Genomic DNA, 60,948 nt, shown 5'->3' on the forward strand with positions numbered 1-60,948 from the left:
CACGCACACTGCTGGGAAGGCAGCTCTGCCATCGGCCCCTGGCTGGAAGCTCTGTAAAACACCAAGGGTTTTGCAGCACCAGTCTGGCCAGCACTGCACAGCAATCCTAAAGCATCAGGAAGGAACAACTGACAAAACTCAGCTTCAAAGATGGGCCCAGAGAAGCCAAGATCGCTGCGCAGCTGGGCTTTGAAAACCAAATAAAGCAGAGCCTCACGCAGCATTAACTGGGCACTGCCATCATCACACTGCATAGCAGCTACAACATCAAACCTGAACCAACAAGAGACTTCCCACGTGGAATGGGATATGTCTCAGCTGTACAAGGCTTTATATTTTAAAGACAAGAGCACTGTTGGTGGCAAACGAATCTATCTGATACAGTAAAAACACATAGTTCTGCCGGGTTTCACCACAGAGCTAAGATTTATATGGCCTTTTGAAAGATACAAAATTAGTTCCTTCCCCACACCAACAGTCAGCAACTTTCTGATAACAACAGTCAGCAACCTGGTTGTACCAGCCTTCCCTGACAACGAAGGGAAATCTCCATTAGCATTCAAAAGCTGCGGGCTGGAGTAGGCAGTAAGTAGTATCAGGAGTAATTTTATGCCAGACCAAGCCAGAACAATATACAGGACTCTGGCTCACCAGTGGTGCTCCTAGGTAATCTGTAACTACCACTCCACGCTTCCTTCCAAACCAAAGTATCTACACCTGCTGCATGAAAACAGCCTCAGCAAATAAGTAGAACACAAGCATAAATCTAGATGTTGAGAAAGCTCAAAGATAGGTGAGCAAACAGGAAAAGTTGTTATTCTATAGTGTATGTTAAAAATCAGACCAAATAAAACCAGAAGAGTAATAAATATGGAAAGGATATTATCTATAACTTCAAATACAGATGTTCTTATCTCAAAAGCCTTAAAACAAGGAAAAGGATAACCAAAGGCTTAGAAAATGCAATGAACCACCAAACAAAGTACAAGCAGAAAGGGCATAAATTTAAAACAGTATAGGAACTGAAAGGGAAAAAAGTGAGCAAAGAGGGGAAAGAGGGACAACAGCAGAACAAAAGCAGGAATACGAAAGGAAAGAGCAGTCTTGTCAACTTTCATCTTCCTAAAAAAAAATAAGGATCCTGGGTCCAAAATGCCATTAAATTAAAATCAAAAAAGAAATTAAAGACTGCAGGATTTCAAGACTGAAGGATTTCCACCCTCCACCCCCCCCCTATTTTTTTTTTTTTTTAATAAAGAATGGGCTTAACCTCATTTTGTTTATTAAAGATTTTGACTGTGTGCAGAGCCTTAGCTTGGGTGTGCCTTGTTTGGCACTGAGTTGCAATATAAATAAACTCCAGCTGTGATGCATGAAAAGCCTAGGAGCAGTGGAGAGCTTAGTGTCTCTAATTAATGTGTTTTTGGACCTAAAATGAGGCATTGGAGGCTCCAGATAAACTTTGGCATGTAACACATTTCTAAGGGGAATTAGGAACTGGCTAAGTCAGCATTTGTCACTGCTGTGCTCTGGATATATTTGCAAAATGGAGATGGTGATGAGATCAGAGTATTTTCTTCTGTGCTGTGCCCAGGCACAGTCATCTGTGTCTCCCTTTCACTGCGAGAGTAAGGGCAGTTCAAAAAGAAGAAAAAGATGTAAATGAATGCTGTGTTTACCTCCTGGTCTACCCCTTAAGCACTGCAGCTCTGTCCAGATTTGACCTGAAACATAAACCACCTGAAGTACAGGTTCATGCCACTGTAATAGATAAGGTTTTCAACATAGATAAGCTTTTCAAACCAAATAGTAAGCGTCTGAAAGCCAGCTTTGAGTGGGGATAAACAAGACCAGGTTCTCAAAGTTTTCATTAAACCCACAAGCCAGAGAATAAGAACCTTCCTGCTCTCTGTGCATCACAAGAACACCACACAGGGAACACATGCCGGCTGGAAAGCTGAATGTGTTTGTAGGCACAAGCCATCCCCACTCAGCTTCACCGTCCTCAAAGCAGAGAGCTGCCAGTTGACTCCCTATTCCCCTGCCGACCTTTCACAGGCTGAGATAAAAGCACAGTTAAATCCTCTCAGTTCAGAAGCCAGGATATTTACTCTTCACCTTGCTACTACCCCTTACCAGGCAATGCTACATACTTCTTTGCTGTTGTTTAATTACCTAGGCTCTCATTAGTCCCTACTTGCCCAGGCTTGACCACAAGTACTTAGATCCATAATAAAAAACCAGACAACTAACTCACCACACTGTGCAGCATACCTCGTACCTCTCACAAATGTCAGGAAAACATCACAACGGGTCTGGTGCTTAGGCCACTGGTTTGGGGCTGCAGAGGCTGGCACAGACACTGACCCCACACTTCCCAGTCCCCAAAAAACAGATGGAGCCAGTTCTGGAAAGCAAAACAGGGGTTGAGGCTGACCAGAGACAGTGAGGTGGTAGAGGTGGAGGCAATGAGATCAGCTACCTAAGAAGTAAGGTCCTATAAAAAAAATAATTATTTCAGCTTCTGGTGCGTAGAAAAACACCAAAGACACCCATAATGCAGCAAAGTTGCTTTCTTCCACAGGTGAACAGTAGGATATATCATAGAAATAGTATGCTCACAAAGTGCAAAAATTAATTATCTGTGTAACAAACAACAAAAAAAAACCCCAGCACATATACTGTCTGAGATAAATCAATATAAAATAAAGTCCATTCCCCCTGCTCCCAAAGCAAAGCATAATCCTGTGGACATCTACAAATCCTCTAGCCCAAACTGCCCGGAACAGGTCTGGCTCTAACCCAGCATGTCCAGGTAACAGGCTGGCTCAGCTGCCTGCTTTCCAGGCAGATCACAGCTTTCAGCAGTGGCTTCTAGCAAACAGGATCAGCAACACGACGTGCAAGGCTCTATCTCCCTTCAGAAACAGTTTGTGAACAGGAACTTTGTTTAATCCAGTTTCCTGTTGCCTTCAGATGCAGATGATCGTTGCAATTATCTAGTGGCTCACCATGAAAACAGTAATAGTCAAAATTTTGAAATATAAGTATGTAGTGTTACTGGCATAATTAGGAGCTTCCATTGAGTAAAACATGAACATTCAATACCAGGCAGTCCCATCTTTCAGTTCAATACTGTATCATATAAAATGTCCCTTACTTCAAGATTGAATCATCCTATCACCCTACCAAAAGCAGGGAAAATTAAGAAGTATGGGTGTTTACCATTGCCAATCACTTACTAATTAACCTATAAAAGGTTAATTCTGAAAATTTAGTTTCTATCTCCAAAATATAAGGCATTAGGAAAATGCCTATTTTTTTCCTTGGAAATGCTTGGATCTCCTCCACAGGCCAATAAAAGCCAAGAAGTCTGTATGAAACAAGTCCACACAAAGTATCAAAAATGTATTCCATCCTTTAGAAATGCCTTTGTTCCTTGGAAGAAAGTTTTGAATACTCCTCAGCTTGATGTCCTACTTTAACCCAACCTGGAACACAGACCCGACCAGGAACACAGTTAATATCAGCAGAAGAAAAGAAGGTGTAGAACTAATTTGATTGGATTACCCAATTTCTGGTCCTTCGTTATGCCAAGAGATTGTGTTTAGCACCAGTATAGGTCTGTAGGAATTACAAATTTTTCCTTCTCTGTTATCCCTGGTTACCTTCCACCTCCTCAACTGTTGCCAAACTCCCCATTAAAATTAGTGGGAATTGATCTGCAGAAGATGGTAAGCAGTGGAAACCTTTCTCCCTAATTTTCTAGGGCACGCCCTGGTCTCAGCCATCCCATTCTGGGTGCATTGCAGAGAGCCGACGGGGCAGCACCATCACCACTGCTGGAGCGTGGAGCTGGTGGTGCAATAAACGCCCAAGCTGAATAAAGATGAGGTGGAGTTTCATGTGGCTTTGAGAAGTCTGAAACCGTATCACAAAGCTAATGGAAGTCAGTCCTACTTGAACATCTCCCGAGGGAAGGCATGGAGCATCTTCCACCCAACTCCCTAATCTCAGCCCAAAGTGCAGTCTAAGATGTGAGAAGTTTTCTGGGCAGTTCGCCAGAGATATACTCATTACGAAGGACAGCAAATGGATTTACATCAGAAAACAAATTTTAACTTTATTCTTCACCTAAATTCAGTGTACTTAACTGCCCTTACTAAGAAGAAACGTAAAAAAAACCTCACATGAAGCTGCTTTGTGCTGCCACAGATGGAACTATATCCCATACTGTAGACAGCTCAAACTACATGCAGTTCTTGGTCCTGTGCAGAGCTGAACTGTTCAGCTAAGGATTTTGCATCAGCAGTTCCCTATTTGCCTTGCAGATGGAGATTTCCAGCTTCAGAGCTTTCAAATGGGCACACTTCATCAGCACTAAGTTCACTTTACAGAAGCATTTACAGCGACTGCAAGGAAAATACAACTGTTTATTCTTTGAGAAGAGAATATTTACCCACAAATATTCAGCTCTGGTGGGTTTAGTTGACTCAAGGTTTGAATTTTAAGAATAAATAGGTGGTAAATATGCTGCACACAGCAGACAATACAACCAGGTAGTGTGATCTCTCCGAGCAGATGAGGTGCACCAAGGTGCAATCCTGACACTTGGTACATCAGTGACACCAATGTTTATGGACCTGAACGGGGCTGGGATACCTCAGCAATTTGGCCATGCCAATTACCACTCTAACACCAGTTACCTAATCCCCACACTATCTGAAGACAACCAGGAAATTGAGAAGCAAAGGAAATAAGAGCGCTGGCTCAAGTCAAGCAGAGACCTGTCCTCTACTCGCAACCTGTTGCCACGCCATCACCATTAAGGTATGGGGCTCAGGAGCTCAACCACAAGTCCCTTCACTTCAGCACAGCTGAGCCTGCGGCCAAGGCGCTGGACCTCTTGCAAGTGTGCACGAAGTGGAAAGAGAAAGGAGCTGAGTAGAGGCAACAGGCTTCACCATTTCTTAGAAGCACCTGAAGGGATAGTTTGCGCCCCTACCAGCTTCAGCAAAGTTTCAAAATGAACTACAACATCTTTTACCTAGTGAGACCCTAAACAAAATCTTCCAAAGAAAATGAAGTGTCACAAAATTATTATCTGCTGCTATAATCCATACATGCTACACTACTGTTTCATTCTCCCTACTCAATTTTCTTTTGGTTACAAAAAAGGGGGCTTTCACCAGTGAGCACCAGAAAACCATCCAGGGTTTCTGTGGAATTTGTTGTCTTTGCAAATTTTGATTACAATCTGATAATTTTCGCAGTCTTAGCATGCAAAGCTCTGCTCTCCACTTCAGAGACCAGCCCTATTTACACTCTGTGCCCCTCATCTCCCTTCAGCTTCATTACCTATATCAGGTAGCCTTGGATAGATAACTTTGCATTACTTTAAGTAACACTGAACTGGCTCATTTATTCAGGACGAGATGAGCCCTACAGAGAACGTATTTAGTTCGCGGTTTCTCATCAGCACTCCCTGCTGCCAGCCTTCCTCATCTTCTCCCACCACTTTCCATCTCCAGTTCTTCTCTTCCCAAAGACCACGTCCAGCCTCTGGAGATCTCAGCCTTGGCTCTAACCTCTCCCAACTTCACCAGCTCAAAGTAAATGTTACACACTTCTTATGGCTGCTAGGAAGGACAACATTTTCAGAAAGAAGAAAGTATTTGCTACATATTCAGTGGCCTTATGACACATGTCCTCCCCTCCTTAGTAACAATATGCAACTCTTCCCCATCTTCTACTCCTCTCATCACCTGGTATGGGTCAACATTGTGTGCAAGAGCTGTATGTGGCTCCACAGGGGCATGGAGCAGACTGGCATCTAGGGAAAGGTACTGATCTGCGGGCCATAGGGTTTGCTCCATCACATATACGTGAATGGGCAGAGTTCCTCCTGGAAGGACAGGTGAGCTAAAAAGAAGAAAAGTTGCTGTCTTATTTTGAGAATGCTGTGAGGTCTGGACCTCAACAGGAGTTAAACCTGCCCTGTGGTTACAGTGATGACTGAAGAAGAAAAGAAACATAAAGACGTCATACCGAGGCTTGATTAAAGTTACATGGATGAGGCTTCCCATGAACACAGCCACCCCTCACTTGGCAACATCACCCAGAAAGCAGTTAATGGCAGGGGACTACCTACCCAGGCAGCTTCTGGGAGGGGAGCACGGCAGGACATAGCCCCACAGATGGTGATAATAAAAATGCTTTCCGACACAGAGTGACGGGACAGGACCATGAGGAAGGACTGCAAGATTTGGTGCTAACGTGTAGGAAAGGACCAGCTGGGAAAGGTGACAGCAACCAAAAAAGATCCTTTAGAAGGCTGATTAAGCTATTAAGAAAATTACCTTCAAGACAAAGGTAAACTCAAAGAAACTTGACTGTTATGAACTCTTACTCTGTATTAAGGGAAAAAAGAAAAAAGGGAATCAGGGTGACTGTTCCTCCAAGAAATTACACAAAAGCTCTTTATTGACCTCAGATAAAAGCGGGGAAGCGTACAGAAAACAATCTAGGTCATACTACTAAAGATGAGTATAAAAGAATAGCAGGAGTGCCTAGGGACAAAATCAGGAATGGCAAGACAAAGTAAGATGTAACTAGGAAGGGACATTAACACAAATACTTCAGCAGCTAGAAGAATATGAAATTCAGAATAAGAATTCAGAAAAGCATCAAAAATGACACAAGTCCAAAACATTTAATGTCATCATATAGGAGTCTTCACTAGAAATGTTAGCAGCATGCAGATACAATTAATACCAACAACAAAAAGGGTAAGATTACTTACAGCACAGTCACTCAAGTATTTCGAATAAAAATATTTCAGAAGAAATAAAAGTAATGAAATAAAAGCAGATTCCCAGATTGCTTGAATTTGTAACCCAAAATCCCCAATAACAATAGGTTATGATAATTTGGCCATCCTTTTCATATTGGTTGGGCATGATGTTGTTTGTTCTAGGATAAATTAAAAAAAAAAAAAAAAAAAAAAAAAAAGAGGAGTTAATCCCAGAAGTGTTGATTGTCATCTTGGAGAACTCATGGGCAGTTTCTGGCAGACAGAAAATCTACTTACCTCAAACAAGGGGAGGAAAAAGAAGAGCTAGAATTAAAAACCTGTCATGTTCAATTACTAGAAAACTACTAGAATAAATAATACCAGCTGTAAACCCACCAAAGGTACTAAAGCAGATGAATGGTAGGGAACAAATCACACCAAACCAATTTAATTTCCTTCTACAACAGACCAACCAGCCTTGTGGACAGGGAAGAAGCAATAGATGTCAAAACTCAATTTCAGTAAAGGCCTTTGATGTTACCTAACATGACAATCTCGTAAGCAAGCTGCAGAAGCTAAGATTAGATCAAACCATCACAGGATGGCTGCAAAAGTCATCAGACACTATTCCTAAGGGGCAATTATCCATGGTTCCCCATCAAAAAGGAAGGATGCATTGAGGTGGATATCTCATGGATAACTGCACCACTTCCAACTTCATTCAGTGCTTTCACTAATAATTTGGACAATGCAATAAACAACCTTATTAAATTTGCATATGAGAAAGTAGGGAGCACTGCAAGTATAGTGGATGGCAAACAATTCAAAATAAACGAACTGGAGAAGCAACCAGGAAAAGGAGACGAGCAGGAACCTATGTCAAGCATTGCCTTTTCATAGTAACACCCAGCTGAATTAATTTGTGTCAGAAAATGGCTGGCAAGGTAACAGCTCTTAAGAGGATGGGAAGGCAACAGATAGCAAGCAGAAGGCAAGACAATATAATGCCACTGTGAAAAGGCAAACATCAGACGGGATGTATGAACAGGATTATTCCATGTGTCTTTCAGGATATTTTTTCTACTTTAGTTGGCACTGATAAGGCCTCACATGAGATAGTATCCAGTCTCAGAAAAGATTTGAGGCAATTTAGTTTACATTATTGTTAATTCCCCCACCTCAGCTCTCCAGTCATCCAGTATAGAAAAATCTGTTGCAAAGAGAAATGGAGCGATCAGTCACCTTTCTGCATGGTGGACAGGACAGGTAGCAATAAGCTTATATGGAAGCAGGTTTACGGTTAGAGATGAGGAAAATCTTCATAAATCAGAAGGATAGCAGCCCTACCCCACAAAAGATTACCTGCTTTGTTCCTTTATTTGTACAAGAATATGATGCATACAAAAAGCATCTTGAAAAGACACATAACAAGAACAATCAGAAGACCTTTTGGGTCCCAAAACTGTAGATGACCACATTGACAACGAAAATAGACGCCCTTTTCTTCAAAACCGTGCATTGCTTTTTGATGTGCTAGCAGTCCCCAAAATGAACCTCTAATTGGAACAGAGCTCTGCAAAAGCGCACAGCTGGGAGCAGCTGGGGAATTGGCTACTTCCAGACAGACAGATGTCATTTCCTTTTCGCTAGTGCAAACTCCCCCTCTCACTGACAGAATCCTGTTAAAGGGCAATTTTTGGGGCGTTGTCATTGGTTGATGTCTTTGTGAGAAGGTTGATTTGACTAGAAAACTTAAACTTACACCTCATTTAAAAGCATAGCAGTTGTTGTTTGACATTTGTAATCCACTTGACATTCTCGCTTGTTATACCAGTACATCAAGCTGGTATGACAAACAGGCTAATTAAATAGAGAGCAGGGACAATTTTCACAAGCTTCACCCACACTGTAGAGGTGAGCTTTAATTCCTGGAGTACTGTCACTCAAAACAAGTCACTGCATCTAGAGTTGTTGCTGGGGGGTTGCAGGGATCAGCTGTAGTTACCCTGACATATCAGTTGAGCTGTCAGTGGGAAATCTGTCCCAACCCCAGAGTGACATTTTCCATCAGGTGTAAAGAAAAGCTGGAAGCTAATGCACTTGGGGCCAAACACATAGTGTGGATCAAGAGATACGTAGTCCGGACATGTGCTAATGAGGATGCTACAGTCTCCCTGACACTCTCCTACATTCATTTGGATGTGAAGACAAGGACTGGAGGCTGGGTTCCCCCAGGTGAGTGACCATACTACTGCATTTTAGCTACGTAAGTAAAGCTGGCCCTAACTTCAGCTAGCAAGAGTAATCACATCCCTTATTCATTAAACTGGACATAGTGAGAAGAGACATTCAAGTTAAACATATCCTTGTTTTCATCAGATCTCAAATCCCTTATCATCCAAAGAATTTAAAAATCACCTCTAGCAAGAGCAGAAGCTCCCTCCCACCATTTTCAGCTAATGCAAAAGGACACAAAATAAAAGTCTGTTCTCTGACTGAAGGCACCTAAGTGGCATTTTAAGTGTTCTAACACCTACAAAAAAAAAAAAAAAAAAGGTTCTTTACAAAGTGCTTTTTTTCTTGTTGTCTCCCAGTCCTGGATCGTCATCAACAAAGCATTCCTTTAACAATTCTTCCTAACCACACATCATTCAAGAACTCAAAAAGAACATCAACAGCAATTCTATAATAACCAGAAGGAAAGAAAAAATTACTCCATAAATACTGACTGCAAAAACAGGCTTGTTTTCTCTGGTTTACAGTTTCAGGCCTTTCACAAGAACAATCAGCTCCCATAAATAAGCTATTTTCAAGTTCCACAGGGAACAGCTTCAAACTGAATTTGTAGAAATTAGATTCTTCTTTCTGTCCTCTTCCAGAAACAATACTTTACAGAAAATGGAGATAACACATTTTGATTTCTTAACAGAAGAGTCATTCATGACTACGACATGTGAACTCTCAAGTACAAAAGTCCTCAGATGTGAATAAGGATGAATCAACCTTTAAGCCCAGAAGGCAACTCAGGACATGCATTCCAGGGCAAAATAAAAGTCACTTTAATGGTGTACCAACAACAAAGTACAGGGCAAGTCCATGAGACACCTGTTCTCAAAACATAGTTCATGAAAAGGGAACAAATTCTGCTCGGCTCACAAGCTCTTCAGTTTCATAGGAAACAGACTTTTTGCAGCACATGCCTCTCCTGATTCTTTTTTTCATTTCAAGCTCAGAAAAAACTGCTTTCTATTCTGTTGGTTTTAGTCTTATTAACTGTAACTTTTTATTGCCCAATACTAGCATTGAAGCAAATACAGTGTTGCTGTAGAGATCATCTAGGAACCACATCACCACTGTCATCTCAGCACCTTCCCTGTACTTTTACTCTGTCATCCTATGAGTTTCTAACACTTTGGGTTCTGTATAATTCTCCTAATGCCTACTGCTTCAGTTGCTATTATGATCCTTATGAAGTTTTTGATATTGTTCCTTCACCTGACTTAGTCCTCAAGGAACAATAGAAAAGCTGGTTCAAAGAGATAACCTAGTCCAACCTCCTACTGAAAGCAGGACTACTGTCAGCACTAGTTCCAATCAGGTTAGTCATGGCTTTGCCCAGCCAAGTCTTGAAAACCTTCGAGGACAGAAGTTTCACAACCACTCTAGGAAACCTGCTCCTAACTCCTAACCATCTTTGTAGCCTCTTCTGGATAGTTCCTTGCCATCCTTCTGGAACCAAAGAGCCCAAAACCAGACACAGTATTGCAGCGTGAAGAGGATTATCATTTCCCTCGATCTGGTGGTCATGTTCTCCTACTGTAGCCTAGCATACAGGCTGACATATTTATTTTGTGAAGTCACTGTTGGCTCATGTTCAGAACGTGCCACTGTAATTCTAGGAATCTCTCTCAGCAAAGCTGAGAATTTTGCACATTTCCTTGTCAGACCGCATAAGGTTTCTGTCAGCCAAATCCTAAACCCAGGCTCTGTCTTTCAGGGTATTAACTCCCTCCCTCACAGAGGAACACTGTCCAATAATCAAGGTCATCCATGAAGATACTGAACATTAGCCCCAGTATCACCTTAGAGAGTACTTCACTTTTAGCCACCTTACAAATGAACATTGAGCAACTGATCTGAGACCAGTGATCCAGCCAGCTCAAACCACCAAACAATCCATTCACTTTACTCATACTTCTGGTCCAGATGAAAACACTGTGGGAGATCGTGTCAAAAGCCATTCTAAAGTCAAGGTACAAGAACATCCACCACTGCCCTCATCCATGTAACTCATTTAATCATACAAGACCATCTGGTTGTCTAAGCAATGCTTTTACACATCTCCTTTGTAGCCTGTCCTTACTTCTTTCCACTTGTAAGCTCTTCTTTGGCCTTCTAGTTCACTAACAAACACCTTGCTTACATAAGACTTTAAAAAATAAAAATTCACCCTCTTCACCCTCATAGGCAGGAGGTCACAGCAGACCCTCACCACAGCATCCTCAGTGTTACTTTACACAGCTTGTTTTCCTTTGTTATTGTAACCAGGGCTTTACCCTGGGTAACTCCAGTCTCCAACTGTCAAAGCACCTGTGGTAACTCAGCAGGTAAAACAAAATGGACAAGGATCAATTTCTGTTTCTCTTATCCATGTTCCCTCCTACATCTACCATCATTCTAATCTAGGCCTGAAACTATCTGAGAAAGTATACAGCGGTTGAAACCACTCAAATGCACAATGCAAAGTGTTTATCAGTAGCTGTATGGAGAGTTCAAATGCTGCTGAAACATCAGGCAAAAGAGGTTTTCCCAACAGGGCTGCTTCTTGCATCAGGTAAAGACGTCTGTGACACTGGTATATCATGGGATGCATATATGTTGTCTTTAAAAGGAATAAACATTACCATCATCAATCAGCTTACAGACCACCAATCAGCACAGCATCTGCTTCCCAGATTGCAGTCACCAGCCAAAGAAGAAGGAATGAAAGGCTTGATCTATGCCTACCACTCATCTGAACAAGCCTTATGATTGTCAAAAGGCACAAAAGGTTTGCGCTCACATGTGCACATCACATTTAGCAGAAGTAGTACTGAAAACCAAGACATCATGCAGATATCTAAAGGCTGTCCACCTCATGCCATGCAGCGCAGAGACCAGAGCTAGCATCTCTGTGTGCTTCAGTTTGCTCAGGATTCCTTGCAAACACCTTCATTCTCTTCAGCGTAAGCATGGTTAAATCAACTCTTCCCAAGGAAATGCAGGGAAGCTGCACAAGCCCTTCTACAGAGTGCTCTCCGATCTCAGCACTAGGCACCGTCCCATCGCGCAGGCACACCCGGCAGCCGTGTCCTGACCCGGAGACCTCACTTCCACAGAAGTTGTCTCCTATTCTCTCGGTATAGATAGCTCCTTGCTCACTTTACAGCGGAGCCCACCTCTCCATTTGATTAGATACCAGATCAGCAGACCACCTAATACGGTCCCTGTTTCTGTAGTCTAAGACAGACAGACTGCACATTTTATCCTCAGTCACTTTGATTTGAGCACTGCTTTTCTGTTCAGCCTACTGCAATACTGTGCAGTCACACAGGATGGGGGTTTGAAGATGTTTTTCTGAAACATGGTTAATGACCAAGAAAGGATTTCATATAATCAACCACTAATTCAACTCTGAGTTCAGGAACTATCTGATAATTCTGATTAGAATTCAGCAAACATTACCCAAGCATATAAACTCCTTAGGTGCTGAGATGCAATACAAGGGGCTTTCTCTCCAAAATGTTTTGAGTTGGTAATGTAACATAAGCAAAAGAACAAGCTGTCATGAGTCTGACACAGGTAACTAGATACTCAAATTCAGACCAGGTGTGCATGTGGGTAACTCCTCACATGACCTGATAGCACAATCCTATTACGCCAGCAAGAATGTTATGCAGATATCTTCCAGAATTTTGTAACCTTACCACTGTGTATGAAGTTGCAACACTGAAAAACTTACTCTGAAGCATCAATTTCTTGCTTTTTGAAGTACATGAAGCAGGAACAACTTGACAGAAAACCAATTCAAATGGAAGAGAGGACAACAGCTAATCATTACAGCAGCAGGAGAGGGACACAAACCTTGGTCAGAGGATTTTTGGTTTAAATCCTTATGTGATCACAAATACTTAGTTTTTCTCCCTATGCAGGCCCAAAACAAGCAAACAAACTTCACAGAAGACAAATAAGATTAGTCATTGCCAAGATAATTTTTCTCCCAAAAAATTCTTTTGGGGGCTACATAGTATGTCTTCTTGTCATTGTGAAATATAGGCCTGAGATACACTGTCTCAAACTGCAAAGAGCACAAAATGCAAGGTATACCAAGACAATTCCACCTGAAGATATGATCATGAATAAAAACCAGATGCACCAGACACGATGCTGTAACCGTATGAATATTAGAGAAGTGCTGATCATCTGTTAGTTCCAACTATCAGATAGATCTTAAGCAGGGAGCTTGTACAGGAACATTCAGGCTTATGAAGATTCACATCCAAGAACCGTCAGTTTTAATGAGAAAGCAACCAGCTACAACTATAAACTGAATCTCAGGCTTCTTCCTCAAACGTTATCTGGACAATCCCTTTAACAGGATTAAATAAAAGAAATACTATGATTCATTTTTTGTGAGAAGGTAGTAGTAAGCTGTTTATTAATCATATGCTTAATTTCCAAAACCCAAGCAATAAAGAGCCACCTACGAAATTAGTCAACTTTTCACTGTTAAAAGTCTCTCAACCTAACCCAGCCTAATGAAACTTACTGCTGTGACAAGGTTGATGACCTACACGGCACGCATCCTTCAAAGTTAAGAAAGAGCAACGAAAGATGAAGAAAAAAAGTCTTCTGTTAACCTATAAAAGTGTGTTTTAGCTTCTACAATGCTCTTCCTCACAAGGTAAAGAAAAACCCACCAACCAACCAACCCACACAGCCTCTGTGTCCAAAGTAATTGCTACACATTAATTTCTGACAAGAAATAAATAGGGTTTTATATATATATATATATATGTATAAATAAACAAGTTGTATATACACACATAAATATAACTGATCAAGGACATACACACATACAAGTCCTGAATCCGTTTCTGGCTCCAGACTGACTTTCTGCAATATTGTGCCTCAGTTTTCTCTTTTGGTTATGGCAGCTCCTACTGCAAAGGTTTTTAATGATTATTTCTATAGCTCTCAGTGCTCGTGTCAGCCAGGGTGCCTCTGCAGAGCCAGCTCTGGAAGCCACCATGGCCACAGGCTGGGCGACCATCCCACGCCAGCGAGATGCCCCAGACATACCTTTTGCAGGCCTCAGTTGTGCCGTAACACAGTTAATGCATTTTTAAACTCGTATGACTCATGACTCAATCTAAACCCCAAGAGCTATTACTAATAAAACACTAATATTAAGTCACTTGCAAGGCTCTCAGATTATTATTTTTTTTTCCCTCATTTCTCACAATTATTTTTTCCAACTTCATCTAAATTACTGATGGTTCAATTATTATCACCCTGTATAAAGAGAAGTATAATTCTGCCATTCAGACCAGCTGCCTCCAAATGGTATTTAAACTGCCTTTGACCTCCAGCTTGCACAGAAAAAGCTTACAGTTCTATCCCAAGGAGGATATGATCCCCCAACTAGCATGACAATAAAGCAGACTGCAGTGGGAAAACAACTTGGTAGCCTTATGATTCTTTTATTATTCAAATTTAATGATTCCTTAAATCCCTACCAATACCCTTTGTTTATTCTGCTTCATAATTATCACCCCTTAAACCATCTCTTCACTAGATGAACTTTATGAAAAGAACACATTGCAGAAACTTTCTTCTAGAAATTTAAACTCTAGTAACAGACAGTATTTTATTAATGAAATTATTCCATCTTTAACAAAGTATCTGATATCTAAAAGGACAGTCCAAGACTATGTGATTCTTGATTAATAATTAAAAAAAGAAATGCTGAAAAAGACTGTACTCGAATTATCAAATTGAATTCAAGTATGGTATCAATCAAGCCCACTCCAACATAATCCAAGTGATTGGAGATTATAGTTACTCTTTCTTCCCTCAACAAAGCAGACAGCTAATAAAAATTAGTATATCAAAGCCCTTTCACAAAACCTTTCACAATTAAAAATTATGCTTAACATTCCTAACACCACCACATAGAAGGGTTTCCCCACCCCCCCCATACAACTAAATCCCTTTCTCAGCAGTAGATATGTATCATTCATGATAGTAGTTCACAAAGAAACATCACAGTACCAACTTAATCCATGGACAGTAGGAATTCATGCTACATTACTTCAAAAAGAGTATGTTAACTTATCCTTATCTCCATATATATTTAAAAATACTCACATACAACTCTGGATACATGATAAAAAAAAAAAATCCTCACCCCAAAAACCTACCTATGTTTAGATAGCCAGTTATTAATAATCAAAGGCACTAATTTAGTAGGATACTCCTACCAACTTCAGTAAAGCTAGGGTTCACCTAAGAAGTTTAAGGCCCACTCTTTATAGCTGCAAGACAACAAAGGAGTTTTTAATCAATATACATGAAGTTCTTAAGTACACGGGGGAAAAACACTTTTCTCATGAGTGTGCATTTCAGAAAATTAAATAAACCTAAAAGACAATAATTTAGTTGTACAACTTAGGTATAGTTCCTGATTTCAACAGAAGTTGCATAAAAGATATTACAGTATCTATTATTACTAGGCCATTAAAAAAAAAAAAAAAAAATCACAACTCTTTGGTCAAGTATCATTTTTCACCTTTTGAAAAATTCCTAGAAAAGCAAGCAGCATTCAGAAACATCAACTTCTCAAAGAAAGTTTTGCATCAAAGCTCTGCTTTTAAACTTTTATTTTTTAAACAACAACCCAAAAAAAAAAAAAAAATCCTTCACTTCGGAAAGTTAGGTTGTCATCATCTTACATTTCAGAATACAAAACTGAAAAAAATCCCTATTTAAAAAAAAAAAAAAAATAGAACTTCGGCCAAGTATTCAGCTACTTATTGCTGTAGTTGTAACTCAAGTCCATTTAAACCCCCATGTTTTGGTCATTTGCAGCGAGAACATGTTTGGAACACTAGCAGCAATAGAAAACCCCTGTAAGACCTAGATGTAGTTACACTGTTGTGTGAAAATTAGCAGAAACCATAACCATTGGAACATAATAAAGCATCCTGTAAAAGTACAATTGAATTGGTAGCTAGAAAAAGAGGGTTTATTTAAAGTGCTATCCCAAAGCCTTATGTGGGCATACGTCAGTAAAGAAAAGTCCTTTTTCCCCCCACTAGATAAAGCCTAGAACCACAGCACTACTCCAAATGTAAAATGCAGGCTTCACTCCACATCAATGCCTCATCTCTCCCACCCTCCTCCAACAGGTGGAATACAGCAACTTGAAATAATCACTACTTCCAAATTTAGGTGATATGCACAAATCTACTGTTGAACAAAGTTTGGACAGCAACAGTACACCTGAGTTCAGTCATACAAACTAACTTTTGTAAATAGTGTTAGATGATTATATCCATGTCTCTAATATGAATCCAGATGTATTTTCTTACAAAACGCATTAATAGAAATATCCAGGCAAATACATACCATACAATAGCAAAAGCTTTAAGCCCCATTTAATAAGATGACTTTCCGATTAAAAATAGAAGGCAATTAAGATTTACTCAAATTTACTCAAAATTACAATTAAGAAAAGCTTTCACAGTGCAATATTGAAACTGTCACAAAGTTAAGAAAATACTGATATCAAAGTACAATCACAATGTTAAAGTAGACAAAACTACTATACAAGGGCATATCTTGTAAAATTAAAAGGAATGAACACAACATAGGGGACATCTCACGTCCCTGCTCTACATATCTCGTTTTCTAGTCTTCAGAGTCGTAATCGTGTCTGACATCGGTAGAAGTCTTGTTAAAACTAAGAGGTTCATTCTTCTTTGTAGACCAGATTTCAAAGCCTGATTACTTCTTGAAAATACATTCTTCATCACTGCACAATTTCAAAGTAGTGCAATATTGCCATGATGTGCTGAGGCATGAACACATAGCCCGTGTACAGTGCCATTCCAACAATGGAAACTAGCATGGAATCTGAACTACAGTTGAGGAAAAAAACATTTGGAATAGAAAGTGCATTAGACATCACATAACTATAGCATTAAAACTTTCCTGGTAACTCTCTTATAACATTACATTTTTAAAATCAGACGGGGTCGACTGTATTGAGCAATTACAGCTACAGGAAGAAACAAATGAACACTGAAAGCCAGAACACCAGTAGGAGCAATTAGTTGAATTACAGAAGGTTGCCTTGCAAGTTATCCACTGCCTTGTCATGGGCACCAGAGGCCAGGCCAAAGTATGGAAAGCGAGACTGAGGAAAAGAAAATGAGCAGTGAGAATATACAAGTTTTCACATACATCTTCCCAGGTGTTAAGCAAGTCTTGCAGAAGCCAACCTCATTCAGCCAAGCAGGAAAAAGTCAACCATCACAAAAAAACAAACCAAAACAAAACCACAATAATATGAGTAGCTGTACTGAATAAAAGTTCTTATTTGTGGATGACTTACTCATTTTTAAGCAGACAGCATTAGACGCTGACCTCAACTTCTTGGAATAGAATGACCTAATAAATTTAATTTATGATGCACAAAACATACCTGGTATGAAAACTGCACCGCTAGCATAATGAAGTCAGGAAACCTCAAAAAGATTTCTAGCTGTCAGTGTCCTCTAGGCTCTAAGTCACTACATAACTTGGTTTTCTCCACCTGCATGTCATGCTCAGACCCTTCCTCACGGGCAAGCAGCTCAATTTATGTATTGTTTGACAGTACTTAGGAAAAAGAAACCACAGAGGGGTTAAAAAGGGTGAGTAACATTGTGACATGCACCTTTCTAACTATTTTACTCAAGAAAACTAAAAGCCGTGCTGATGCTCTGAGGCAAGTTATGCACTTAAATAAACAGACTTGTTAGTACTTTACTATAGCAGATCACACTGCAAAACAAACTTCACATGAGGCTATCTGCTAAACAATCTTAAGGTGACCACTTTATTAGTTGAACTCCTAACAGGGACCTTTTATAAAACTTATATAAAGAAGTGAGACGATAGCTCACTGTATACATACAACTGGACCCCTGTTGAGCTCTAGGGTTCTTGAAGCTTTATCTAAACAAATTATGGCATTAGATTACTGAAAGATTATGCCATTCTAAGTTTAAGGTTTCAAAAAATTAAAAAAAAAAAGTACTCAAAATTAATAATAACCTGTTGATTTCATCTAGCTACCTGCAGAGATTCAGTAAATTTAGAAACAGTATCAAAAACACTGGAGATTAACAAGCGTGATAACACTGGACAGTGTACTCTGTTTCCACAGGTGAAACCAGAGGAGCTGCACATGCTCTGTATCTTCAAGAAATCAAGTCGCCGCAGCACGCATGTTACAAATGCTCTGTGACCGACTTCCCTGTGGCAGAGCAGAGGTATTAGTTGCCCTCATCACAGCATACTAGCTGCTTGGTGTATTTTTAGTCCCAGAAGATTATACGGTAAGAGATACTAAAATGAAGGTCAACTCATAACTCCCTGTTTCCGTATCAGCACTCACTTCTGATTCTGGAGCACAAGCAGCAGCGAGACACGCTGCAGAGCCACACTCCAGTAGCTCCCAAGGCCGCTGCACCTGCGCTGCATCCGTACAGCACCCGGCAGGCTTGGCCCCACTGTGGCAAAAGTGTCCAGTTTGAGGACAAGAAACTGTCTTGCTGACCCTAGATTGCAAGTGATGCTTGTGCCACTCATAATATTTCTAAGTTGAGTGGCAATTACTTCATTGCAATATGAGCTTTTTATGCAAGTAAACATGCACATACTTAAATATTTTGCACAAGCTAAAAAGCTGCATGGTTAACACAAAAGAAAAAAAAGTACTCATAACTAATATAACTGCAAAGAAAGCAAAAATTAAGTCTCCCCAGTGATACAGGCACGGCATAAAAAGAGGAAGGTATGTATGCAAGGAACACAGCATTTTGAAGGTAAGAACTCCTACCTAAACAATTATGCACACTAAGCCTATAAATGCGAGAAAAGAGAAATAGTAACTTATCTCCACTTCTACTGACTTTACACAGGAAAAAAAAAAAAAAAAAGTCTGATTGCACAGCTGTAACCTGGACAACCACTTTTATATAACAAATACCAGTTTTTTTGCAAAACTGACCAGTATCTTAGCAAAAGCATCTTCTCACTACTTACACCCTCCTCTTTGTTAACCTTTTGGCTAATTTCTCTCATCGCCTCTCAACATCAATTGGAGATGGCTCTGGGTCATTCATACAAGACATCATTTTGAGATCAAAACAGCCACACTGAAGAGAAAAATACTTGCGATTCTGTAACAGCATTTGAGAGAACATACTGCCTGTCTGAAAGGGTTGGGTAAAGAAGCAAACCCATACGTAGCTTATTATACAAGTGCCTGCACTTAACCATCTACCAAGTTCTTCCAGTCCAAAAGAGCCAAGTAAATTTATCAGCTCGGGGATTAAATACTAATCTAATACAAATCATGGGACCAAGCAGCATGCAAATGTAAGCTTGCAAGGTTTTGCAGCATGCACGTTTACTTTCCACTATTCAAAAACACGGAAGAATTCATGAAAGACACCTGCGCTTAACAAAATCCTCGAGATTTCAGTGCAAAACAGAGAAGAAAGAACTACCATAACTCTACAGAAGAAAAATTAAAGAAGGAATAACTTCCGAGGTATCAACTTAAGCCCGAGCATAAACTGCAGGACGCCCGGCGACAGGACGGGGACCATTCCCCAGCCTGGGCGGCACGACCGCCCGTGAAGGTGAGGAGCTTCGGCTTCTGCCAGCGAGGAGGGGACGAGCCCCGGTCCCGGGCGGCGGCTGCCGCTCCCCCGGCCCGGCCCGGCCCGGCTCGGCCCAGCCCCGGAAAGCCCCGGCGGCCGCCCGCCCGCGGCCCACGCACCCCCCCGGCCCCGCACCCGCCGGGGCAGCGGCAGCGGTGGGGCCGCCGCACCCCCCCCGGGCGGCCCCGGAGCCGCCGCCGCCGCCGCCGCCGCCGAGCACGACGCGGCGGCAGGGGCGGGGGGCAGCCCCCGGCCGCGCACCCCCGCGCCCGCCCCGCCGGAAGGATACTGAAGACGGTGCGCTCCCAGGGCTCCAGCATGTAGAGCGCGGTGACCAGCAGGTACTGGTAGTACAGCCACGACATCTGCTTCCAGGCCGAGCCCAGCGCCATGGCGCGCCCCGCGCTGTCCCCGCCCGCCAGCGGCCCAGCGCCGGGCCCAGGCCGAGCGGAGACGGGGGGCGGGGGCAGCGCCGGGGCCCGCCCCGCCGCCGCCGGACCCGGACCCGCCCCGGCGGCCGCTGCCCCCGGGGCCGGAGGAGGCCGGAGCCCCGGGCTGGGGGCGGCGGGGCCCCCGGGCTGGGGGGTGCCGGGCCCCGCGGGGGCGCAGGCCGAGCGCTGCAATCCAGCGGTGGGTGCCGGCGTGCGGCCGGGCTGCTGAAATCACGCGGCGGCTGACCGTGAACCTGGAGCGATCTGCCGGTCTGAGTCACGCCTCCCGCCGCAGCCGATTTTTCCTCTCATCCTATTTAATCTAAATGGATGTTCTGGGAATTGCGGATGACCCGAGGACTGTGCTCGGCGGGGCCCTGGGGAGGTACGATAAAAATGCTCCGCAGGGGGCCGCAGTGCCGTCAGTTGGCAGGGCATAAAGCCCACCCAAAACCGCGGCTCTGATAAATGAGACCTCACCGCCGGCCAGCTCTGTCTAGATTAATCCCCGACGAACAGGAAAAACACAGAGGCGATAGATGGGCCGTTTAGTCTAACTGTTGCTAACTTTGCACTGCCCTGCGGGGCTTGGGGCCAAAAAGCAGAGGGCGGGGGACAGCCCTGCCCCAACTGCTCATCTCCCTTAGGTAAGGGGAAATTCGCAGAGGTGGGCCCGGGACTGCACGATTAGGAGGGCTGCCCGCAGTTTATACTGGCAGTCCCGTTTAGAAGGCACCATTGGAAAGCCCGCTGGAAGGGCACTTCCATACACACCAAGCTGCGTGATTCTGTTCTTGCGGCCACCCCAGCCCTACCTTCATCTCTGCTATTATCACAATGAAAAACAAGGAAATACGCTCACAGGAAGATGCACGTATGAGTCATTTACACAGATGAAAAATACAACCACAGCACCAAGACATAACTGAAAAAGAAAACCAGCTGGCAGGGGCAACTTAAGACGACTATTTTGTGTGGCAGAATCCAAAAAGGGATTTAATTCAATCAGAAGACATTTAAACACACTTTATCTATGCAGATTTATTTAACCAGAAGAAATGAGACCATTCATTCGATTAATACTCCCACACAACAGGCTACAGGAGCTCTTGTCCCTATCCAAGATCACTGTTGCTTGTTGCAGTTGCTGCTTGGGGCGGTCTTGCGATGGTGTTGCTGCTTGAAAAAGCGGTGGTTATATAGAAAGGAGGCTTTCAAGATTAACACATACAAAGTTCAAGGACAAGTAGGGCACTCAGCACAACTAAAACATTACTCCCATTCAGAGCTACAACAACATTATCAATATGGGGCAAACAAGTCCCAGTGCTGCCTGCTCCTATGCTTCCTAACAAGAAGCTCTGCAATTCAAGTGATAAGGCAAGCAAGAAGCAGCAGCAGCAAGGAAGGGAAGTACGTGGGATGGGAGGAAGGGTCATGCCCAGAGACATGCCAGCTTCAAAGTCCCCCACCACATCTGCCCTACCCCACCAGGTGGTGGTCCGGCCCCTTACGGCTTTTCAGTATGGTGCATATTCACAAGATGGTATTTTTGCTAGTTAGCTCCCTAAAAAAATTGAAAACATTCCTCTGTATTGAGTTTCCCTTCCTTCGCCAGCTCCATTTTACCCCTGCTTGGGGGCTGCCATCACCTACTGCTCCTCCTGCTACCACCCACATTGACATTTGAGCCCTTCTCAACCACATCCCCGCGTGCTCCTGTTTCCAGTAGCTCAGCGCAGACCCTTAACCTGGCGCTACAGAGACCCTTCACGCTTCACCTAGACTGTGAAAACACCTGTATCAAGGCAAGCGGGCCCTACAGCACAGACTATATCCTCCTCCACACTTCTATGAAGAAGAAACAGTTTGTACATTCAAAATTTTTCATGTACACCTCCTGGCTCACGCCACACAGTAACAATTTATCCCACTTCAGATGATCCCAGAGCTATCAGTACACCAAGTCAGACACTGTACTAATCAGTCTGACTGCAGGTAGTAAAGACAAGGTAGAGATCTCCCCTCAGGCAGATCCCAAGCCTTGAAACCAGTATGGCTCAATTTTAATTGTAGGTTGCATGTGCAAGGGCAAGATATACCACACTAGCCAACCCAGCATTCAGCAGCTGCCTCAACAGTTCTCTACTTCATCAAGAAGAGGTTAAATTTCTGCTGACTTGAAAATAGTAAGTTCAGTGTTTTCCTTATGTAATCCTGACAGAAAAACCAATGTATTTTTTTCTTCCTAGTATCATGTAACACTGTAGAATGAGTGTGTGTAGCCTAGTAAAATACAGCACCAGGAACTACAAATGATAACAAAAGAGGCACGAGATTTTATTATAATCTAAGGCACAAAAGAAGTATGTTCTTCAGGTTCCTACCTCCTAAATTTAATTATTTCTGACAATTCCTCAAAGCACATATAATCGGTTATTCTTAGTTCTATTAAAAGAAAAAGCATAAAGATGAGATTTTTTTTCAGACAGACCCTTGTTCAAAGTGAAGTGTTAAAAAATATCAGGCTATAAAGAGGAGATGTTACTTACTAATAAAACCCAAGAGTTGACCTCTTGAGAGCGTGCCTGGAGGAAAAGAGGGAAGGATCCACAGTTAACATTGCAGTGGCTTCATAGACTAAGGAAGAAGTCTAAATATTAAGTAGCAGAAGCTCTTTGTTTCCATAAAGAAGATGTAAATGTACTAAAGAAACAGAAAAAGCATACAAACGAGCTCTATGGTCATAGATCCAACCATAAATTCTTCTTAAAATGTGTCATCATAAGGAAAAAGGGCAACAGAAAAAATGTCCAGTCTTCCTCATATACATATTTACATTTAAAACTCTGAATCGTATTACTAAGCTTGTAAAAAAAACTATTACTAAGCATGTAAAAAAAAATGTTCATTTAAATGATCCATGCCAGCAAACTTGATATAAGCTAATCTTCCACTCTGTATAAATGTTTAAATTTTTGAGATCTTAATGGGCCAAAATTCCAAATATGACAATTCCTTATCAAACCTACCTGTGTGCAAATCTACCAAGATTACCAGCCTAAAAATGCCGAACAAGCTGACAGAGTTGTTTATCACCTTCCATAGAAATGATCAGTGCAGCTATGGAGAACCAGTTACTATACAGTATTTATTCTAAGCAGCAGTTCTAATACATATTGAGATAATAGTATATATACAGGGAATTATCATAATACACAGATCTTGCATTATATTTACAAAATTTTAAATCCTCAATGATGTAACCACCTGACAGCATGCAAGAATACTGCTCTCAAGTGCACAAAGTTAAATGTATTGCTTTTGAAAACTTTGCAAAAATCCAAGCAGTATAAAGTTCTCTGACAAAAATGTACATTTAAAAGACCATACTTAAAAAAGGCTAACATGCCTGCCTTTCTGATACTTCATACAGTCTTAAACAGTGCAGGATTTATGCCTCTGCTTTTACACATTAGCAGTGGCTAGCTAGAACATTGAAGAAGTGAAAAACTTCATCTTTATCCATTACTGCCACTTCAGTCGAGCATTCAGTACATAATACGGGATGATACACTTCCTCCTCTTCTTGATTTGATTCTATAGACGTAGTTTCTTTGCTGTGCTTCATTTTCTTACTTCTTTTCTTTAGCTTCTTTCTGTATTTCAGAATTTCTTCTTTGTTAACAGTGCAGTTCATCACAAACATTGCTCTATATTGTGTTTTGTAAGATTCATGTCTATGGAGGAGAGAAAATGCAAGTCATACCACTGGTAAAACTCTGCTTCCAAGAAATCGGCTACTGTCACTGGAAATGGGATTAAAGATAGGAAGTACCATGCCAAAGGGCTGAAAGCCAAATAAATATGAAGTTTTATACACAGAACAAAAGTAACAATTACAAAAATAATAAAAAAATAGAACTGTAGCCATCTGTCTTGTTTTTAAGGCATTTTTAAGAAGACGCTGCTTCTTGCTGAACTAAACACTTTGGAGTACAATGGCATTGGTATTACAGACTTATGCACTGCTACGTGTAACCGATGACAGGCAGAAGATCCTGAGTGCAAATGACTCAACGACTGGCGCTTACATCCTAAAATGTATTGCAAGCCTGAAATTCCTCATTTATAAATAACACACATCAACACATCACGCTAGAAAAAGCATGTCTATAATAAAATATAAAATGTCTTTTCAGCTGTCATCAGCGTATCAACTGCATAGCTGAAGCATGCAGCAAAATTCAGCGCTGCAGTTCAATTCGACACACTGGCCCTCAGGCTGCAGTTCTACAGCAGCCTAAACCAACCTAACAGGTGGCTGCAGAAGTCCTCTCTCGACTTCTGATGGCTTTACTGCTTGTATAATGCTGTCCTGAGCTATTTCAGTTTATTAAACCCACAAAAGACCAGTCTGACAATAAAAATAGAGTGTTTTCCTGAAATACTTAACTATAGAACAGGGTCAAGGAGCACCAGAGCCAGGAAAGGGAAGAGAGTGAGAAACAGCCCCCAGTACTTAGACGATTTTATGCTGCTGTGCAATTTCATCCTTAATCACCAAAAGTACTGAATAAATGAGAGGTAGTTTATTCCTCATTTCACAAGATTTCTTTCTCCTTAATTGCCAGTTCCAGAGTCTTCTCCTTAGCATGGGTGAGCAGTACTAACTAGCTTTGCAGTGCAGTCAGATACTGGAGAGCTGGAGAACACACCATGGATTCACACCTAAATGCTTTCCAGGCACTTTTAACTGTAACTATACTCAAAACCACAACTGCTAAGATTCAAACCAAGTAAGAACACACTATCTTGATTTTGCTTAATCCTCCCCTAAACAAGGCACTTTTACAGAAAAATAACCTGTAATAGTTTTATATCTCTAAACATCAAGCCAATATACTTAAGAAAATAAATCAGCCTGAACTGCCTGCTTAGTCTCCATGAATTTTTTTTTTTAAATCATTTACCTTCTCCACTATGCTGAAGTTCTACTCTGTTCTTCCTCATCTCCATGTTGCAGGTTAAACTGATGATCATTCTTACAAACTAGCAATCACCCCTAAATCTGATTCACATATACTTGCCTTCTCTTTATTAGTGCCATCCCACAAGACAGACTTGATGAAGTCATTTGATCAAACTGAATACACTAAAAATACTACTGATCAAAAAAAAAGACATTACAAAAAGACTTTTGTTTTATTGTTCACTAATTACCTCTGGCAGTCCAGGCATAACGTTGTCATGCAAGCAGGGCAATTCAAAACAGCATCACTGTTTGGAACAGCTGAAGGTTTTGGCTGCTGCTGCTGCGGCACTCTTCTTTGATTACGGTACCTACCGATTCAAGAAAGGAGGAAGGAGAGACAAAAAGTGAAGTTACATGCCCTTATCTGTCAGGCACATCAATTCAACTGTCCGACCTTTTTTATATCAAAATACACCGATTAATATCTGGCTCCTTCTGGACTCCCTTTTCACTAACTGAAAGCACATACATAAACTGGGGGGAAAATCACCTACCAGTATCTTTTTCATTTGCTTTGTAGAGAGAATTTTCATTTGGTGAGACAAATGTATCTGGCATGAGAATTTGTGCCCTCCTCTGATGAGGCAGGTATCTCAAGTGCAATCTCAGCAGGCAACAAATATTAATATTATCCTTTTCAACAGATTTACATGGAGAATCTTACTCCTGAAATAACCATTTTTCTACTTCACCCTTCAAAAACCCCTCAGTAGAGAAGCTTTGTGCTGTTCCTATTTTATCTGAATGTTTCATGGCTTGCGAAATACAAAGTTTTCCAAAACTAGGAATACAGTATTTAGCAGGAGCAGATATTAAATTAGCAATCAAATTATCTCACCACCTGTTCATCCATGGCACGGTTATTTAGGCAAGATCTACTGGCATACAGAAAGTCTCAATTTAAGAAAATTGGAAGTTTTAGCATTGTGTAATTTTGAAGATACCACTTCCATTATATACACTAAAAATTTTACAGGCTTTTAAGTTTCACACGCTGTAAATTCTAAATAACAGTATTTTCACTGCATGGATTTGACAGCATAGGCTTTTTCTCTATATTCACCATTTTGATTTAATTTTTTCAATTTATGTTAAGCATCCTACAGTTCAAATATTTGTGGTCCCTTACCCCCTCCTCTGTGAGTCTACCCATTCTTGGTCTCTATTATCTTCTTCTGGGTCGTACAGCAGTTCATCATTGGTAAGAATCCGACGTTGCTGATGTTTTCTGTTTTTCCGGACATCCTGGGTAACTGGAAACATTTGTGCAAGCACATATGACATCCATGATGATTCTCTACTTAAATAATCAAAATATCAGTTCTTCAGTTTTCCTTTTCCATATAATAAATCTAAATTAAAACATAAAGGTCTAGCTCATCTCTCCTCCAAATGCACCATCCCAAAGCATTAACACACTTTACATATATTGGGATACATCATAAAGTTGCAGCAACTACACTGAGATGATATAGGCTAGTAATTCCCCCCGCAAAAGGCCACCTTCAGAACCGTGAGCCCCTCAAGAGGATCTAAGATGTCCTCCTCTCCTCAGCCATTTACCTCTTTTATCTTCTTCCTCTGAATCAGAATCAAAGTAAATGTCATCATAGTATTTTGAAGTGGTGGCAGGTCCAGCCTGCCCAGTACCCGAGGAAGAACCTGTGTGTGAAATTAGAGAGAAGTGGTAAGAGCACCCCACCAAAAGGACAGCAAGTATACAGCCCAGAACAAACATTTGTGCCCAAGCTGCTGAGGAGTGCTTTGCTTTATCTCTGGGTTTGTTAAGCAACAGCTCTCCCAATTCACTCCCACATCCTGATCACCCACTTCACTTCTGTTATTTTATTTACAGAAGCTCACTCAGAGCAAAGCTGCTCGTTCCCTTTGAGACGAACCTCAGGTACAGTCCAAACAAAAGTTTCTCCCAAGGTACACTCCCTTTAGGCACAAAGGACACCACATCAAATATGCTGCCTCTGCCCTCTGTAATTCACACATTCCACAAATCTTCAGTTATACAAAAGAAATACAGGCATGGCACATCATTTCACAAACTCTGATTACAATAAAATTCACAAAAAAAATCCCCCAAAATTTCAGGGTCACAGAAGTTCAAAAAAGACCTAGATGAATCGCCAAGCACGTATGTCACAGCCAGTCTGCACCAAAAATCCTATTCTGTGCTGAATGGATGTGGCGGTATAAATATCAATAGATCTTCTTAATTGCACAACCAAAATATAAATATCAGATTTGCCCACTAACACAGATAAAACTAATAAAGCTGCTGAATGCAGAATGAAGTCCCTAGATTAAAGTGAACACTATGTTGATTCTCCAGGAAATTAAGAACATTCACGAGGTGTTTTGTAATAGGTAAAAAGAACATATGCTCTTCCAATACCAAAGCAATCCATCTCTTACACCCATAGTAGGCAAACTCCAGAACACAGACATATGCATATGTCATATATCTTTAATATAGTTGGATGTAACAATTATAAGCAGGTAAGGGAGGAAGAGATTAATGTTCTTTCTGATTTTTTTCCCCCCAGCTGATTTGGGATTTCAATTTTCAATTCCTTTTTTTCAAGAAACGGTTCCAAATCTAGACAGCCAGATGAAGCCACTAGACAAAGTACAAGAGACCACAATCTGCTTGAGTAGTTTCCAAATACAACTTAAACCAAAGAGATATTGGAAAAAATGAGGCTACTCCAACAAAGAGAAATCATATTAAAGCGGAAAATCAGAAGTTTAAAAACATCAAAATCAAAGTCTTCAAAAACATGAAACAGAGGCATGAACTGAAGTGGCATCCGGTGACCATTTCTGCAGAAACAACCAGCCCTTTCTTCCTGTAGGCTTCAAACAGCACCCAACTATCACCACACACACCTCTCGCCACAAGATTAATCCATTAACTTCACACCCTAACTGGACACCACTTAGCTCACAATTTCATATACAAGCAGCTGTTAAAAGCGATTTACCCATTTCTGGTGATTTCCATTTGCCTTCCATAGTCCTCATGGTGGTGTTCAGCTCCGCTTCCATCTCCTTCTGGAACTCATCGTCGCTGGAGGACTCGCTCTCCCCAGTCAGGCACTCCCGTATCAGCTTCCGCTTCTGGTCAGGCGTGCCATGTAACAGCACATCCACCTCATCTTCGGAGCTACAAATATTTAAGCGTTACACACCGAATTATGATAAACAGCTTAAAACACTGACCAGGTCATTTGGAGAACGAACATCTGAATTATGTGGGAGCATTAGGAAGCACTTATCCATTTATTTATCGGAAATGTATTTATCAAAACGTTTAATTAGCTTGTCGGTGGTAAAACACCGGTTCTAACGCAAAAGGAGCTTCAGCTGAGCGGCTGCGGCCTGCCACGACGCCTCTGCAGCTCCGGTCAGCGGCTCCGTGCGGGGGCAGGGATCTGTTTACACTCCGGCACTTACAGGGTTAGAAACGTAAACACGCCGGTTTCAAGAAAGAAAATCGCCGCGGCTGCTGCGGGGCGACCCTCCGGCAAGCCCCGGGCGGCACCCCGCGGGAGCCCCGCCGCCGCGGAACAGCGCGGCCCCCGGGCCCCGGCGTCCCCCCGCCCCAGGCCAAGGGGGGCAACGCGCGTCACCCACCCCCCCCCCCCCGGCCCTCCAGCACCTGCTGAGCGCCCGCTCCTCGTCGCTGGGCTCCTCCACCACGTACGGGTCGTCCTCCTCCCGCAGGCAGCTCATGGCTGCGCTGCCGCTGCCCGCCCCGGCCCCGCCCCTTCCGGCCGCCCTGCCGGCTTCCGGCGGCCCGGCCCGGCCTCCCCCGCCCCGCGGCCGCCGCACCAGCCCCCCGGCCCGGCCCGCCCCGGCTCTTCCTCCTCCTCCCCCGGGAGCGGCAGGCGCTCGGGTCACGTTTTAAATATTTCTCTGCACGCTTACAGAGGGCAGGGCTTCAGGCTTTAAGAGACACACCCAATACCAAGAGGCTTGAAAAAAATTTAATGAGCTAGTAACACTGAACAACGAGGACTAATCTAAAAACTGTTCCCACATCCTACTTAAAATATTTACAATTTGGTTAACTGTATATACATTGTAATCTTTGTCCCTTATAGCCTATGTATAGATGAGTTCCTTAGGAATTATACCTGTTATATCTGGAAGATGAACAGCACAGTACTACTGTAGTAGCCATTGCTAGAAAATACTGTACGCCGGAGATGAGTTGCTAATAGCCGCCGGGCACTGGTAATCAAAAGGCTGAGGCTACACGTGCGCAACTCAACGCACGATGCAAACAGCGGGTCCAGCTAAGAAACTTCTCTGCCTGTGAAATGTTCCGAAGTGCAAGGCAGGAGGGTAAGTATACTACACTGTGCAATTCACCCTATTTGAAAACAAAACAAACCAAACCTCACACCTCGGTGTGGCAGTACAGGGAGTCTGTAATCACAGAGACATTGACTTACACTGATCTGCATCTCCAAACATTCCATTCACCCCAAATTCTGCTGCTTCACTGAAGGTATACAAACCTCAAAATAAAGCAGCAATCCCACTGTGATGATCGATTAGTCAAGTAAAGCCTAGTTTTATGACATCTTGAAGTTACACCACAGAACAGCACCTCTTGGAAAAGTTTCAAGGCTCAAGTAAGAGAGACAAAGCAAAACAACAAGTAAAACAGGATTCATAGCTCGTAAGTTTTAAGTCCAGTTAGCAGAATGAGATCCTTTTCAGGCATTCCTTTATTTGGGATACCTTTACTTTTTATATTGTGAAGCAAAGCTTCTTATCTGTATCAAAGTGGGGTAGTATTTCCTTTCATTTATATGCACTTTCTGAACTCCCTGCTGCTACTTCATTTCCCCTTTCTGGAAAGAAACCCAAGAAGTTCTCTGAAAAGCATTTCTGCCAAAGTAATTGCAGAGTCAGCCACCAAGCTCAAAACAATTTAAGTACACTGGATAGGAAAGTCACAGACAAACAGATAGGCAAACAGATAAACCTGAGAATGCAAAGTGAAAAATTACTGGGCGAGTATTTAGTGTCAGACCAATCCAATACTTACTCAATGGTTTTACAGGATGAATGGAGAAAAAGCTAATTAAATTATTCTGATTTACTAGAAAATAGTAAGCTTACAGATGATACAATGTCTGCATAATTTTAGAAAAATCATCGATTTCATGGTTTATTTTACAATAATTGGATTAGTCTACAAGTTAAGGCAAACATACTAACGCATTTGCTTTTCTTTTTAAATCATAGTTATAAAGGTTACACAAAATTCTCCAAAATTTCTAAGAAATGTTCACAATTGAAAAAAAGATTAAGTTTCTTGATATCAGTACATGGAAAAAAACCTAAGACAGTGTATACAATGCCATTATAGTAACAATATTCAAATATCTAATGGTAATATTTAGGCCATTTGAACAATGTGCTTCAAATGGTGAACTTCAGAAATTACTTACAAAGGTAAATAAAATTGGCAGCCATATCATAGTATTCATAACATGAACATAATTATATTGGCTATTTTCACAAAAACAGAGCATTTGGTTTCTGAACAATGAAAGCATATAATGATTAAATAAACATGAATATGTATGTATAACAAGTATGCTGTTGCTTCATATAGTCTGGAGCTACTTTCAGGTGTTTGTTTTAATTCTTTTGAAAGAAGCAGCTTGCTCATGTGCACTTTGTCAAATGTTTTCTCCAGGGAACTGTAAATGCTTATTTAAAGTCACGAAAACAAAATCCAGAGGTGGGCAGCCCTTGTTAGTGGGAGGACGGAGCGTAGCTTATGTGTCACCATTTAACACTGCCAGGCAGCTCTGCAGCAACTGTAAATTACCCTGTAAAAATAAAGAAAAATATGACCACATTTCCCTGCTTGCTTTTACACTTGTGGCAAAAAGATGGTTTTTAATAGCAATAACACCACTGAAGAATAGTCAGGTATCAAGCTTATTTTGAAATATTTATCTAAGTAACTTTTATCTCAGAGCTTTTTGAATGTAGGAGCATTGTGTCATGGAATGAAACACAGCCAACTTGAGATTCAAATTAAGCATTTAGAACCCCTACCATGTTTTTACACAAGTTTCTTACTAATCTGGCCACAAAAAACTATCTGCTGCAGAGCACTGTCTTAGCAATGAAGACCAAAGTTTCAAAGTTTTCATTTTTTATATAGAACTGCTAGAGTAAATGTCACTCTGGAATATTATTCCCAAAGCAGAAGTATTCATATATTATACTAAATACTAATTCATCAAGAAGTGTTAGCCAGTTCTCAGCACTCAGTATCTCCTCGCTGTAACAGCCATCTAAAATCATCCCTCTGTTCAAGGACAGGCCATGTTTGAAAGACAACAGATTGAGTTACCTGCTTAGCCAGGACATCAAAGTTGAGTTTAGCCATTAGTGTTGGAGCTACGGAAGTGATTATTAGAACATTAAGTAAGCTTTATCTCTAAGGCCAAGTTCTGCCCTTCTTTTCAAACACCTGTAGGTCAGTTTTTATCTTATTTAAAGCATTCTGACTCTACCATAAAAACATACTGGTTGACTTTCAGATTTCTGAATGAGTTTACAGAACTGACAATAAGATACCCCTGTGAATTAAGCAACTGTGATCAACAAGTAAACTGGGATTTACTCTCCAGAGAAAACAACAATAACAAACACCAACGCAGTATTCACAGTATTCATATTGTTTTGTGCGTTCACTTATGCTTAGATCACTTTAAACTACTGACTATTCACTATTAAATAGCTGTACTAGATTTGCTCCCAAATCTGAAATCTCTGTAGGAAACAATGTTAGGTTCTTGACAGTGTTAAGAGTAATTCCTATCAGGTTCGGAGATAAAATGCAAGAATAAAACAGTCTCAATGTCCAGTGATAAACATGGGAGGAACTATTTCCTTCTAAAAATTTTCTGGAACCAAAAAGAAACCTGTAAAAAAAACTTCAAACAAACAAAATCATGTAATTAAACAGTATCAGTAGCTGTGATTTGCCTGTCCTTAATAAATAATCCACACAAGTACTAAAGAATCTGTAATTCTTACTTTTTCAGTTGAAAGACTTCCAAGTGACCTGTGGTAGACAGACAGAAGGACACGTGTCCCTCAACCCAAAAAGGTAATCAGTTGTAATTCTATGCCCCACTAAGGTTCTTATAATCCAGATTAAGCAATTAACTAAATTAAAGGCTTCAAAGTAGATGATTCCCAGTTGTGTCTACTGAATCCTTTTCCGTCTTCTCCAGAAGACAGTGATTTCAGATACAGCTTCAACAGCTTCTTGCCCTTTTATGCCTATACTGGCAGAGGACAGCCACAAGCTGTTTAAAAGGCTTGTAATTCTGTGATATGAACAAATTCAATATACATGAGATGCATGGGGACATGGTGTGTACAATCGTTGTGGTGTACAAAATTCATAAATCTAAGGTCTGTGTTACTGCACAGCTGTATTATTAGCTTTAATGAAGTATTAAATGAAAAAGAATACTTCAGTTTGAAGTATAATTGTGGACTGCACACGTATTACCCATAACAAAAGTGAGACAGTGATCTTTTGGCCATTTCTTTACAGCCCATCAGCAGCATAAAGTATATTTGCAATTCATGGGCTGCTATGTAGCACTCCAAAGACAAGACAGTACCTAGACACCCTCTACATATCAGTCATTTCCAGATTCAGCCAGCCAGCCTACTGAAATTTTCCAAATAGGCAAATAATTGATTTTCTTTAGATCAAATTTACAAAGTTCACAAGAACAACCTTATTTAAATTATAATAAACCAAGGACAGTAGAGGCTATGTGTCATTATTCTTTCTGGCTGCAACATGTGACATACTTGACTTACATCAGCATAGATTGAGAAAGTCCTATAAATTCAGATTCAGAGAAGTGTTTCTTGCCAACTCAGACTCCTAAAATTCAGATATTACAGTTACTGGCAGAACCATGGTGACAGAAACATCCTTTTCAGGAAAGAATGAATTACTGACAAAGCATTTAACCAAATCCCTCAGCGTTGGATCTTGCTTACTCCCTTCTGTCAGTTCCAAACAGACATCTGTTGCTAGTAATGTGACAAATTATTTTTCCACAAAAAAGGCAAAAGTGTATATGTTAGTATTTGTGGAAAAAGATGTTTATATTTTTTTTTTATTTGAAGGAAGTGGCTATTTTACTGTTACAATTCGTATGTCAAAAGACTCTAAAAGTATAGCCAAGCTATCAGTGCCTTAAGTCTATGATTAAGACCTTAGCAGTTTCACCAGCTGTCAAACCTCCCTCTTTGAACATGAAGTCCAACATAGGAACACCTCAAAATACAACTGTTTAAAATACTGAATAGGTTTAAACACAGATTTTGTACTAAACATCTAAACACTTAATCAGGTCTTACGTTAGCTACAGCTGCATGAAGTCATGAAGAAACACAGAGCTAGCAAAACACTACCTTGAGGGAAAGTCAGACAGAATGGCTGTAGAAAAAGAAACATCAATCTGTTTCGTGTAGGTCAGAGACCAAGCAGAATCTAAAGCTGCAGTCTGGCAGCTATTGTAAGTAAATCTAGGGTACATGCTGCTGCTAAGAAGGCAGCGCTCTCATATTCCCAGCCCCTCTCAGACAAAACTGTGTGTTTTGACACAAGGGATGCTATCAAAACAAGACTGAAAGTAAAGCATAGAAAAACCCAGAGCAAATTTTAGCTCCATCTTACTACACAGCTGCACACATAACAGTGCCAACATAAGGGAAAGAAACAGTCTCATGCATCATCATCCTTTCTGGCAATAGTCTGCACTTCCATCAACTTAAAGTAAATCTCAACCCACAGTCTGATTTTTAGCTTTTTCAAAAGTCTTTAGCTGCAACCAGGAAAGGATAAGAGGATATTAGCAGATTAAAACAAGTATTTTATAAGGAAGTGGTACAAACATAACTGGGCAGAAAGAGTGCACTTAGTATTTGTATATACAGTCTCCCTGATTTACTAAACGCTTGACTTCCCTATCACCCCCCAATCTTCTAGAGCCACACAGTCAGATATAGCTCAGGAAATGCAAGGTATGTCTCAGAACCTTCTCTCGATACTTTGGTCATTCTGACTTCTTCAGTGCAGCAGTCTCTGTGTTTTGAGATTTGTGTTTTTCTTTCCACGGAGCAAATAACTTTTAACAGTAAATCATGCAGCAGCCTTCACTGTGGCTGCATTCCTCCCAAAGACAGCCTCTCAGGTGAGTTCCAGCACCCACTGCTGAATCAGATTTCACCTCCACGCTTTCCATGCCAGGCAATTCCAAGTGCAGAAGACAAATGGCTAGACCAATTCAGACACAGATGCATCTGCCCAACATCTAGTCTGGAGGTGCTCATTGCAGGAAAAAAAAAAAAAAAAAAAAAAAAAAAAAAAAACCACAACAAAAAATAACCAAACAAAAAACACAGTAGAAGACTTGTAGCCTGCAGCAGTGTTATCTGTTGCCCCAAGCCCCTGCTCCCCAGTTATCTTTTTTGCTGGAAAGCGCATTTAGACCTAAATAACAGGCCATACTGCAAAGTTTGGGAGTGCTGTGTCCACATGCCATTGACAAGCCAAGCAACTTCCAGTTTGGGGCTGCTAAAACTTCACCTGCCTCCAGTAGCTGCAAAAGCATGAAGACAGGGACTACTGCAGCATCAGACAAGTATTCTTCTAGAACCTTAAAGCAGGTGGCTTTTGATCTGACTTCATTAATTTACTGCCTACATGAAAAAGTAGTTTTCTTTTTGTTTTTATCAGCCCTCCGTTGGATCTACTGTGAGAGGAATTAGGTGTCTACAAACACCCCAGGTTAGCCCAACTAAAACCAGGGCTACTTAGCCTCCCTGAAATGGGAGCACCGTTCACGATTTGCATTGCAAAAAGTATAAGAACATCCCCTCCCGGACAAGGAGACCTTGATATTCCCCTAACACTGCTCTTCACACAACAGGGCACAACGCTATCTCAAAAAACCCCTGTCTTTTCATATCTTCTTTCTTCCTTCTACCTCAGAAAGTCTCCTCCAAACCATTTCATCCTTCAATATTCTGTACAGACTAATAAAAACCTATCCATAAGACTATTCTCAAATATGCTGATTAAAGCATTAATAAAGACATTCTCCATTATATAAAATTGAAAAATATGATCTATTGCATGGTAAATTCTGTAATAATCCAATTTAGAATCTGTAGAAATAAAAGCACAGCAACTAAACAGATCCATCTCTAGTAGCTTGTTTTGAATAAATATGAAACACAGGCTTTGAAAAAACAGATCTTTCAAACCTAGTGAGACACAAAATATCCTTTCATTTATCAAGTCATAACATTTGTTAACATATCAAGAACTGACACCCTTAGTCAGAATGACCTTTTATATTGTAAAGCTTTAAATATTCAAAACTGTCTAGTGAATCTTACAGTATTCCATGATACAGTAGGCAAAATGGGTCAGCAAAAAAAAAATTCACCTTCAAAAACAGGACTACAGTTCAAAGCTTCTATTACAGCTTTATATACCCCTTATTAGTAAACTTACTAAGACAATTTAAGTCAGACTGAGACAGTTTACCCAAAGAACTATGTCTTAAAAATGCAAGCTGTGGTGACAAATGAAGAACAGCTAAAAAAATTCAAGCTCTTCCAGGTAAACTGAGGATGCCAAGAAGCATATATCAAGTAAGCTGAAAGCTACAGAAATTAACTATTTCCCCCCTACCTTTTGCAGTTACTTGCTGTCAAAATTCAAGAGACTATTGCTACAAGATTTTGACTTGCACAGAGTTAATACAAGTGATTCTTTAAGGACACTTTAGAAGATAAGAGACATTTTTTTAAGCATTCCACTCCAAGGCATGCAGGGACTTCAGCAAGGGTCAGTTATAAGAGATGATGAAGAGTCAATGACTGAAGCAGGACAGAAGCACTGCAGATCCGTTCCCTTGTTAAAGGATGATATGGCAAATCAATAAAAACTGTTGCAAGTATGACTGTTAGGACTATTAATTTCACTAGAACCCATAACCAGCACATTCATGACTAAACATGGGGATTCCTGGGAGACTCAGGGCTGGATATAGACAGCTGTTACACACAGAAAAGTAGGAAGGCTCAATAGTAGCAAGTATTACAAGAAGTTTTAAGACTTTAGGGGAGATATAGCTGAATTTCCAATATAGCACATTAAAGCAACCACTGTTCATCTGAAACTTGTACCTACAAAGATTAAAGAAAAAAGTCCCCAAAACAACCTTTTTTATAGTGCATTAGTTTTACAAACAATGGGTTTGGCAAAATGAAGAATGACACTGTCAGTACTACTGAAGAGTGTAAAAGCAGCAACAAGTTAACTCAGCAGCACTATACACCTCTTAACCAGTCCTTTCAACAGATATATTCTGAGTTAATTCAAACCTTGGTAGTCAACACACTTTCAGATTTTTGATGAAAATGAGAAATGCTGAAGAGTTGACTTCTAAAAGAAAGATGCCTCCTGCTGTAAAACTATTAAAGTAAGAGACTGTTGTACTTGTCTATGAAGTCAGAGCAGCTAACCTGATTTAACCAAAAACATTAATTTCATATGGAGTAAAAGAATCAAATACATTGTGAAATTTAAGGACAGTAGAGGCTCCTTACACTTTTTTTCCCTGCGAAAATTTATTTTTCTGAAAAGGGTATCTGCAACATTCCTCTTTTGTTAGCACTTTAGAGTTCAAAGGCAAAAATGTTCAAAAAACAGAGTAACACTGATCTGACTTCAGACAGGCCCGTGTGATCTCATGCTTAATAGTTAGCTTATCCTGTACATCAAGTCCCCAACACCTGGATAGCAGCAGAAACTACTTCCTATCTCAGTAAAATGGTGAGATGAGGTTTTAAAAATAGGCAGGTATTCAAACTCTGCAGCTATAAATATCAAACAGCTAGAGAAACATAAAACTGAAGCCAAAATTGCCTTCAAAGAGATGAGTTTTCCAAAGGCACCTCAAGCGCACCAGTCCCTCAGAAATATCTCACCTATACTTCTTTTTTTTCCCCCAATTATTCAAGACACTTCACCATTCTGGATGATGCTTACCTTCAAATTCCCCTTCCTGAATGTAACCTGTATTTGTATCACATAACAAATGTAACCTTTCTGGTTATTCAAACATGTAATATTTAAAATCAGTCGAAATATAGGACAAAAAGTATCACAATTACCTTAGCATGCTTTAATTCCAGTTCTGCTAGTTCCACCAGATTTTTTCTGAATGCTGCAACTCTTCTTGTCTTAAAGTCTATCAGTTCTATAGAAAATAAAAATGGATTCATTAACAGTATTATTACTAGTGCCCTCAACTGTTAACAGACTTTCTTTCAGGATGGAAGAGGTAAAGGGTGAGAGAAGGCAACAGGAAAAAACTCGAGTTTAATCTCAGCACATTCCAGGCTCAAAGATACTGCTACACTGTCGGATGAAAGCAAACCATCATTGCAGTTCCTTATCACTAGCTAATCTTTTGTGGACACAAAGCTCTTTTGAAAAAAGACTGCAACATGGATGCTTTTAAATATTTAATTCTCTTATTCCATGTGCACTGTTCTTTCAAGGCTGATATGAAAAAGTGTTTAGGGAAGATACTAAGCTAAAACTAGCATGAAGAACAGAGGAAGCAAGTATGCTTTATACATATACCTTGGTGGCTAATAGGATCACTCATTCTCTACTGTCTCATTTGTAGAAATTATTAGCCAGCTTTACAGGGACAAACAACTCTTAAATTATAAAAACAGATAGACGTGGTATTTAAAACTTGAACAAATCTGCCCCAAACACTATGTCAGATGACTTCTAACTCACAACAATCTTAGACTAAAACAACAACAAAAAAAGGGCAAACAAAAAAGATACTAAGTTTCCAGGAAAAAGGCAACATGTAAATAAGGTTCCTCTTCTCTAGAGCTACTGTAACGTTGCAACTTCAGTGAAATCTAATTTCATGATCTCTCCCTTCTCATGTACTATCATCTCTTCAATAGACTGCTGTCTTCACAGAAGAATGCATAAAACCAAAAGGGGAATTTCAACAATACTTTAAAAGATCAAGTTTGCCTTTACTGCTAGCAATTATCTTTTTATATCCCATTCTGTGCATATTTTAAAAAGTGTTTAACAAATAATAGGCACCTAGACTTTGCTCTGCCTAATGGAGCTATGAGGAGCCAAACGAAAGTCCCATGTGAACTTTATAAAATGAGTAAATACTGATTAAAATATAATAGTTCTGCTTAGGAAACAGAACAAAAATCTATTCTCATTAATAATATGCTAAAATATGTTAATTTTCAAGTAGTAACATAGGATCTAAGGCCACTCAAATACCTTGCTTTGCAGATTCAGAAATTTTCTCAAATTTCTGACAGCATATTTGCTGAGTAGTTTCAGCTTGCAGGACATCTTTATTTTTTGCTCTTGCTTTATCCAACGCTTTATTAGCATTTTCATAGTCCACTAGTGACCTAGATCTTCTATATAGGAGATCCTATTAAAAAAAAAAAAAAAGGCATAAAGGATGTATAGAGTTTACAAGAATCTACCCAAGGATTTTAGTATGTACCAAGCAATTAAAAAAAAAAAAAAATCAGATTAATTTTAGTCTTTCTTGCTGTATTTCAGTTCTTACGAAGTTATTTGCATTCACTTTACTTCATTCTGCAAGTCACAGGAATGTCCATACTGGATCAGATGTGCAATTTAATATTGTTTGGTCTGCATCTTGTCTGACAGAGGCTCACAACAGATGGCTTAGATGATACTCCAGAAAGCCTAAGAAGGGGCAATCATGGGAAATTTCACAGCTTCTTAGATTAGAAACAAACTATATTTAGATTATGTATTTGAAATACACACAGGGCCCAAGAAACAGCAATAGCATTTTTAGTGCAACAGTTATTGCTGTGATCTTCTAACTCCAGACATTTTCTGTCAAATGCTTCCTCATTCTGTCATGTTACTTAAGCATCTTACAAACAACACTAAGAATGAAAATTTCTGTAGGTACAGAATATTAAATTTGGCCCATGTGTTTTTGTTTCAGCACCTGCAGATCATCTGGAGTATCCAATTTTAATATATATAAAAAAAGTAGAATTGCTTGCAGTCTACAAGCAGCAAACATACTGCAAACCCATGAACAATTCACCAACAGCTCTTCCACTGTTTTTAATTATACAGCACAATTTGGCATTGATAAGTGGATCACAGAGTTCCAAACAGTCAGTCCCACAGTCTGCAACTGCATTGTTACCCCTTATATACAACAGAGATACAGGTTTTACAGCTGAGGGAGAAATTGCAGGCTAGAGATGGAAGCATTTTAACCTATTTACTGTGTATTTCTCAAGATGATCCCTTCTCTCTCTTTTTTTTTTTTTTTTTTTTTTTTAAAGAAATACTATGTCATTGAACAAAAACCATAAATTCACCTTAGCAGCTTGAGATTCCCTTAGGTAATATTTCAGCAGATCAGAAAGTTTAAGATCTTCATCAGCTGATACCCGGGCCTCTATTTTCTGGAAAAACAGCAAGTAAAAGCATCAATTTAAAAACATCCAGACTTTGGGTATTCACTTGTGTGATATAAGTACAACATAAAATATACAACAGTACATGGCAGATTGTCTTTTTCAAAAACTAAGATCATGCATTTGTAACAGAATACTTAAAGATGCATCACAAGAAGCAATAATTGAAGAAACACATCTTGGCTCAATCATTTTACAAAACAGATGACTGAATTCTTACGCTTTTTCATTCCCTACCAACTATTGCTTAAATGCTTCACAAAGAAGCATCCATAAAACATCCACTATTAATGTCTAGTTGACACAAGATGTCCTGCCACTTCCAGGACGTGCACAAAGAATATACCTAGAAAAGGTTTCATAGTACATACCCTTGTTTTGTCAAATAACTCTGATACCTTCAGAAAAAACCTGCACAAAGGAAACAGCTTATATTACAACATTAATTTGAACAGTCTGATTACTTTCTAGAACTTGAAATATAATCTGTATCTGGCAATAATGACTGTAAAGGCACCGCTTAGAATTTTAACTCACAAAACTCAGAGAACATAACAGTTTCAAATTGTAGCACTTCAAACATCTGGGAACTATGCAACTTAAGAAAACGTAGGGGACAAACAAAGCATAATGGATGGATGTTTTCACTAAAGAATAATTGCACAGCTCCTCAGGGATTCTTTATGCCTCTGTGAATCAAACCACAAACACCACCACCCTGGTTAACAGTCCTACACTATTATCAAGTGTCCTTAACTCAAATTTGAATGTACTTTTCCTCACACAGTTAAACATGACGCATGCGCTACTTGAAATTCAGGGAAGCTAAACAACAGTGTGGTACATCATCTTCACAGGAGACAATACAAGGGTTCAGTGTAACAGCAGACTGAATTACAGTCAAATCATACTATTTTGACAGAAAACAGACATGATTCCTGACCCTAACAGACTACATCAAATCTGAATACTACAATCAAAGTAATCGATATGTAAGCTATCACCACATTTGGAAATATATCACTAATTCACATAAATTAATAAAAATAAGTTAATTTTCATACTTACCTCCTACCTGTCATCACACTAACTCTAATAAGTGTACATGTTCACAAGCATCAATGTCTATAAGCTAGTTAACCAAGTTCTACTTTCACATACACCACACTTCATATTCAAGCAACTCACTGAAAAATTAAAGGACAAACATCTGTACATACAGACTCTCTTCTGTTTTCAAAGTTTTAGGAATCTCTGTAGATTCCTGTCTTTTCCTAAAGGCAGTAAAGCTGCCAGAACAGCAAAACTATTTTTCAAGATGTTGGTACAGGGAACACTCACAAAAATCAGTATACTCAGACTGAGACCTGTTCTTGCCACACATGTCAAAGCACTTAAAACACTTAAAACAAAAAAACAAAAAAAACAACCTGGTAAAAGAGTTGGGTTTTTTTTCTTTTTCTAGAAGGACTTTTCCATCTCATCTGTGCAATTTTCTACAAACTGCAGAAAACAGCATTTTTTTCCCAGACAAATATTAAAGCAAAAATATTAAAGTGGTCTGTTACAGAAATGAAATACTAAAGAAGAAAAATACCTTAACAGGATATAGCTATAATAAATTCTGGTTTTCTCATAACAAGAGCGCTACTGATCTCATCAGTTAAGACTGCTACTTAGCAAATTCCCCTGTAAGTTATTAACAGTATCTTACTTGCATATATCTGTGGAGTCCTGCGTTCCTAATGCATATAATGAAGAACCAATTCTATTATAGTCATCTGCCACATCTAGAAAAACAAACAAGCACTTGTTTTAGTATTTCATTTCTCCTCTTCATGAAAATTTTGAAGTTCCTCTCTTTCTTCAAGAATAGGTGTTTTTCTAAAAGGAACACACTAACACAAAAGCACAAATAAAACTTCAATCATGTCACTTATGAAGGATAACTTCACACAATAAACATGGTGCTGTCACCAAATCGTGAAGTCTGTAATTTATCTAGTCATATTTCATACAATCAGCACCTGCTGGGTAAATTTATTTTGCAATTTTGTTAGGTTTTCAGTGGAAGATGTACAAACTCAATGTCTAAAGTCTAAATTTAAATCTCAATCTAAAGTCTAAAGCTACTCAAAAAAATATCATACTCTAACAATAATGAAGAATAAATCTCTGTGCTTGAGAGCAGTAAATTGAATACAAATTCCAAACTATCAAAATTCAGAGCTGTATGCACAACACCTTTTCACATCTAATTTTCAGGAAACCCTTATCTCATCAACAAGTGGTCCCTGGTTGAAGTAGCATTAGTGTTAAAAGCATTTTAAACAATGAAATTAGAAGCAGGATTTGCCAAGAAGGCTGCACAATTTGACTAATGAAGTATTGCTATGCAGTAATCATAAAAATCAAATCTTTGCACAGATGGCTTTCTTAAAGAGCTTTTAGTGTGAACTCAATGGATGATGAGAACACAAACAGATCCAAGCAATGAACAGGAAAATATATTTGCTTGTTATTTTTGAAGTTTATAGGCCTTTAAGCAGATGATTTTTTTTTTTAATTTAAATAATACAACCTTATCTTAACAGACTGAGTGGGTCACCTTCCACCAAATTCATTACTCCATACATTCCAAGGGAATCAGTGCAGTTGGTTACAGTGAAGAATGGTATTAGGAAGTCATTAACCTCCCCTTATACTCTGCTCATTTAAATGTATGAATAGATTTTCTGCTGGAAATAGGAAGTCGGCATCTTTGCAAGTCCTGCTGCACTCTATGTCAATCATAAGTTATCCATAAATTACAGGCTGTCCATTTCCAAAACTGGCTTCCCCACTCATTGCTCTGCTCTTCTAGTCAGAATTTCAAAAAGTGCCACTTGTCCCAATTTGCAGTTTGAGAAGAGCTGTCAATAAACATCCTAGTGTTTTGAGTCTGAAAATCAGTGAAGATTTGCCACAAGTTTGATCAATCCTTTCCCACCAGATCCTCTACAGCCTGATTTCTAATAATTTTCCCTGTTCTACAACCAGCATAGAATGGCTCTCTCACTACCTAAAGTCTGGCACCTAACTACCATGAATGAAGTTCAGTTTTCATTTTAAGAAAGCAAGCAAAAGACCAGAAACCACTTCAGGTGGGAAGTGAATGAAGACACAGGCTCCCTTAGTACTTCATTAGGCCGTAACTTACTCTCCCCATCTCCTAGCACAGATACCAAAGTTACAAAAGACTCAGCCTTCATGCAACAGCAAGAGGAGCATCTGAAGAGCTCATTAAATTCTAGGTTTAATGTCTCATTCAATATACACTTTAGAGTCCTTACCAATGGAGATTCACAAAAAGTTTGTGGCCTGATTTTGTGTGAACTATGTTACTGCAGAAAGCAAAAACAGAATCTGTCAATCAGACACAAATGTCAAGAAAGTACATAGAATCTAGTAGTTCGATTTTGATTTATCTAGGCAAAAAAGCTTAAAATCAAGGGCAACAAAGGTCAAGTTTTTTCTGAGCTTCTAAAAACATAGTAATCTTAAACCAAACACAATAGTCCTAAACCAAAGATCTTCCATTTTCTCAAATAAATGAACTGCAGTCGAGAAGACTCTCTGCAGCTTCCAGAAATCACATTAGTTAGCACTCAGCTCAGGAAGAGAAATCAACAGCTAAGTGGACAATCTCATCACAGTATGAAAAGGGGTCCTGCAAACCAAGCTACTGAATGTACACATTCCAGTTACATTCTAATAGGCTGAAAAACGGAAACCTGACTTCTTGGTCTAGAACTAACAGCCCAAATAGGAGTTTGTTGCTGAGCAAGGTAATGCAATGCCTAGTGTGCCAAGAAACTGCACTCTAATGAATGCAAGCTCATCCAATCAAAAGCAACTTCATTAGGAGTAAAAATCACATATACTGCTATATTACCTAACTTTATACTTTAAAGATTAAGAATCAAACTTCAAAAAAGTATTATTACATAAAGTGTGTTTCTCTTCAAAGGGACAGCATGAAGAATCAAGATATCTTCAGTATCATGTCAGGCTGTTCTTACTCCATCTGGCTCTATTACAACAAAGGCTAAACTTTGAAAGTCAGATTAAGCTTCTTTAGACTATCCGAAGGCTATATTTGAAGAAATTAATTCACTTTTTGCATGCAAAAAGAAAATTAAAAATTACTGCTCCTCACGAACAACTTCTGTACACTTAAAACTAGTACTGTATTTACCCTGGAAAAATAACTCACTTTTATGTGATCTTGTCATTTTATCAGATTTGGCAGAGGCATCTTTGACCCGGTTGTGATATTCTACAAGAAATGTTCTTTCATGTTCAAAGAAGTCATCCACATCCTACAAAAAACAAGAGCAATTTAAAAAACAGGACCTCTCTCATTCCATACAGAGCAACTACAGAGTTAATTTGCATATATTGCTGTTGCTGTGACATGAAATGCAATCCATTTTTGTTGTCTAAAATACCATTTATGTAAACTGATTTCTTCTTCACTTATTTTGTCATGACCTGAAATTTTATTAAGATTTTGTAACAAGCATCTTGAAGGTCTAGATAACTAAACCTTAAGTGAAGGAAATAATTCCACTACTAACTACCACCTTGGTGACAGAAAAATAGAATAAATGTCAAGTACTTAATAAAAGAACATCTACCTAGAAAAGAGGGAAGGGGAATAAAGACACCCAGTTGCACAGATGCTGGGGTCACAGCAGAGAACATATAAACTCCTAGCACAGGAGCGACGATTTTAATATTTTCTGTATTACAATTTGAGATATTTGGTTTATATTTATTTTTAAAAACCCTCTAAAATAGAACAGATGCTCAATACCATGAAATAGCCTACAACATGGGCATTGAACAATGTGCTTATGAAAACTGCTGGACCATGTATTTTTCTCCAAGACATAATTAATCCATAGTTATATCCACCTTCCAACAGTTTCAGAACTCAGGATCTTATAACTAAGAACTTCAGCTCCTCTAATTTGCTTGTAGTTGAAAGAAAGGAGATCAAAATAATCTTCTGGAGAATTTATGTTTGTTATAAAAATGGAAAAGTTGAAGTTAAATTGAATTGTCATTAAACATGAGGATTTTTGTTTGTTGGTTTGGTTTTGTGGTTTTGGGTTGGGTTTTTTTGTTTTGGTTTGATTTTTTTCTGTCTCAGTTACATTCTTGCATCTACTGGGAAAAATAGTATCACCTCTACTACAGCTCTGAGCTTCGAAACAGTAGAAGGATAGAAGGCTGTTACAAGGCTACTAAAACTCACACTGTTAGTAACTTCAGAGCTGTAGCACCTGTCAAAGCTAGCACTGCTTTCCCACTGTATAAAATGACAGCCCGGAACAAAAGCCAGATTGTCAATTATCTATGGCTTAAAAAAATGCTTAATTTCATAAAACAGCTTAATATTAATAGCTTAATATTAAGCATAAATGCTTAATTTCATAAAGCCCTCTTTCACAGAAGCAATCAGATAGCTCTCAATTATCTTGCATCCAGGGCCACACGTTCCTTCCTATGGTCTGCCTCTAATTCTCAAGTTAAATATCACTACAAAAAGCCCTTTTTTGTAGCTATGTTAAATACTGCTTCATTAAAAAAAGGGGACAACAATGTTAATACATTTTAAATCTTTATATGTTAAGCAGTAATCACCTTTACTCCTGAAACAATGACACCATCTGCTGATTTAACCATATTTTTAAAGAAGTCTTCAAGTTTCTCCTTCTTATTTTTCCCACGAACACTCAACTGAAAAACAAATTCATTTACCAAATTAGTTCATTTTCTGGAGGTAATATAAGCTTAAAAAAAAAAAAAAACAACAAAAAAACAAAACCTACTACCATACCTTTCTACTCCTAAACTAGTTTTCCTGCTCTCTACTTAGTCTTATACTCTGCATTAATGGGGACAGGGCACCATGCACCCAGAATGACAGACTACCTCGTTTACTAGACTGTTCTTTATCATCTAAAACACTATTTCAGGGTAAAAGAAAAATAAAAAATTAGCAACATTTTAGCACCAAATGTACAAAGTGTACATTTCAATTATCAATAATACAGTATTCATCATGCACAGTATAGCTGTTGAGTTAACCTAACATATCCAGGTTTTGCTCTTTTAATTGTAGAATGGCAGATCTTTGACTTTCAGAAACTACAGAAGCATTTACCCCTCACTGCGCTGAGGATAATGTCGGTTTCAGCCCCCTCACACTTTTCCTGTTCATCTAAATTTGCCCAATTTAGGTAAGCTGAGTTCCTGAACCAGTAAGCATTTCTACATCAAGCTACAAGATGATCCTCTGTGGCATATTTTGAAGTTCCGCATGCACTCAGTTGAGCCAATTTTTGTAATGATTTCTTCAACATTCAATGCTGATTTATTAAATTTTAAAAAGCAACTAAAAATTGCAGAATATGAGCAACCACCAACTCCAACACCAAAGAGTTATTATGAATACAGAAAGTCCTCCCCATTAACTCAAAATTAGATAGCAACTCAGTATGTAACATGTGGATTGCCACACTGGTCCAATATCTAGAAAAAAATTAACCAGATTTTCACCTACATTATTAATAAAAAGGCTTTCGTTATCAGAACATTTAATTAGAAATTTTCTCTGGTTTTATTAGCAACAGAATTTAAACCACAGTTTCAATTCCTAAACATTACCATTCCAACTTTGTTGCATCATCCTTCCCAGCAAAAAAAAAAAAAAAAATTCAAAGAGTGGACAAGCATAACGTCATGTGAAATCACCATCAAAAGCTAATCTTTTTAAACCAAAACATATTGAATATTATTCACATTAATATTTTTGATGCTGAGGCTAGGGCACATAGTGCATTTGGTTCCCCAGGTGGCAAGAAAATGAGCTCCTACAGACCAAATGAATTTCTAACTTTTACAACATAAGTATGTCTGGTATGAAGGAATCGATGCAATTTGCTCTGGGAGGTAAAGCTCTCTTAATCAACTTTCCATCCTACCATAAATGTACATCTTGATTTCTCTTGCCAGCAATTCAGTTTTTCAATACTCACATCCTGATTATATTCCAAGAATACATGGAAATTTAAATCCTTTCTCAAAATAGGATGTGCTGCCACGCGACACAAAAACACTTCATGCATTGCAACTGTCTTCTTGAATATTGCCAAATATTCACTGAAAACAAGAAACAAGACAGACATAAGAATTTCACATGAAGTAATTAAGTTTGAGATAAGCCTAGTGAGCAGCTTTAAGACATCCTCAGTAAGGATACAAAATCATAAATTGATATAGTAGAGTTATCACTCCAATATTTGATATATACATAAATAAATAGTACAATATTAATACTAGGGGGAAACGTGAAGCCCTAACATATTAAAGAGACTTTTAATGAAGATTCAACAAATACATTATAATTTTTAAGGCTAGCTAACACAGACTGGTTTGCTGAAAGTATAACCTCATTTAATTGTCCTTTCCCCAATTCCCTAAAAATCAAGAAATTGAGATACAGACTACAGTCACTATATACTGTGTATCTGATGTGCAAATTCCTTCCTCCCCACCTCCATCCCCTTGCCTATTTGCACTCTCCTTACTTATTTAAATGTTCATGTAGTTTTGTTAGCTGTTTAAATAGCGGTCTTTTATTCCATGTTAATGCACCTAGTCTTTTTGAGCTGAAGCTTATGTGGATGTCTTGCTTCATAGTGGTTCTAAAAGTGAAATTAAGTGCTGCATTTGGTAGATATAGCCGAAAAAATCACATTTAACCATGATAATCGCATAGTTGCCCAGTTCAGTCAACTCAACTTTAAAGCAATTACTCATCTGTGATTTAATTAAGAGGAAGGTATTCTTATTAATACAAGTTTGCTAGAATTCATTTTGCTTTGCAAATTCAATGAATAAGATGTAACTTGTCTAGAAATGAGGAAAAGGGCTCTTTTCTCCATTCCAAGGTCAAACAGTGAAATGATAATCAACACTTTTGCTTCCACTGTGTGCAAGGAGGTTAAGATTTACATACCAGCAAACCAGCAGGGCCAGTGTTGGGAGATGTTTGATCTCAGTGAGAGTAGGAGTCATTCAGTGAAGACAAAAAAGGAGGATGCAGAGGATGGAGGTGGCAGTAGAAGAAACTCAAAGTTTTCTGTGTTATCCAACCCCTAACCAGACCACAAGAGAATCATGATCAGGGCCGCTGGAAAACCACAGATTCTTTAAAATCTATAGTGTTTTGCTTATTTCCAGTTTTCTGCATATGAAGTGTATATCTACTCTGCTATAAATTATGTTGTACATAACACCAATACAGAGCATTTTAAGACATTTGCTCACAGCAGCTGGAGTTCGGAGACAAAGCAGCAGTTCTAAGAGTTCTGTGTACTTTTCTTGCCAATTCAGAGCTCTTGATAGAAGCAGTCTAGAAGCAGTGTAAATATACACTTGAAAACTGAAACCAATGACAGGAAAAAGATCAAAGAAGTGAATGCATGATAAGGAAAGTGGATGAAGCAAGGAGAAGCTTCACTGTGTAACTCTATATGGAACCAAAATCCTTAGAGCAGATATTTCAGTACACATTAAATTCACAGTAAGGGAAAATACTATTTTCAGGAAGTATATTCTCCTTGCGAAAAAAAAAAAAAAAAAAGAAAAAAAAAAAAAGAGGAGTGTCAAAAAAAAAGTATTTTCTAATAATCTTCAAATGTCTTAGGGAACATAAGGTTGGCATCTATGTTTACAGTACCAACCACATGTAAAAATCCCTATGTATCAACCTTAAAGTCTCATTATGCTTATAAAATGGGAAATACCAGAACTAAAAAGATAGAGGTTACTTCCTCCCTTTGCAGGTGTTCTGTGAAGAAAAGGATCTAACTAGTTGTCTCCTTATAAAAGGATGCTCAAGAACAAGATGCCTTTTTTTTCCTGTTTCAGATCTTCCATGAAATTGTTTCTACAATTTTCCTAATGGCTCTGATCATGATCACTAAGATAAACTTGGTTATGTAGCAACTGGATTCTCAAGCCTATATCTCAGAGAACCATTACTGTGAAATTGGAAACATGGGACAGAAAACAGCATTTAAAGTTGAGGAATAAATTAAAAAAAAAAGTAGTAGTAATCAAGTCTACATACGCCTCCAGTTCTTGTTTCATCTTGGTGAATTCTTCTTTAGTCATTGATCCTTCCCCTTCTCCAAGTTTCTGCAATTTCTCCCTTGAGGCATCAAAGTCAGGCCTGGGTGGTGCTGGTGGAATCTGGAATTGAATCAAATTTTTTTTAATTGCTCATCTCAGTCAAACATCATCCATTCAGTACAGGAACTGTAGATTGCCTGCAGCTTTTTAATATATGGCACTCTCTTTCACCATTCATTACAGTATTTATGGATAAAGTCTCTCATTCATGAGTTAGACATGCTGCAATACTATACCAATTTTGGCCAATTTTCCTTGAAGATTACTGAAGTATTAACTAATGGCTTCAGTAGTTCAATTACAACAGAAACCAAATAATACCTAGCTTTCCCATGACAAATAATTAAAACTTGAAATCATTATTTTATAATTAATTTTGGTTTAGATTATTTGGTAAAGATTATTTCTTTTTAAGAGAAAAATAAAGAATTTCATAATTGTTTTCCCACCATCCATTTATAACTCTGCAAAACTTTAAACCAAAAAAAATATTCCATTTTGTTTGCAGGCACTAGTTCTTTCTTGCAGCACTGTTGACATCAAAGATACATCTGTTGATATAACAAAGCACACAGTAAACAAGTCTCTAGGTTAATCTTGTAATATAGTATATTAACATTGAAAGAGAAAATATGCAGTCGAACTAATCCTGAATTGCTATCAATAAAGGGACACAGAACAAAGCTAAACTGTGCTTAAATTTTAGTTCATCAATATTTGCCCATGCCCATTACATTAATACATTACAAAAAAATCAAAATCCAGCATCTACGCAGTCAACTGTCTGAAACTAGTTATTACCCCACTAAAGGTCTTGTCACTTCAAATAGTTTTGCTGACTGAAAAAAAAAAACTAGCTCAAGAATGGTATGACACATCACATTATATTCACTGTAATGTAACCACCAGTCAATTAGAAATATATGTTTACATTCTGAATCAGTAGGCATCCCACCAAACACAAAATTAATATCTAACTTTCATGACAAGGTAACAAATATTCCTATTTGTAATTAAAGTATGAACAGTAGTACCCATTTTTAACAGTCAGTATCGTAAGGTGACTATTTTGGGACCTCTGTTCCCTGGAAGCCTGAAATAAACTCCAGAATGTAAGTTGTTAAGTCATATATTAAGGTTCTCTGTGATTCCAGATGGTATTTGCGCTGTTTTTTTCCCCTCCAACTGATTTATGATACAATGATTCTGATCTCCATAATGAAAACTAAAAAGATTAAATACTAGAGCTCAGTTACTGCTCTCTGCCATTCCAGCTAAAACAAAGGCAACATGAAATTTGTCCCTAAGTTAAACATTAGCTTGTAAAAACAATACCACCAAGTTATACAGTTCATCTATCTCCCACACTTTTAAGACAGTGAACTAAAAATACACTTGGATACAGATTAAATTACTCATTCCTTAGGAGCGAAAGGCAAGAAAGTATGGCAACTACAGCAACTTTCCTCCAAGGTTGCTTCAACCATTAATTTTGTGTAATTGCACAAAATTATGTATTAAAGCATCTGATCTGATTTCAGGTGGAATGAACATCTGCCGTTTCCATTGCATTTAAAAGCAGTCACAAGTACTTTTGATACAGGCCACAGAAAAGTGCACATAAACCAAAAAAACTGTAATACTTACAATATAACCAGCATAGTCCTCATTCTCAACAAAAGAATCATGAAGCCAGATAAACTCTTCATGTTGTCGGACAACAGAAAATTCATTTTGTTTGAAATTTGGTAAGGAACTCTAGAAGGCGAAAAGAAGGAAGAATTATGGGGGGAAAAAAAACCCCACCCCCATCCCTCCCCAAAAAACCCCAAAACACCACAATGTTTTCATGAGTATATGAAAAACACCTTGAAGGAACAACAAAAATACCCCTGTAAAAATAATCCAATCATCCAAGTAAGGATTCGACAACAAAAAAAGTCATACAGCAATAATTACCCCTGTCTTAATGCAGCAATCAATTGTAAAGGATTGCTCACAGAGGCTGTGAAGTCTCCACCCTTGGAGATATTAAAAACCCAAGAGGGTAAGTCCTAAGCAATGTGCTCTGGTTCATCCTGATTTAATGGTGGGAATGAGGGAGGAGATGGGACTAAATGATCTCCAGAAATTTCATTCAACCTCAACTATTCTGTGATTCTGCAAACAATAAGCATTCAAATCTAAAAAAAAAAAGAAAAGTCATAAACAACCAGTAACTAAAAATGATTCTTGAATGTAATTCCATTATGAAATATATCTTTAGAATCTGAAACCATGGCTAATCTCATAAAAAAACTACACTGAAGAACACTGAAGTATATTAAAGATTCTACCCACAAATAGGCCAATTACTAAACATGGGAATGGCATGAAAACACATCAGTACAAAAAATTGAACATCACTTTTTTCTAAACCGTTTTTTAACCTGTAACTTTTTAGCCATCTTTTTCTTAAGCACTGCAGCTACACAGTCTCTTAAACATGAGATAATGCTACTTTCTCATTTCCCTTGGATTGTGTTACGTTTCAATAAACAAATTAAGCAAACTTTCTTTTCTATATAATTAGGAAAATGTTCAGTGTACAAATCCAGTCTTTTACCTTTGTATGGACAGTGAATTTCACTTTGTCTCTCTCACTGAGTGCATCTGAGATATCCACTTGCAAAGCAGCATCAGTCTGGAGATCTACATTTATTGCTCTAAGCTAAACAAAGAAAAATCTATTTAGCTTAAAAAAAAAAAAAAAGAGTTAATTATATTTCCCTTATTCTTCCCTTGAGAAGAACCATGAACCTGCAGTGCTGAACATTGTTAAAAAACTGAAGATAGGTTACAAAAAAAATCCAACATTAAAAGATTATTTCCAGCAGAAAAAGAAATTCCAGTAGTACTCATAATGGCACACGCGACCATACAAATAATTTCCTTTATGGCACTCCTCACTAGTACACTATTTTCATTTCTGTGCATTGTTAACTATCTAGTAATTGAGACGATCAAGACAAAGTACATTTACAGACAACAGCAAGTTCAGTAGGTTTTTCTCTTTGTTCTCTTCTTCATTCCCCTCACTCCCCTGAATCAACAAACTGCTGTAAGTAAATGTATTTGTAAAGGTAATTATAAAGGTTCCAACAGTTGGAAAGGTACTTTTAAGGAGAAAAACAGGCCTATATTTCAAAGAAACAAGAGCTATTAAAGATCTGGTTTACTCACATTATCTTACACTATTCTTTTGTTTGATATTTCCCATGATATACTGAAAAAGCTTCAAAAAAATAAAACTTGAACTTCACAGAGCTAAGTCTCCTTCGAAATATTTTTCGGATGGAAAAAAAACAAAACAAAACAAAAACACAACAAAACCAAACCCAAGATTTCAATCTTTTCAAAATCAGCACAAGAAATGGCAAAAGTGCAAGGAATATGCTTTTTTTTTTTCCACAAGATGTGAAACCTGAAGTCCCTTACAAAAAAGTTCCAAAGTCACATCAAAAAGAAAATGAGACAGTGATCAAATATAGAAAAATTGAAAGATTATCCAAGCACCGCAATGTTTGGCAGTAACTGGCCCAAAGGCTTCAACAGTACTTGGTGAAACAACCCTCATCTAGGCCCCAAATGGAAAGTTGAGTCCCCTCACCCTTGCAGCTCTAGAACAGTTTGTGCCATGACAACTTCATCGTCATGATCAACATTCAGAATATTTCTAGAAGTACTAAGGTTAACTCTGAAATCTTCTCCAAGCATATTGTCAAAAAATATTTCAATGTCACGCCCATGAGGCTTACTTTTTATTGAGACACTGTGTTTTCTCTGATGCTGCATTTTTTCTAGAAATATCACATTCTACAGTGTAAAAATATTTTGCCATAAAAAGATAGACTTTTTCCCTGAAAAATTTTTCAGGACTGAATTTTGAAGCCCATACTCAAGTACAAAAATGCTTTAAGTATCAGTAACACACAGCACGAAGGTTACACATGAGCACATTTTGAAGGTAACACTGCAAGGCACCGGAACTGCACTAGGAGAAAAGCATCAACTGTCACATCTTGTTTTCAAGAAGTTATCTTAATCCTTATTTTAAATCATAGTGGTCAGCTCCCACTCTAGTTTTCTTGTTAACCTCAATGCACAGAAAACTCTGATGCTAATGTAGTAGCAACCAGACTAATACATCTTAGAATTAGTGTACTAAAGTAAACCAAAATCATACAGTCTAGCATATTCTGCTAGGCTAGCAAAATATAACAGTTCAATAGCCATTACACAAATAGCAGTAGCTTTTCCTTACATCAAAGTTGAAAATCATTAAAACAACCACAACAGTAATTTATTCACACACGTGATTTGGGCATTGCTTTTTAGTTTATTTTCCCAAGGTTTAGGGGGTCACTGCCTCACACAAAGGCATATTATCATGCAACGATCCATTGCAGATGACTTCTCGGAGGCAGAATCTCCTAGCTCCTACTGTGTTTCCAATGTGCTTAACATCTAATTTAGGAAAAAAAAATATAATCTGACATACCAATGTCTGCCTCATGTCATGACACCACATTTTTCAGCTTGCAAAGAAGTTTTTAGTGGTTACACTGTCTGGGGTACTATTTGTTTTTCTCTGGTCCCCCAGAAAACATTAACAAACAGAGCAGCCTCAGCAAATAATCTGGATCATCCAAATGGCACTCCAAATTGTAGATCCAAATTGTAGACTCTCACAGATCATAAGAATTTCTACTAAAATGCTTTTTTCCCCTCCTTTTTTTAAAAACAAACAAAAAAAAAGTGGTCCAGTACAAAATTTAAGACTCAGCATAACAGCTGTTCAAGTTTGTCACTAGTGTGCATGCAGCCTCTAGCACAGCGCACTCTGGCTTTATGCACTATTCACAACTTTAAAAACAAAATGCTTATCTGTGCTGAGAAAATTAAGAGCTACCTAAACATGACAACTTCACTTATGACATACAGCAATAAAGGACGATTTGTTTGATTTATACTGAGTTTAGTTTGTAACAGTTTTGAAGAGTGTAATCATATGTTAAATTATGCTTTGTAGCCTGACAGCCAACAGGGAACATTTTCATCTGCAATGGTAATGAAGCATTTATGAAAGGTGTCAAAGACAATCAAAAAGTTGAAGGACTTTAACTGCATTCATGTGGCACAACGGTTCGCATTGCATTAATGGGAATTAAATTCACAAACAACATCATCACACAACAAACTTAAGCAATCTCTTCATCACTGCTTCAAAAAGAAAACCGTCACCAATGGATGGTTTTCTAGTCATGAAGGGAGTAGAAAATGAAAAAGTAAAATGCTACAAAACCTGATTTGGATGAAAACTGAAATGAAAGTACCTTAAATTCTGGAAAAAATGGAGGTGAGATACAGTCTCTTTGTATCTCTCCCCCACTCCCACCTCCCATCTAATACATACAACATAGCGCAATAATTTTATGCTTAGATACATACTCTACACCCATGCTGAACAACTTGTAAAACAAAAGCTAATTTAATTTAGCTGCCTTAGTTTCCTATGTTATATCAGGAAAGTCCCTGTTTTATTCAAAGGGTCTAGAAAATACCAGAAGCCAAAACAGAGCTAAGCAATGTTACACTACTAAAAGAGAACACAATTCAAGGAGAGGATTTAGCACCTAAGGTCTTGCTCAAGGATCAATTATACTTCAGATGGCAATGGAAGGAAGCTGGTAGAGTCAAGGGAAACAACCAAACCTTATATTCCTAGCTAATGTCATCCGTTAACAGTGACTTCTATACTCTAACCTCTTTCAAAAATGTTAAAGAGAAAAAGGACCCTTTCTTCAGCAGGTTCTTTGCACGCAGATAAATACACAGAGCAAGGGGAACAAGCACTACTTTTACAACTAAAGATTACAAAGTGTCATCACAGCATTAAGTTTCTAGCATAGCTGTTCTAAGGGATAGCTCATGAGAATTAGCCAAGTTAGCAAAAGTTTATATAGCTATAAAACACAGAAGAGCTAGTACACTAGTAGAGCAATACTATATCACCTTTCAAAGCCTGTATTATGTTAGAGAACAAAAAAGCAAACAAAACAAAACAAAAAAACAACAGGAACTGCTACTCCAAGCAAACTCAACAGTACCTTCCTAAGTGAGATTTAGAAAAGCAATTCCTGCAAGTTCATTTTATGCAGACCATTTATAATAAGTTCCTTCTACAGACCACCCACTGCTACTTCCTCAAAAATAAGCCCCAGCACTCTGTTTTACAATTATCCGGAAAAGTCTCCATATGATACAACACAATTGTTTGAGAATTACTGCTCTATGTGGCATCAGAATAATTTCCAGCCCTCTTTTCATCCCATCACCCCGACATTAAACTTAACACAACTGTGGCTGACCAACATGACTCTGAAGAGTTAACAGTACAGCTGTCATAGCAATATCTGAGTTCTAGAGAGGAAAGAGTACTGATTTTTAAAACTAAAAGCTCAATTACTCTAACCAGAAGTTTCCATCCATGCTTTCAAATAAAGGCTTGACCTACTCATTTTTTTAATTGCAAACAGAGGAAGGCAACTAATCAGAACCATGGAAACACTTTATGAAAAGTTGTTTATTTTTACTACTGCTACTAAGAGGAAAAAAAAGTTATGGTTTTGAAGATTAAAGCACAGGAAATCCATTCATGAACAGACTGCCAGTATTGCTTCTGATTAGATTTTCTGTATCACAGTCAAAATCATGCAGATTACTTGTGTTTTAACCCCGGGGATTTACATAGTAGTGAAAAAATTAAAAACCCAGAGTGACTGAAAATAAGAAACCTAAAAAAATTAGGGAAAGGAGAAATACACTCTTCTGGTTTAATTCCTCAGCACTGGATGAGGATGGGGGAGGGAGGGAAAAAAAAAAAAAAAAAAAAAAAAAAAAGACTGCACTTGGCCAACTGAGATGATGTAAGTTGTCCATCCAACAGCACAAACAAGGCTGCTAAGAGATTTCTCAAGGCTTTCAAATTACCCTGTGAACTCTGACTACCTACAGCCTTAGAGGGAAAACCAATAACCAACCAACCAAGTTTCACACGGGATCAGATCCATGTTGTTATGTTCCACCTGCACCTTCAGATAAAGACAACGTGCATGTCAATGTCTGTTCCTAAGTACCACGGACAATTATGTAAAATGCAACTCCATAATTAACAAGTTCTTCAGTCCTTGTTCTGAAGACGCTCCTCGGATAACAATTTCCACCTTCTCTCTTTTTTATCCAATATTCTTAGTAAACTGACTGTATATTTAAAGGCAAAAGCTCTACAGTGGCCAGAATCAGCCTAACACAGTACTACAATTCCTTTTTTAATTTCTGGTCATAAACTGAAACACAAAATGCACTGAATTCCTACCATATGCACACAGTCAAAAATCACTTGGTACTTAACATTATATTTGACACTTGAGTATGGCATGCATGATAAAAGGGTATAACAACACAGTGTGCTTCAGATTTTATATTTTTTAGTAATATACTGGATATAGCCACTTTAATAACCAGCAACAGCCAAGGCAAACTAAGCAACCCAGAAGCTGCTCTCCTACCTTGTTCAGCATCAGTCTTTCTCAAGATACTAACTGACAGGGGTAACCAGTCTGAATAAACTACACTAGATTAGTTGATTTGTTGCTTAAGTGAGGCAGGGAAGTTAAAGAAAGATGGATGCAGCAGTTAGAAGAGAAACGAAGGCCAGAGGAAAACGTTCTCTCAGTAAGAAACATAATCGTGGCATCCTGTCCCAACAACAGAACTTCTTTTCAATAAAGAGTTTATTATGCAGTGTGCGCCCGCAATGTAAACGTCCCATTGTTATCTACGGGAGAGCCCCCGGGGCCTAAAGACAGGAGGGAGGGCAGGACTATTTCACCTAGGCCCTGGCTCACGATTAAAGATGGAACCTGGTGCTCTCCACCAGGTCAGGACCGCAGCCCCGGCCGGGGGTGTGCGGGGGGCGACACGCACCGCAGCGGGGAAGGGCACCGAGGGAGAACACGAATCTCCGGCAACATACACAGCCCCCTGCCAAGCCCAAAGCACGAAAGGGCTGCCCTTCCAAAACTTGGGTGACGGAACAATGTAAAATTCAAGGCAAAACACACGCGCACAGACACTAATTTCCGAGGGAGGCTGTGCTATTTCCACATTAACAGATCCCGGCGGACAAACACCCCGGACCCGAGCCGCCCCCCGGCACCCCGCGTGTGTCCCTCCCCGCCCCCCCCGGTGCCCGGGCCGGGCAGCCGCCGGACGGTCCCCCCCGGGGGAGGGAGCCAACCCTGCCCTCCCCCACCCTGCCCCCCGGCGCCGGGGTCCCTATCACCGCCCCGCGGCACTTACACCTCGGTCCTCCTCCGAAAGGAAATCTGGGCCGTCGTCCGAGCCTTCCTGCTGGGGGCGAAGAGGAGGAGGCGGAGCGGGCCGGGGGAGGGGGGGTGGGTGGACGCGGAGGGGCACGTCCGGCGGCAGGAGAGGGGTGGGAAGACAAAGCGCACAGGTTAGCGACCCGGCCGCACACGCCCGCCCCGCCCCGGCACCGCGGCCGCCCCGACACCCACCATCATGGCTGCTCGCAGCGCTCCGCGCCCGCCGGCCCGCCCGGAGCGCAGCGGCGAGGCGGGGCTGCAGCGCGCGGGGGCGGGGCGGGGCGGGGCGGGCGGCGGGCGGCGGGCGGCAGCTCTCGCGAGGGAGCCGCGCGCGCCCGGCGGCCGCTGAGGGGAGGGCGCGAGGCCCGGCGGCGGCGGGGAGGGGAGGGCCGCGGCCGCTGTGTGTGACACTCCCCCCGCCTCCGCGCTAACGGAGGGGTCTGGCGAGCGCCGAGCCGCGCTTCGGCGCGGAACGCTGCCCGCACGCGGTCTGCGGGGAGCGCCGTTCGCGCGTGCGAAACTCCAAACGCTTGGCACGCTGGGGACGAGCGCGCAAAACCTCCGAAAATTGGCGTGACGGGCGGGACTCTGCTGCCATCGCCGGCCTTAATTTATAACCGATCGCGTTCCGTCATTTCTGGGAGAGACGGGCTTTGCAGCATCAGCCCTTCACCACATGCACTTTTACTATGCAGTTACACAGTGCTAGAAATTAAGTGGTTTATAATACACCTTTAATTTATGGGCAGCTGTGTGACTAAGATCGATGACTGCCTTTCATTCGGACTAAGAAATGGAGTCATTAAATGCCCCTTTGTCTCATGACAGTGGAAAACAGCATCAGCAGACTAAACCGAATATAAGTGTGGAGGACAGGGAGTCCGTGCCTGAGACTGCATTTTTCTGTGAATCAGAGCTGGAACAGCCAAGAAACAGCCTCAGGGTGGGGTTTATGATCAGCATAAACCCATGCAAGTGTGTGTTGTTGCTGAGAGATGGTGGCAGGTGTGGACATTAGCACTCCTGCGGGCACACAGTCAGACAGATGACGGTATTGATCCAGCTGCAAATTAATCCTGCAACAAATGATTGGTTTCCACCTGAGTCGGCTCCATAATCCAGCCAAACCTACAGTTATACAAGCTCTAAAGGGACAGGACCACAGCTTGGCACAGTAGCACCATGGATTTAGATGGGACTAAGCCGATCAGGAAACTACACCCTGAGAAATGCTACTCATGCAGCCTCAACATAAGTGAAGAGAAAGCTTCTGAGCTGCTTAGAAGTGTGCTTTGGAATTTGGAAATGGAATTTTGTCTCTTGGAAAGAGTACTTAGTACGGCTGTGGAAAGAGGCCTTTGAATATGCATTTTGTACATAATTTTAAAAGTTGTTCTTTAAACAATTTTAATGTACACAGTCTGTTTCTGTCTTGATACAGACACATGTAGCATCATGCAAAGTACTGACTTACTACTTGGGTCAAAAGAAGTAAAAATATTTTACAAGATACTGAGAAAGAGTATGTGACCTCAGGTTATACACTGACCTTGTCATGCTGAAGGGGTAAAGACAAAGTCACACAGGAAACAGATTTCTGGGGATTCACCTGCAAGTCTTAGCATCCCATTCTGTGCACAGTCTCTGCTCAGTACCATACTACCACTCCACCTAGCAAACATCTGTTTTTCTGGAAAAACTGAAATCAGTGACAGAATGAGCTTTTAAATTTTTAAAATATTTATTATTTATTGTTAATATATTTACGCAGGGCCAAAGAACCTAGGTCAAAGAGTTGAAAAAAGGCTTCACAAGAAATAGAGACAATTCCCTCTTCCAGGGGACAGCTGAGTAGTCCAGCCGACTGGCATGAATCCGGCAGGATGACCACCTCAGATGCATCTACAAAAAATAAGGTTATATGGCCTTTCAGTGTGGCTCTGGGAGCAGTTCAGTCATCTTTTGGATAGCACAGAGGCTAATGAGGGGCATACTCCAAAACAGCAGCAGTACTGCATCTCTAAAGCCAGTCTGCACCAAATAATACCAAAACTGCTAAGCAGCAATACCATCCATGGTACTAATTGTTTGTTCTGCACTGATCAACTTATCCCAGCTCCATGTCTTGCCCTACTTTTGTCCCCATGCTCCTCCCAGCTGGCAGAACAACGCTTGCTGCATACTGTTTCTGCTTCAGTGGCTGGGAGACAGATCACATATGCCATGGGGACATCCTAGCTAGTAGGTGGGAGAAGAGCACTGCCTCTTCTCAGTACTCTGCTGTCAAGACTTGGTTTAATAAGCCTGCTCTGAGGCTGCAAGATCACATTCAGTTTCCTTTGACAGCTGAGCTCACCCCACCTAAGGAGTTTCCATCTCGGCTGTTTGCACGCTCTCTTCTGTGTCTACATAACAATAATAAACCAGGCCAATGAACTAAATATAACACGGCAAGAAGGAAACTACACATGGTAACTGAGGCAATCTGACAGCCCTTTGGTACCATCACTTCCCTCCCCTCCTTCACCACACACCCGGCTGTCTGCTTTACATCAACTCTGGTCTTCAGCCAGTCCTTACTGCAGTCAACCTCTCTCACCGGCAGATAAATTACGTGGGCTAAAGGAAGGGAAAGCTTTTTTGACAGGTGAGTTGCATCAACTCTGATAAGCTGTACGGATGGCCCAGAGGCGGATGCAGGAGTTTGAAGCCAGAAAAAAGGAAAGTCTTGGGGCTCTCAAATGACATCTTGAGAAGTTATTCCCTTTGCCAACAACATCTTATTTTTGCTCCAGGACAAACTCTGACTCACTCAACTACTCATTTTTTGTCTCATTTTTCCTTCCCTTTTTTCCTCTTTTTTTTTTTTTTTTTTGTCTACTGTGTTTTATTTTGTCTCATTTTTATCCACTAAACTCTTGAGGCAAGGATCATCATTATCTTGAGTTTACAGAGCCGTAAGTAGAAAGAGTGACCGATCTTTCACCAATTAGGGGAAAACTGGCACTGTTATAACCCAGAGGTTTTCAGATTTTTTGAAAACATTCCCCTGCAAAGACTCATAATATCAGTAGATGGTGCTATATACATATTTTTAGGAATGCTTTTCAGCCGAGTTTACCCAAACAAGAACATTTCCTTTGTGTTTGTGATATCCTTGGAAATCTAGAAGCCACATAATTTAAGAAGTATTTGGCTTTTATCAGGGAACCACTGCAGAGATCTAAAGGCTTTCCACTCCATGGCATCATGTCATATAGTACTACCTGTACTGTATGACTAATCATGAAGTGATTCAATGAATGCAAGCGTTTAATGTATGCAAATGCTGTAGTTCTGATATTTCATTAGCTGATATATATTTTTTTAAAGTGTGAGGAACTATTTTTCATGCACT

At 39.7% G+C, this 60,948-nt stretch overlaps 3 protein-coding genes across 4 annotated transcripts; all 3 read right to left on the bottom strand.

Annotated features, from left to right (window-relative positions):
* Positions 1-15,370: 15,370 nt before the first annotated feature.
* On the bottom strand, positions 15,371-20,325 carry SPTSSA (serine palmitoyltransferase small subunit A). Its single transcript, XM_042791165.1, has 2 exons — positions 20,060-20,325; positions 15,371-16,969 (listed from the first exon to the last, which is right to left on the bottom strand). The coding sequence occupies exons 1-2, from the start codon at positions 20,160-20,162 to the stop codon at positions 16,866-16,868; spliced, it is 207 nt and encodes a 68-aa protein (XP_042647099.1). The 5' UTR covers positions 20,163-20,325; the 3' UTR covers positions 15,371-16,865.
* Positions 20,326-22,517: 2,192 nt separating this feature from the next.
* On the bottom strand, positions 22,518-29,016 carry LOC104356208 (E2F associated phosphoprotein). Its single transcript, XM_042791193.1, has 6 exons — positions 28,910-29,016; positions 28,233-28,414; positions 26,800-26,898; positions 26,366-26,489; positions 25,425-25,544; positions 22,518-23,941 (listed from the first exon to the last, which is right to left on the bottom strand). The coding sequence occupies exons 1-6, from the start codon at positions 28,981-28,983 to the stop codon at positions 23,677-23,679; spliced, it is 864 nt and encodes a 287-aa protein (XP_042647127.1). The 5' UTR covers positions 28,984-29,016; the 3' UTR covers positions 22,518-23,676.
* Positions 29,017-29,219: 203 nt separating this feature from the next.
* SNX6 (sorting nexin 6) lies at positions 29,220-57,827 on the bottom strand. Of its 2 annotated transcripts, none has more exons than XM_042791005.1 (14): positions 57,744-57,827; positions 57,526-57,573; positions 51,728-51,832; positions 50,770-50,880; positions 49,061-49,182; positions 46,962-47,085; positions 45,565-45,660; positions 44,129-44,234; positions 41,588-41,663; positions 40,245-40,284; positions 39,775-39,861; positions 38,672-38,831; positions 37,510-37,595; positions 29,220-31,103 (listed from the first exon to the last, which is right to left on the bottom strand). In XM_042791005.1, exons 1-14 carry the CDS (start codon positions 57,747-57,749, stop codon positions 31,050-31,052), a joined length of 1,221 nt encoding a protein of 406 aa, XP_042646939.1. In that variant the 5' UTR covers positions 57,750-57,827; the 3' UTR covers positions 29,220-31,049. The 2 variants fall into 2 exon arrangements, with proteins under 2 accessions (XP_042646939.1, XP_042646938.1); XM_042791004.1 differs by having other exon boundaries at positions 57,526-57,576; positions 57,744-57,803.
* Between the last annotated feature and the right edge of the window lie 3,121 nt (positions 57,828-60,948).

The sequence above is a fragment of the Tyto alba genome, unplaced genomic scaffold, assembly GCF_018691265.1.
Source record: "Tyto alba isolate M040663 unplaced genomic scaffold, T.alba_DEE_v4.0 Super-Scaffold_18, whole genome shotgun sequence".
In the NCBI taxonomy this organism is placed as follows: Eukaryota; Metazoa; Chordata; class Aves; order Strigiformes; family Tytonidae; genus Tyto; species Tyto alba.

What these genes read in the sequence shown, in the direction of transcription:
- LOC104356208 (XM_042791193.1), bottom strand. Translation starts at nt 28,983, where the DNA reads ATGAGCTGCCTGCGGGAGGAGGACGACCCGTACGTGGTGGAGGAGCCC. An exon ending in ATGGAAATCACCAGAAATGG is followed by an intron (nt 26,899 to 28,232) that starts GTAAATCGCTTT and finishes TTTCACACACAG; the next exon opens with GTTCTTCCTCGGGTACTGGG. An exon ending in AGAGGAAGAAGATAAAAGAG is followed by an intron (nt 26,490 to 26,799) that starts GTAAATGGCTGA and finishes AAATGTTTCCAG; the next exon opens with TTACCCAGGATGTCCGGAAA.
- SNX6 (XM_042791004.1), bottom strand. An exon ending in AGGACTATGCTGGTTATATT is followed by an intron (nt 49,183 to 50,769) that starts GTAAGTATTACA and finishes ATTCAATTCCAG; the next exon opens with ATTCCACCAGCACCACCCAG. An exon ending in GACTCCACAGATATATGCAA is followed by an intron (nt 40,285 to 41,587) that starts GTAAGATACTGT and finishes TCCTTTGTGCAG; the next exon opens with GTTTTTTCTGAAGGTATCAG.
- SPTSSA (XM_042791165.1), bottom strand. Translation starts at nt 20,162, where the DNA reads ATGGCGCTGGGCTCGGCCTGGAAGCAGATGTCGTGGCTGTACTACCAG. An exon ending in CTGGGAGCGCACCGTCTTCA is followed by an intron (nt 16,970 to 20,059) that starts GTATCCTTCCGG and finishes ACTGTAGTTCAG; the next exon opens with ATTCCATGCTAGTTTCCATT.